Raw genomic sequence first — 68826 nt, forward strand, 5'->3', positions numbered from 1 at the left:
AAAATTCAGAACCACGATATATGCTTTCTTAATGATGCAATATGCACAAATGTGATGTTTGAAACCCCAAAACCAAAATATTGACAAAAGAATCCCAAAGGAAGTAGAAATATAAGTCTAAAGAACAGTAGATGACTACCACTGTTGGAAAAAGTGGGCATATTTCTTCATGAAAATAAGAGTGAAAATTCATGATTATGAAGAGAAGTTTTTTATAGGAAGTGGGAAAAAAATTAAGGATAACAAGCAGAGAGGATAAATGCCAGTGAAAAACTTTCTGAGGTTGTAGTCCTGACATTTCAGATACCCTTGCCAGACTATATAGACATTGCTCAGATTCTGAAGACCAACAACATCAGTTTCCCTCACTTTTTTTCTTGCCTTTTTCAACTCATCTCTTCAATTTCTCTATTATATATTGCTGGAACAATAATTTAATAGCACTACAGTATTGTAATCATTGTTTCATAAAAATGCTTGGTAACTAGAGGTCTTTGAACCAAGTCCACAGAATCTACTTCACTGCCTAGTAAATCACTCATTCACTGGTACTGGCACTTCCCAACTCCAAATATGTCGATTAACACGTGCAACATTCCCACTGCTAATGGTAATACACAGGAATTCCTGAGTGTGAAAGCAGTAAAATCCTTCTCAAATCCTGCTTCAATAAAAGATTATACTCACACAGACCATTTCAGACCCTGTAAAAAGAGTAATCATAGAAACCCTGGCATATGACAACAGTAGATAACACACTTAGATGGAAATAAATAAATAATTTTAAAGCCCTAAACATAAAGAGGTCTTGCATTTTTAAAACACAGATGCTGACAGAAGCCATTAAACAGGACCAACCCCATTACTGAGCCCTGGGGAGCTCCACTGGTGACTGGCCACCAGTAACTCCATTCTCCACCACTCTCTGGGCCCAGACATCCAGTCAGTTTCTCACCCATCAATTAGTACACCCACTGCAATCCTGGAGAAGCCAGTTTCTCCACGAAAATGCTGTGTCAGAGGCTTTACTAAAGCTTAAGTAGAAGGAGCTGTTGAAGAACAGAGATGCTTTTCTACGCCTTTAGAGAATGCCCTCTCCTTAGTTTTGTCTGCTCTCGTCTCCAATGCATAAAGCTCATATTCTCCATATTGTACAGCAGCAATGTCCTGCAATTTAAGCACGTACCGCTTGAAAAGAGACGTGTTTCATGTCTGATGTCATACACTACTTTTATTAATTACCCTGTCACAAAAGTTGGAAATGCTCTCAGTAAATTTGCTGATGTGGGAGAGCTAATAGACAATACACAAGGCATGAAGTAAATCTCTCAGATACTTAGAAGTGAGATAAAATTCCCTTGAGCATTATCATAACCATGAGGAGAAACAAATATCTGTGCTACAGACTGGAAGTCAAGTAATTCATAGAGCTCTCTGCAGAGCATCATGGAATGACTCCAGCAGACAATTTCTCACCAAAAAAAAATGCAACTTCAGAATGTAGCAAAATACAATTCCAGCAAAGTTTTGATTAATCTCACCCACAGTATTGCACACATTTTTGTGAAGAACAACTCAACCAATACAAAGCTAGAAAAGCTCTGTTTCATCAAATTGAGTCTACCAAAGAAATAAAAATGTACATATTCTTTACTAATGTACCAGCATGCATGTACAGCTAAATGAAGAAATATTCAAGAACTACCAGAGCTGAGTGGCAACACTAGCAAAAAGAAACTGCAGCAATCTTGGTATTGTTATTTATTTGTCATTATTTATTTGTTTGTCCAATGGAATTGCTGGCCTGGATTTCCAGCCAAAAGAACATGGTAATGAAACTTCCTTTCTGCATTAAATGGCAATCTGCAGTAAAAGCATGTGAAGTCTCATAAAATACCTCCTCCATTGGAAGAAAACCTATAGACAGGTGTATATGTCAGGAGAAAGCAAAATGCTGATGTCTTGTCCTCTAACCACCCAGGCTTCCAGACTAATTCTACATTCTTCAAGGAAGAATTCTATTGAAGTCTTGAAGTCTATAGTCACTATAGTGCAAAAAGCAAGGGAACAACTTAGTCTATTCAAAATAGATATTCAATTATTAAAAAATCCACTTCATCAAGATTTAATTGCAGTGTATCAACATTTACATAACAGATAAATTTGTTTCACTATGTACAAGAAATCATGCATTTAAGGAAGACATATAATATTTGTAATTAACAGTGACAAAAATGATACCTCATTCTTCATTAGTAAATTAAATAATAGATGAACATTTGCCATTTGTATTTTTAAAACAAGCTATTAAATGAAAAGAAGTACTCTGAAAACAAGCTGTTATTAAATGAAAACTTGATTTTTAGAAAATTAGGGATCAACAATGTTCCAAATTCCCTCTGGGCTTTGCCACTCTTCCAAAAGATCGTGACAAAAAAACAAAAGCCATTTGAAAAACTGTCACAAACACCAGGGCATCAATCCTAAAACATGAGATGTCACTGTCAGAAACTGTGAAACCTAAACAAAAGCCCATTTCACATTTAGCAGTGATTCACAAGATCTATGAGATTTTCCCTTTGTCATAGCATTTGACTTCATAGTACAAAGCATCAAGTCAAGCTTACTTACATTTCCCAAAGAAGACTAAATTCAGAGGGTTATTTATTAACTTTTTACGTTAGTACCCTGTTTAATGCCCTTGATTGACTGGTATCTGTTGAACATACAAATTCAGAACCAATTTATATTCTAAGCCAGATATAAACTTTCAGAAGACTACCAGATAATGGGAAAAACTAACCAGGTACATTTAACATTTTGTTGAAATTATCATAAAGTAGCTCCTGTTTCTAAGACGATGTACACTGCATAAACCCTGACTTGGACAGAGTTGATTTATTTTTTTTAATTTCTAAAAAACTTGAAGTAGATATTCATGATGCCTGCCAAGTGCTCATCTCCTAGAAATAGTACACAGCTGTCATTCATTGAAATGCAGTCTTTTTTCTATGAGGATCATACCTCTCACACTTTGCAATCTTGCAATAAAACTCAGAAAATATTCAGCATTGAACAGAAAGTTTCAAAACTACCTTTAAGGACTTTTAAATTTTGAACGCTATCTTTACATTTTTTAGGGTATTTCCATAAGTTATTTAATATTTAATGTAAAATTCCTATGTATGTCTAGTTTTAATCAATCTTAGATGACAATTCTTTTGTATGCAATGAATTTCAGGCTGAAATAAAAGAATGGGGACTTAAACATTGCAATTAATACATATTACTGTCTATACAAATACTGGGGTTTTAATTCCTCCTAAAATTAGGTGTGTAAATCTAAGATATCCTTTTTGAACACAAACATACACATCAAATGTCTGGAATGACTGGCACTGCTTAAGGACAATGGCCAAGCTAATACAAGATGGCACAGCTCTATCAAAGTCAAAGCTGTGTCACATCAGCAAACATTCTGCTCGCTAAGATTCAAGACATCTAAGCAAAATAATTAAATAAAGTGTTTGTACATTATTTAAGTCCTTAAAATTCAAGCATTCATTTTTTAAGATTTTTTTTTTTTTTAATTAGGCAAAATCAAATAATCACCACCTGAAAAACCAGCAGGGAACAAGAAAAAATAACAATCATAATCTCCTCCTTCTTTTGCTTGAGCAGAAACATTCTGGACTGCACAAAAACCAGTTTTTTCTACGTCTTTCAGGTTCACCTTACCACCTGTACTTTCATTTCAAGGAACAGAAAGCTATTACTTCAGCAGAGGTAGATATATGTTTTCCTAGTCTTAATAAGTTATCCAAACACTGTGTTAATACACAGGTTATTTCTTTATCCAAATGCCAGTTTTATTGGACCTTAAAATATGCCAAAAAATTACCTATATGCATTGAAAGTCAAATAAGTCTAGACTGTACCACCCTAGATAACAGAGATAGAAGTTCTTAGCACTAGCAGAGACCATCTGCTATGATGAACTTACCTCACTCAAAATTCCTCTGCAATTATCAGCAAAAAAACACAGAGAATTAAACACAGTTTACTTGGCAACTGAAAATAATTTATTTAAGAGAATAGTTATGTAGTATTTTGAGAAAAGATAATGCAAACTTTAGAAAACAATGTTAATCTATCATGGATGGATTTTGCTGTTGTAATAACAACCAGTTAACTTGACTCCAACAACACCTTCCAGTTTCTATCTACGTTAGATTAGAAACTGAACTAAAAAAAAATACCAACAATGAGCCCACACATGAGAATCTCCTAGTAGCACACAGAAGGTGGAACAGAAGAACAACTGAGGCTCTAAGACAGATGCCAGTCACCTGAAATTTTTAGGATTCTCTTGAAACTCTGATATTGACTTTCATGCATCAGCTTTCAAGAATGGAGACAAGCACTCCAAGAACACAGATGACGTCTGACATCTCCTAGCAGTGAGGTAAATAAAGTTGCACTAACATTTGAAACTGTTATGAGGGGAAAAGAGGAAAAGGGCTAAGGAAAAGAAAATAAAAAGCCTCGGAGGAATGGAAGGATTACTGTAAAATTAGCACAGCGAAAATAAAAGTGAAAATTGTTCACAAAGTTAATTTCAGTAATTACATTGAGTTTGCTGGACAATTTAATTCAAAGGTGGAGAAAAGGATGTATCACAGTTTCATGTAGAGATGTTTTGTGAGTCACAGCATTCCCATAAAAGCAGAGGGGCTGGAGCCCTCCCTTCATCATTTCCTAACAGGACATACAGGCTCCAGAACCTGTACTCACACACACCAGCTCCAAGCCCTTGGATTATGCACCTGTTATATTCACATAGGGAGCTATACTGCAAATCTCTTGGGTATTATTCTGTCTGAAATTTAACAAAATCCATCTTCAGATCACAGGTAGTGAGAAGTACACAACCACTTATTACTGCAAAAGTACACAAAATATTCTTCTGCTAATTTTAAAATTTTGGATAAAAAATATTTATTCAGGGAAGCAAATGTTTGTGGCCTTGCATTTTTACTAAATATATGCCTGATTTTTTTAAATCTAAATCCAAAATGGTGTGTGCAGGTCCAGACTCCTAAACACAAGACAGATATGAACACTCTGGAGATAATCCAGAAAAAGGGCTGGAAGGGGCTGGAGCACATGTTACATACTTGATTAGAAGGAGTAAAGTAAACAATGAGGGGCACAATTAGAAATACAGAAAATTCAACCTTAACACAAGACCAAAAAAAAAGAGTGATTCAACACTGAAACAGGTAGTCGAAAAAGGTTTTGGAGTCACAGCCTTGAAGATATTCAAGAACAAGATCCTAAGCAACCTGTTCTAGTTGACTCTTGAATGGGTTGGACAGTTTCTAGGGGCCTTTTGAATCTCAACTAGTCTGTAATTCTGTATTGAGAAATAAATGTATCTGTTACAATTCTTTGTCCAGGAACTATTGAACTTTCAGTCGTTAATTTAGCTGAAAATCCCAATGAAAAAGCATATACAAAGAAAGAAAAACACTTTGTTTTATTACATTGCAGTAAAGAAAAAACATACTGACCTCAGTGTTCCATATATTCACATATAATTTTATATAGAAAGGACACTGTTACATAGGTATGAACCAATAAATTATAATGGAGAAGCAAGTCCAAATAATTTCTTAATGCTTTCACTTTGTTAAGTTTATAGACCCAACATCTTTTAGGTCACATAAGCTGCCTGCTTTAATACAGTGACATTTCAAATAATGAAATTAATTTAGATACCAAATTTTTGAATATTTTAAACACTTATGTTTTGCAGCTGAAGAAAAAGCTCAAGCCAAGTTTTTGGTATCCCACTGAAGTCTTGGAGCCTGCTGCAGCTCGTCTCACCTAATAAACTTAATAAATACATAATAAACTTCTCACACTATTTTCAGAGGTATTAAGCTTTATCGCCTTCTCCTATTTACAAGGCAAATGATTACACTGCAAGTAAGGATGTCTTACTCTGATTCTATCTTGAAGGTCTTCACAAAGAACTAGACCATAATAAATAGAAGAATATAATACCACCATGGTTCCAACACTGGAATAATGACTGAATTTAAAAAAAAAAAAAAAAAAAAAAAAAAAGTAAGGGGAAAAATGAAAAGCATTTTAAATAACAGGATCTTTCACATTACTGAGAAATAATCTTCAATGAAATCTGGAAATGATTCAACATCAGTGCTCTCAGTCTTCATAATGCATTGTGGCACACACTGCACGAAACAAGGGATGGGTTTGCTAACCTTTAAAGACACATGAACACACTGCAGTTTCTGCAGAAGCAACGACTGATGGTACAACTGCTGCTCAGAGGAGACTGCTCCTCACTGCCTCCCATCAGCTGTACTGCAACAATCCCAAGCTAAACCAGAATGCCACAGCTCAGCCACCAACCCTGTCATGCCACTCATTCAACACGCACAACCTGACAGAGGGAAGCTGCAGGGAGAGATCTGCTGGATGATTTTCTCAGCCCCTCACAGGGTCTGCTTTTCTTCTTCCCCTGGGTACAGTAATAAATGGCATTGTGAGGCACTGCAGGTCACTGCAGCAAGAATGACCAGTCACTTTTGTATAGAGATCAACAGGAGGTATAGGAGGTGTGTATGGGATGTAGTCCTTTATCATATATTCATACCCAAAGGAGAGGCAGCATTTTACTTATCAAGAAAACAATACACATTAACTGCATTTTGCTGCTTCCATTAAAAACAAACAAACAAACAACAGACAAACAAACAAAAAGCCCAACTACTAGTAAAGAAAAATAATGCCCTGTCTACATATAGGTAGCTAGGCTAGTGGTAACCTCCACTGTCAGACACAGGCTATGTGGGAAAGAAAGCAGTCCATTTCCAAAACAGAGCCCTTACCTCTCTGCCTCACAGCAGCAACCTCTGCTGAAATAGGAAAAACAAAAAGGAGCAACTTTCACAAGATACATGAGCCACCTTGTGAGGTTTCTTTTTTTCACTAGCCTTCTTAAAGAACAACTATAACATTAAGAGTAGAATATGAGTCATCAATATTTTGCAACTCTAAAAGAAATGAAAACCGGAAGAGAATAGTGATGCTCATTCACAAAGGTATTGTGAAACAGGCACTGTTGGGAAAGCACTCTAAACTTAAGGATAACACCTGCACCTCTCCCAAGAAAGTAATTAGTTGTGCCACAACTCGTGTACAAGAGATGCAGTAATTTGGCTGGAAGTTTTTGACTGGAAGTAGGAGGAGACAAACATGGTATAATTGCCAATAGAAACTGTCAAAAATCTTCAAAGCTTCAACAACAGTGTTCAATCAAGTCATTGGTGTTGCATAGCACTCCTATACATGTGTAGCAGTAAGTAAATTCTCTAAATTTTGAAGTTTAAATAAAAATTATGCAACTCAAAACTAATTTCCATCACCCAAACTCAGTTTGGTTTGGAAGTTTCCTTCCAAAGTCAATGGAAAAAACTGGACTGCAACAGACTAAAGTTTGTGCCTCACTATTTCTGTTTTCTGTATCACAGTCAGCAGGGCACAGACTGTGTGAAATTCAAATTTTACCAAAAAAATGCATATTTCTGCTGTGGTACTGTTTTTATTTGAAAACTGAATTTATGTCTGCTCTATTTAGCTCCTGATTGCACAATACACATCACTATCAGGAGCTCAGTATTACATAAAAGGAATGAAGTAGCTGATATGAGCTTAAAAATAAAATAAGTAGCACAAATCAGTAGTGTGCTTTCCTTTGACAAGTATCTCGACATCAATAAGCAACTCTCTGTAGGTACCCAAGCTATTCTTTTGATGGTGTTACACAACAGAATTACTACCTCTTGAGAGATATGGTTACAAATCAGATGTGGAGTAACCTCACCCTGTCATGTAGCAGCATAAAAATGTTTCTGGCCACCTTAACATATGGGGTTTTTTTAACGCTCACAGTTACCTTTTAGCTCCATTAGTTTAATTGACACTACTAAGCATAAGAGTTTTATCTTAGTTCATTGCAGGTTTTATTGTCTATAACTGTATAAATGCTTCACAGACCACAAGAATAAATGGAAAGAAACAATATAATACAGTTATCTGCAGTGACTATTTATGGCCCTCTTTGGACCCCTGGGCAGATCAAAGTTTGCTGTGCAGAGCTTCTCTTACATAATGAATTGTACTTTGCAGTCAAACATCCAGGTACGGTACATGATTGCATCTGGCACAAAGGAATAAGTGCAATAATAAAGCATTAAAAAAAAATTGCTTCTGGAGAAATTAGCAAGTTTTGGAATGGCAAATGCCTTTACTCATGCAACATCTTCATCCTGGTACCTGAGCTGGATTCCAACCCCAGCTACAGCAAAAAAATTACAAAAAAGCTTCAGTCCCTCACACACCTTACTGACCAGGATCTGCATATGCAGACAGTGTATGTACCAAAGAAAAGACTCCAGAAGGAACACTGTTAAGAGGGCCTGCATCCCACATCCAAATATAAGTAGGGCATCCCCATTTAATTGGATTTCTAATGGTAGGAACACTTAAGCACAGGAAGCTCTTCCTTGAACTGCCACTACCCAGCAAAAAAGAGAGTCAGGTCCTTGGCACCTGAACAGAATCCAGAGGCAAGAATCAGGAGAAGAAGGAATGGATTAAAATATTTTGCTATTTTTCTACCTATCCTTAGGCTTCTATATAGTACTTCCTATAACTATGCTGTAATAACTCATCTTCATGAAGCACTATGAACACAAAACATTTTTATGTTCGTGCTTGCACTGTCTGCACATCAGAAATACTGACACATGATTGACTACTGCTGCTCCAGTCCTCTTGGTGGACCTGACACCTCCTGGCTTCCAGTTTAACAGGCAAGAACTTGAAGTACCTTCTGCCATCTGGATAGTTACCACAACACAAAACCAGAAATAGAATGGAAAAAAGCTGGTGGTTGAAATTGTAATACATTTCTGCAGTCCTGATCCAGAAACTAAAACCACAGAATGCATGACCACCCTTTGCTTAAGAGAGAGATGAGTGGCCTGCTTATGGAATCAGATCACTTATCCTGTAATTAACTTTTTCATGGTGTTTTGGGGGAGGGGGTTGGTATCTGCTAGTCTCATCATCACTTAGAAAACATTTATTAAGTAATGTCCAAATTATATAGATCAATCATATCTTTACCAAAAATATATCACTTAGATGACTGAAGATTATGTACTCATTCTGTCAGCAAGTCATTTTCACAGGATTTAACGCAGAGGAGGTAGATTCAAATGACTGGAAATTCACTGATATATGTGCAATGCCTATGAGGGCTTCTGTTTCTCCTGCACTTCCATTTTGGAGTATTCTAAACACTGGCAATAGCTACACAGCTGCTTCCTTTCGATAAAAGGTTGGAGCATATTTAGCCAATTAAAAGCTATGCAAATGTCTCACACATAACTTCCAGGAATTTGTTCTGCAAGACCAATTTATATTATTACAGAAAGTATTTATCCAATTATTTAGTTAAGTATTTCCTTAATGAAAACAAGCAAACAAGCACAAGACTACAGAAATATACAACATTATCATAAAATGTGAAAGCAAGGAAGGCTTAAAAATTATATTATATTATAGTTATTAAGGTTATACAGATCTCTGTGTCCTGCTGTTCACAGGTGTACTTGTACATACGCTTCAATCCCTGAAGTCAGAGGGCTACATCATGCATTTTACAACAGTTTAATTACAACACATATTTTGATTTCCAATAGTACATTACTTAGATACCAGACCGATAAGTATCAGTTCCAAAACAAGACTTAATAATAACCATCTTTCTAGGCAAACTCCACTAACAAAAAAGGTCTTTTATTCAATCCTCTGGAAAAGAACCAAAGTTTAAGACTCCACCAACCTAATTTTGAAATAGTCTGGACTAAAGAAATAAAAAGTGTTACTCAATCGTCCTTTGATTTTTCTTTGGAATATTCTTCTAATAACAGTGACTTAAACCATTTCAAACCCATTTTTCAATGCAAAACACACATCCTGTTGTTGCTACACGCCCACACAAGGAGACAAACAGAGCCAAGCCACTCCTAAATTAACTGCATTCTAGAGAAGACCAGCCATACACCAGATCAGACTCTGGACTAAACATCACTACATCCTTCCACGTCTCCCAGCCACCCCCCCCCTTCTCTATCCTTAATCTTCTGTGGTTACCTTATCCTAAGCAGACCAGAAAAATAAATAGGGGCAAGAGCGGGAGGGCAGAAAGGGATGTTGCATTTCTGAGACACAGTAACTCTTAAAATGTATTTCTTTTAATCTGCATGATTTTGTCACGTGCTTCGAGAGAATATCTATAAACTTCATGGCTTGCCAATCAGGGTTTAACATACCATCCTTTACCCAACTGTGTTGGTTTCCCTTGCTTGGGGGGAGGGTTGACTTCCCCTCAGGGAAAGCTCCACATGGTCCAGGAATGGAGGGGGCTGTCCCGCCTCCCGGGACTTCACCTGTGAGCTGCTGACACCAATCAGAGAACTGATTTGGTGATGGACAGCTCGGGAAACCAATGCAAAGTTATTTCGCTTTCACGAATCCCAGTGGATCAAGTGCTGGGGGGTCTTTCGGCTTCCGATCTCCGGAGGAGTGGTAGGCCCTGGCTGGGGCCCGGCCCGGCTCCGGGCTCGCTCTGGGGCACGGCCCGGCTCCGGCTCTGCGGGGAGCCCTTAGTTCGGCCTTGGCTTAGCTCGGCGGGGCTGCATGGCCCCCGGCACTGGCCCCATGTTTTCTCTTAATGACCTGGATACAATTTTAACTTCTTCATGCCTGGATAAGATTCTCCATCTCCTGAACCTCTGAATGAGAAGGAATAAAGCCTGGAGTCCACAGAGGTCGGCAGAATGAAGATAAAGCTCCTGACGGGAAGAGATTGAAAAGATGCAACTGATAAGTAGCTGAAAACCTTTTATTTTGTGGGGCTATGAGGGGATTGTGACTTCACCAAAATTCCTTTAAACTGTGAAATATACTTGGGAAGGATGAGTGCTTGAGTTGAAGGCTTTCCTTGCCTCGGGAAATGGAGCTCTCTGTTTTGGGCTCTGGAATATAAACAGAGACATTTGATAGAAAAGATGATGAAGAGGATTTTGTTTTTCAGCAGCCTGCCTTTGAAAGTAGCACCCCATGTGTGCATCGCAACCCATAACACGTCTCTGCAAGGACTGTGGGAATGAGAGGAAAATTCCTAGTTCTGTAGGTGCCCGGCGAATGCAGCCTGTGAAGGTGAAGACACCCCCTAAGTCTACAGCAGAAAAAGGAACTTTTCTCTCTTAAGTGAACTGAAATGATTATTTGAGTGGATAACTGACTGAAGTGTTCTCTGTATGTGGTTGGTAAAAAAATGTGGAATGAAGGGAGGAGGGAATAATCTAGGAATCTTATTCTGAATAATCTTTTCTTGTGTTATTAATAAATTTCTTCTTGTACTTTCTTTTTAAATTTTGAGCCTGCGTTGTCTTTACTCCTAAATCCTATGTCTAAAGAAAATTAAGTCTTTAAAATTGGCAAACCCTTTAGTCACACCGTGACAGCATTCCATCACACCTGGGCCACTTTGGGGGGGGGAGGGGCAGTTCCAGGCAGGTGTCAGTGTGTGCAAGGGCCCTTTGTGACACGGTGCAGCGTGGTCACCGTGGCACAGAACGGGACAGCGTGTCCAAGGGCTCAGTGTGACATGCGGTGACATAGGTGCTGGCGGTGACACAGCCACGCCACAGTGCTCAGTGCATGCGTCGGGCCAGGACGGGACAGAGCGCTGTTCCTTGCTGATCCGGAGCTTTACTGAAGCGTTACTCCTGCAGGTGACCTCGAGGCCAGACCACAGCACTTGCCAACCTGTGGCCTTCTCGAGGCTTCTCTTCTGCAGGTGCCCTCGAGGGCGCACCGTGGCACTTGGTGACGCGGAGCTTTCTCGAGGCATCTCCAGTCCCTGCAGCCTCTGCCATCGAGAGCAGACCGTGGTATTTGCTGACCACGGTTCTTGACCTGGAGGAGTCCCCTGTCCTTGCGGCAGGAGCCCTCAAGACCAGAGTGCAGAACTTGCTGTCCTGTAGCCTTGGCAAGACTTCAGTCTTGCACGTGCCTGCGAGATACGACTGCAGGACTTACTGACTCAGACCTTTTCTGAGCCATCACTCCTCCAAGTAGCCATGAATCCAGGCAGTGAGGTAGAGCAGAAAGCCCCAAGCATGCCCAAGCTGGCCTTGGGGAAGGAGGAGAAAGAAGGCGCTGGAACTACCCCAGCACAGCAGCCTGAAGAGGTGGAGCACTTCCAGGCACCACAGGAGGGTGAGTGATACCCCTCAGCTGTGCTCAATGCCCTTGGATCCTCCTTGGTCTCTCCCTGCCAGGGGAGCAGGTCTGGCTCTGCTCTCCGGCCTCTCCCGCAGCCCCTCAGCACCGTCTGCATTCGCTCTTTGCCAGGTGCAGCCACAGAGCGCACACGAGAGCAGCAACGCACCCATGGCCTCTTCCGCAGAACAGCGCAGGTACTGCAGCCAGCAACCCCTGGGCTGGGCCTGCTGTCACTGCTCAGCCCAGCACCGTGCTTGGAGCGCTCCATGGAACCTCCCTCCCTTCTTGCCCTCCTGCTACAGATGGTTTGCATGTTCATGAAAAGAATGCGCGAGGAAGAGACCAGCGTCATGGGCACTGTGGTCAGAGAATACCCTCCCATCTTCAAAACTAAGACCAGTGCTGCCCTGCTGGATATGCTTGTGCAGGAGGGTCCTTGCAATCCAAAGCAAGTAAGCAGCCCGTGGCCTGCCTTTGATCCTGCCAGGAATTGTGTGGCCTCTCAAGCCATGCCTGCTGGTCACTGGAAGCCTCAGAAGACACGAGAGTGAGGCCAAAGCTTCAGGTCGCTTCTCTGGGGCACCTGGGCAGCTTCTCTGGCAGCTTTCAAAGTCTCCCGTGCCTTCTGCAGGTGCCAGCCATGGTGAGGTACATCCACCAGTGGCTCATGGCCAATAAGTGGCCCGAGTACAACGTGTACAGACTCCTTCTGGACCTGGCAGAGGCACAGCCCGCTGACGTGGTGATGGCTCTCCTGCGCGTGGCCCCATCGTGTGACAGGTATGGGGCCCACGTGCCCACAAGACTCAGGGTTCACCAGCCCACCAGGCTGTACAGCCTGTCCCAGGTGTCTGGCAAATGCAAAATTCCAGGGCCCTCTGACTCCTCCCTTTGCCAGCCCTGGCATGTCAGCCCCCAGCGTGCTGCCCTGCTCCCTCCCTGCCCCTCAGGGGCCAGTCCCCACAGGGCTGGGCTGCCTGCCTGTTGCCAGTGAGGGGCAGTGGGCAGAGGCATGGCTGGCAGCCAGCTCAGCTTCCTGCTGCTGCCCAGGCCACGGTGCTGTGTCCCAGGCCACCCTGAGACACAGCTCTGACCCCACAGAGCTGCTATGGCCATGTGGAAGAACATCATGTGCTCGTGCAGGACTGCAGAGCCGGCCATGCTGATACTCCTGGATGTGCTGGCCAACTGGCCAGAGCAGAGCACGAGCACTGCCGATGGGGACTGCAAGGCTGTCCTTGCCCTGGCTGTGAGTTTCTGCAACTGGCCTTTGCTCACCCCAAGGTCACCTCTCCGTCAGCTTTCCAGCCTCCCTCTCCCACGGCATCTCCCTGCCTCAGGGCCTGGCTGCATCCTGGCCTAGGGGCAGCTTCAGGGCCACCAGGCCCACAGCTGCCCCTGCGTCTTCTCTGGCCTCTGCCTCCCGCACTGGGGCCCTGACGCATGGACACCTCGGCACTGAGCGCTGTCTCGGGCTGCTCTGTACTTTGCAGGCAACTGTGGTGATGTGGAAGATCCTCCAGGAGCCCTGCATCCCACACCTCATGTCCGTGCATTTCCCCCGCCTCATTGCGCACCTACTCTCCCAAGTGCTCTCCAGCACACTGGAAATGCCAGAGGCGGTCCATACTTTCTGGAAGGGGTGCCAGCAGCAACACGGCCTTTCCACCAACCCCAACAGGTACTCCACGCCAGTCTTGCTGTTCCTGCCATGTCCCCAGGGCAGGAGCCAGTGCTCCCAGTGTGACCTGACCTTTGCTCTGCACACAGTTTTGCAGTGCAGACCCTGAAGGCCCTGCTCTGTCAATGGCACTATAAGGATGTGGTGGTGGCACTGGAAGACGAGCGTGCCTGGGACACACTTCTCTGTGCTGACACCCACCACTGTGCTGTAGGTGTGCTGGCCAGGTGAGATTCCCTTCTCCTCAGCTGCCCCCCACATTTGTTCCCTCTGCCAGGAGGTGTCCCACACAGTCCCCGTGGTTGTGGGCCAGCGGGCTTTGTCACCAAGGGACAGCCAAGGAGGCTGCAAAAGGCTGGGACAGGAAGGTGCCCAAGAGCAGAGCCTCTCAGAGGGCCTGGGTCCCTTTGCAGGGTGGTTGGGGAATGAGCAGGCCTCTGAGAGTCAGTGCGGGGAGAGGTTTGCCCTCGCTGGCTCAGGTTTCTGTTTCCCGTTTTCTCCTGACAGTGAAATGCCCCACGCATGTATAACCTTGTGTTCCAAGATCGCCTTCCACATGCTCGGGCTGCTCGGCAAAGACATGCCATACTGGGATTTGGCGACCATGGCGTTCCTTGTGGAGGTGAGCCTCAAGGCCAGCGCAGCCTGGCTGAGCTGTGTGCCAGCTCTCTGCCCTCTCCCAGCTGCAGCTGCCTGGGACGCTGCCTGCACCCTGTGCTGCTGCCTGGGCCCAGCCCCGGGCAGTTCTGGGCTCCTGCCGGCCGGCTCTCCTGGCAGCGCCCCTGTGTCTTTCAGATCCTCGAGCGCCTGGCCTGGAATGAATGGCACGAGCGCGTCCTGGACATCTTGTCGAAGAACCTGCAGAGCGAGTGCAGGGAGAGGCATCGCCTGGCACTCAGAGGCCTCGTGGTGCTCGGAAAGAACATCTCCATGGTGAGAAGGTGGCAGCGGCTGCAGCCATGCTGCCGGCTGGGGCTGGGGAACGCGGTCGCTTGGGCTTGCCTGGGCTTCGGGAGCTGAGGCAGCTGCTCCCAGCTGTCCTGCCTCCCCCTGCAGCCTCCCGAGTGCTTTGGCACAGGCCTTTGGCTTCTGGGCCCTGTGGCAGCAGGGGGGCGTTTCACACGGTTGTGTTCCACGCAGGCCATACGCATGTGGGGCCTGCACGCAAGGCTCATGGAGATCCTGAGGGAAAATGACAGCGATGTGGTTAACATGAGCATCATTCTCTTCGGCTGTCTGTTCCCCTACAATGGCACCAAGATAGAAACCCCCCTCGCCCTGAAGCTGGCTGACATGCTCCTGCCACTCTTTGACAACGTAAGGCTCGCTGCCTCCAGCCACGGCCACTGGCGGCTGCCCGCACCCTTTGTGCCCTGTGCATTTTCAGGCCTGTGCCCAGGTGAGGATGAAGCAGCCCACGACTAGGGCTTTTTCTCTTCCGTTCCTACAGGATGATAGCGAGGTGCAGTTGAGATCCATGTTCATCTTCCGAGACATGATTGATTTTTCATCGGAGATGATAAAAAGGGCCCTGAAGAAACACGTGTGCAGGAGCCTGCTCCCGCTCTCCTTCCACTGCCACGACGAGAACCAGCGCATGGCTAAGGTGAGGACTCGGCGGCTGCCAGCAGCCCCCTGGCCGGAGGCTCGGCTGTCTCCTGCTCTGGCACCTCACGGGCTGCAGCCTCCTCCTGGCCGTGCTGCAGGAAGGTGGCTCCTGTGCCCTGGGCTCTGGTGCCACCTCTGCGTATGTGCTGCTCTCCAGGTCTCCCGGGCAACCCTGCATTCTTCAGCCATGCTCCTGCAGAGGAAGGACCTCCTAGAGGTGCTGCAGCTGGAGCAGATCTGGAGTTTTGGCATGGTAAGGACGGCCCAGAAGCGCCGGATTCAGGCCGGAGAAGCCGCCCGAGCGCACTGCTCGGTGTGTGGGGCCGGCAGCCATGGCCCTGCCCCCTGCTGCAGCCGCACGCTGCTCCCTTGCCTGGGCTGTGCGGGCTCTGCTCCCAGCTCCTGCGGCCCCGAGTTGGGTGTCGATGGAGCCCTGGCCCAGCGGGGCGGCACCGCGGCTCCCTGGGCAGCAGCCGGCGCTCTGCCACCTCCAGAGCTCGGCTCCAGCGGCTGCTGGCTGCCTCTCCTGGCTCTGCGGGCAGGGCAGGCCGGTGCTGGCCGCATGGAGCGTGCGGCCAAGGGGCTGAGCCTGCACCGACCGCACCTTCCCGCTGCTCTCTGCAGCTGGCAGAGGACAGGAGCAGAGTGCCCAAGCACCTGTGGCAGGCGCTGCTGTACCTGGACAGCCTGCAGGAGTCCCTGTGACAGGCAGCCATCAGCTTCATCGGTGAGCCACGAGCCTGGCCTGCCTACCCTCGCCGCCCCGGGCCGGCGCAGCTCGGCTCCAGCCCCGACTGCTGCCCTGGCACCTTCTGCCATCAGGGCCTGACGCTGCGGAGCCTTGGCTGCACTCGGGGCTGCTGCCGCCCTCCTGCAGCCGTGCCCTTGGGCGGCAGCGTGCGGCAGGGGCCCGGGCTGAGCCCTGCTGGGGGCACGAGGCCGTGTAGCCGCAGGGCCGGCAGCACTGTGGGCAGGGAGCTGCGCTGCTCGGGCCGTGACAGGCTCTGTGTGTTCCCAGGGATGGCCGGGCTGCACCTCAGGGAGCACAAGCGAGAGCTCCAGCGCGTCTGTCAGGGTGAGTCAGGGCAGTGGGCTCTCGGCCCTGCCTGCCGGGGGCAGCAGCAATCCCTGTCCCGGCTGCCGAGGGCTCTGCTCCCTGTGCGGACCAGGGCTGCCATGGCCAGAGCAGCCACAGAGATTTCAGGGCCACATGGGGCAGTAGTGTCCCCTAGCGTCGGGCTGATCCCCTTGCTCCCTGCTCCCTCGGTGCCATGGCCAGAACCGCCTGTGATGGGGGTCTCCTCGGTTCCCGCAGATGCGGGATCTGACCGTGGCTCTGTTCCTCTCTCTTACAGCCCTTGAAGAGAAGGCGGAGGACATCAGCCCCGCCATCAGAAGCCAGGCTCTGGAAACAGCCATTCTGCTGCGGGTAGCAGAGAAACATTCGGGCTGCATCTTTGGGAAGCTGCTGCATCAGTTCCACGGGGCGTGCAGGAAACGGCTTTCTCAGTAGTGCTGTGTCCGGCTCTGCTGCTGGAACGCTGAGGAGAGCTGAGTGGAGAGGCTCTCTGCCATCTGGGGCCACAGTCCACAGTGAAATGGATAGACCTAAAGAAAGCCTCTGTCTGTGTCATTTAAGAACCACGTTCAGCATTAAAAGTGTTATAAGAGTTACTTACCGTTTGTTCCAGTTAAACCTTATTCCAGTCGAATCTTGTATTCCCCAGTTTTAGTTTGTTATGAGTTGAACCCTTCTCCGCGACCCCTGTATCCCCATTTCCCCGCGACCCATATATCCCCATTTCCCCACCCCCTCCCGGCAAGGCCGCTGCTGCTCCCCGCCTGCTCCTCAAGCTGCCAAGCCCAGACAAGATTAAGCAAATCGATAAGCTCCCATCATGCCCAGTTCCGAAGCGGAAGTGTGAATGACGATGAGAGCACCCGAAAGCCGTAAGCCACCACCAAATATAGATCCACAAAAGACACCATTAAGTCAGCAAAACAGTTAGCTACTGCAGAGAACCTCCATCCTGGCACAATCGTCACACTGTCACCTGAAGAGCACTGCAGCAAAGTGACACCCTAGACCACACGAGCCAAGTCGAGTTTCCGGGAATGCCCGTGAGGACGGAACCCCCGACTCTGCAGCTCTGGCTGCAGGATCACCTTGGACCTCCTCCTCAGCGGCGTCCGGCGAGGGCAGCGGCGGCGTGTGCAGCCCCAGGAGTTCCCCTCCCACGGCTGTCTAATAAAGGCCTTTAAAAAGGAGAAATTGCCTCCCGGCCCTGTTTTTAACATACAGGGGAAGAGGGGAAAGTGGGTCCTCGTGCTGAGCAAGCTGCCCAGGCGTGGAGTATGGAAGATGGCCATGCAAGCAAAATTAATCCACAAACACCAGAGGTTTATGTCCAAAAAGGAGACAGAGGAGTCCTTTTTGCTTTATTCGAATAAAGGGACAGGCCATGGGGAATTCCCCTGGGATCTCTCAAATTTTTGGAGGACACAGCCTCCCTTTTTATCCTATTTTCTCGGCCGCATTTCCCTCTCTCTTTCCCCATTGGCTGAAGTACTTGAGAGGCACAGACTTCCCGGAACGCCTGACACCTGAGATTCCCCTCTGATGTATAAGCCTTTCCTTTTAATTTTTAATTCTTATAGAATTCATAGTTTTCCCTCGTTGCTTCTTTAATCTTCTGTTATCCAGTTTCATTTACCAGCAAACCTACAGTTTGTTTGTAAAGGTAAATCTCTTTTCCCATTCATCAATTAGTGGAATCCCTCCTACTATTTCTTTTATCTCTTGGTGCTAACCTTATCTAGCAGCACATCTACAGCGTGTTTGTACAGACGAAGGTAACATTCGTCTCAGGCAGAAGCCCCTTGGCCTTTGGTTGTGCTGAAGCCGTAACGCTGCCGGCCGAGCAGCTGGGCAGGGGCCGGAGCTGCGCGGATCCCTGCGAGACGGGTGCCTGCAGATGGCCACAAGGCCTCTCCCGGCCGGGAAGCGCCATCTGTGTCCCCCTGCCCGAGTGCTGCCGGCTGGATTGCTGAGGGCTGGTGAGAAGCCCTGAGGCATTGTGTGCCAGGGGCCATAAGCAGCCCTCAGGCAGCAGCCTTGTTCCTGCCACCTGGCTGCTCTGGCGCTTGCCAGAGAGCCTGCCGTGCCTGGCTGGAGGCCTCGAGGGTGGGCCTCAGCAGGAGGGTGGGGACACCCCCGAGGGGCCGAGGCCGGCCTGGGGACAAGGAGGCCAAGGGGCCCTGCCAGGGCACGGTCACTGGGGGCTGCCAGGGCGGTGGGCAGAGGCAGAGCTGGCAGCCAGCCCGGGCCCCCACGACTGCCCAGGGCACATAGCTGAGACCGAGGCCCCCCTGACACAGAGCTCTGGGCCCGCAGAGCTTCTGCCTCCCTGGGGAGGGCGGCCACGTCTACTCGAGCAGGGCTGCCCAGTCGCTGCCGCCCCAGCGGCTCTGGGCTTCGCACAAACAGCACCAGAGCCAGCACAGGAGCAGCAGCACCCCGAACGCCAACACCTGCTTCACCAGGCATCCGCACCGGCAGGGATGCCAAAAGGGGGCAGACTGTGGGCACCTCTCCTGGTTTGAAGGACAGGTGTCTGCCCAAAAAGGCAGAAGCTTCGCTGTGAAATGCAGAATGCAAACCCTCTCCACCCACATTATTATAATTTACAAATTAGGTAGCTCTCAGGCAAAAATAGGGGAATTAGGAATAACAGTTCTTTACTAGGAAAATTAACATAGAAATAAATGATTACAAAGAACAATCCCAAAAACACTGACAGAGTCAGAATACAACATGATGTGGAAAGTGCCGGCTTTCCTATGGAATCCAGTGGAAAAAAGGTAACTTGCTGTCCAAAATCTCAGTTTTTATCTAGGTAGGAAAGGCTTGTCTCCTTCCCCTGACTGGAGCATGTCCCAATGGGATGATGTAATTTTTATGTACAGGAAGCAATGAAGAGAAACATCTGTCACATTACAGAGACAAAAAAGCTGCACATCCTTTACTAAATCATTTTACAAGGAAATCTTCTGAATATACGCTTCATCTACTATAGTCATCAGGTAGATCTATAGTGAGATTCATTATAAACTTTAAATGATAATGCATAATTAGTATAAGCTGACCCAGAAAGGTGTTCCCAACTAGGGAATGCAATCCCTGTTCTGGTCCCTGGGTGAACTCCGTGCCCTCTCCCTATCGCTCAGCCTTTCGGTCACTCCCACTCTGTTCCCCTGTTGCCTTTTCACCCTAACCCCACCTGTGAACACCCCCTGTCCCTTGGCAATTGGCCCCTAAGGATTTCCCCGCCTGCTCATCCCATGACAAAACCTTAAGCCCCCCACAAGCCCCTTCGCCTTTGTTCCCTGAACCCTGGATGATGCACGCGTGGCTGAAAGAAACATCTTTGTAAAAGCCTGCAAAGGCTTTTCCTGCTCCTTTCCTCGCCTTTCCCCCCAAGCAACAAATAGGTGCAACACTAAGCAACAATAGGAGGAACTTGAGAGTTGACCCACAGCTGCATTGATGATTCCTCTGAGTACAAATGCATTTATTGTGTTGTTTCACTCAGACTCTTCTGCTGGTAATTAAGGGCAGTGCCCTTTTAAAAGGATGGAACCACTTCCCTAAGCTGTGCTGTAGTAACTGCAATAAAGGAAGGCAATGTGATGATTTTACTCATGAAGGACTAGCTAGAACTTTTAGTTTCACAAGGACTCTAATCATGCAATTTCTATTGCATGAGAAGGTGTGCCCATTAGAATCCTTCATTCTCATAGGTCTATGCTACATGGCACTCCTTGCAAGTGTATTTGAAGTTTGTATTTGAAAAATACATCTTGTTCGTATCCTTTGTCATTGCTTCATTTGGCTGTAGCATTTGATACCATTTCAAACAAAGATGACAAAATGAAGAAATATATAATTACATTGTTGCAGACTTCAATAGTCCTAATGTCTTTCAGAGATGAAATGTTAAACCCATCTTGATTGATACACTGTAGAGTGAAGCAAATGGCTAAACCCAACCTTTGATCATGAATTTATTATGATATTTAACAGCCTTAAAGGACTGAAAGTTTCACCATCTTGAAAAATTTGTTGCCTTTTTTGATACATAATATTGCTGCTTAATATCCTGTCCTTAATATCAGTAGGCATTTTTCTATGTCTACACTGCGTTCCCCTGTTGCATCATGTTGCCTGGACTTCTGGTAAATTAATTGAAGGGAAGGGGTTTCAGAGCATATGCAGATCCACCATCCAAACAAGCAGGTTATTGCATGGTCAAAGAGCAGCTGGTAAACTCACTGCATGAAGGAGCAAGAAAAAGCAGGATTGTTAATGCAGGAAAAGATTATTGCATCCAACCATCAAGCTAGCAGCATGTTCCCCACTAAATCATATCAAGTGCCACATCCACACATTTTTTAAACACTTCCAGGGATGGTTAGTCTGCTACTTCCCTGGGCAACCTGTTGCAATATCTGCTGGACAATTCCATTTTTAATGATTAGTGTGTTTATTGTCGTGCTTATGAACCAGAGGGATCAAGAATATAGTTTTGCAAGGCTCTTCCATAAAGCATACAAAAAATTAAATACAGACTTTGTCTTGAAAAAAAATCACAGTTCTGGAAAAGAAGGAGCAAAGTGAATGCAATACAGTCTGCAACTACAGCAGATTTGCAGCACAAATAGAACAAAAGAGTCACGAATCAACAGTGTGATTTATTTCCCAAGACATGGTGAATTGGTCAAGGAACCTCAACATAATCCTCTGCCCATACTTCCTTAACTTCTTACGATATGTGTATGTTGGAGGTTGCGTTTTGTCCTCTTACTGTGCCAGTTTAAAGAATTTTTCCCATTATCATGCTAAGGAAGCCTGCCAGATTATGCCCAGGCTGTTTTCAGGACTCTGGACAAAGGGGTAGACAAAGGCTTCCCAAGGGGGCTGCTCTCTCAGCGGCGAGGACTGAGGGCAAGGACTGCCGTCTCCAGCCCACACGGTCCGAGCCGGGGGAAGCCAGGCTCTCTCTCTCACTCTGCTGGAATACAGATCTGCATCTCTCCCGTTCCAGCCTCCTACCTCTGAGGGCACAGCTGACCACCAGGACTCAGACGGTGAGCGGGGAGCTGTCCCTGCAGCCCGCTCCACCTAGAGACACAGCGCGGCTGCTGCTGCCTCCCTCCACCTCCGCTCCCGTCTGCCACCTCTGCGGCTGAAAGAAAGGACTGGAACTGAGTTATTTCTTCTGTTTCGTTGTTAATTTTTCATAGCTGCTGTTGTTTCTGATGTAAAATTAGATATATCAGTAAAGAGCTGTTATTCCCACCCCCTTACCTCTGCCTTAGAGTTCTTGATTCAAAACATTATAATACTCAGGAGGAAGGGAACTTGCCGTCTCTATTTCAAACTGGGGTTTCTCTCTTTATTGGCAGACATCTGTCCTTCAAACCAGGACAGCATCCATTGCTCAGCAGGCACCTAGTTATATTTGGACATGAGCTGCCATAGGCAGACATTCCAGCAACTGGAATGTTGAATAGCAGGGGCTGGGCTAACTCCTTTTTTGCCCAAATGCAAGAAAGACAGAAAATCACAAGGAAACATGGCAGTGCCTCTATGGAGTCTCTTTGTCCTGTGAAATTCAGTAGCTGTTGGTGGTTTTGTGCTACTACCAATTCCTCCCATGAAAAAAAGCATTCCAGGAAGAAGCAACATTATCTGACACATAAGCAGTGTTGCCAGCAATTGCTGCAGATGCTCCTGCCAACAGCCCCTGTAGGATGGAGCACAGCCCCCAGTGTACCTTGGCTTGAGCTGCCCCTGGCACAGAAGCCCCTCCAGGCCATAGGTCGCTGTGGCAGGAGCAGGCACCAGCGCTGCCAGGGCTCAGGGCAGGGCAGGTCAGGTTCGGCAGGGACTCTGCCACACCTGCTGATGTCAGTGCTCCCTGGGCCCTGGGCTCAGAGCAGCATTCATGCCCTGGACTACACGTGTTTTCCTTGTCAGTGTCACAGCGCTGCGTTTAGGACGGCCACCAGGCGGGACGTGTCCCAGGGAGGCTGTGCCAGTTTCTGTGCAAGGCCCCGCGCCCTTCCCGTCACAGCCGCCTCGGCGGTCACGGGGGCTCCTTCTGCAGCCCTGAGCGTGCAGAACAGGGCAGAGTTTGCTGATGGTTTGAGCCGTTCCTAAGGATCCTTGGGCACTACAAGACACTTGGGGCAAGGCATTTGTGTTGGTTTCACGTGCTTGGGGGGAGGGTTGGCTTCCTCTCAGAGAAAGCTCCACATGGTCCAGGAATGGAGGGGGCTGTCCCGCCTCCCGGGACTTCTCCTGTGAGCTGCTGGCACCAATCAGAGAGCTGATTTGGTGATGGACAGCTGGGGAAACCAATGCAAAGTTATTTGGCTTTCACGAATCCCAGTGGAACACGTGCTGGGGGGTCTTTCAGCTTCCCCTCTCTGGAGGAGCGGGGGCTGTGGCCGGGGCCCGGCCCGGCTCCGGGCTCGCTCTGGGGCCCGGCCCGGCTCCGGCTCTGCGGGGAGCCCTTAGTCCAGCCCCGGCTTGGCTCGGCGGGGCCGCATGGCCCCCGGCACCGGCCGCATGTTTTCTCTTAATGACCTGGATACAATTTGAACTTCTTAATGCCTGCATAAGATTCTCTATCTCCTGAACCCCCTTAATGAGAAGGAATAAAGCCTGGAGTCCACAGAGGTCAGCGGAATGAAGACAAAGGTCCTGATGGGAAGAGATTGAAAAGATGCAACTGATAAGTAGCTGAAAACCTTTTATTTTGTGGGGCTATGAGGGGATTGTGACTTCACTAAAATTCCTTTAAATGGTGAAATATACTTGTGGAGGATGAGTGCTTGAGATGAAGACTTTTTTTGCCTCGGGAAATGGAGCTCTCTGTTTTGGGACTTGGAATATGAACAGAGACATTTGATAGAGAAGATGATGAAGAGGATTTTGTTTTTCAGCAGCCTGCCTTTAAAAGTAGTACCCCATGTATGCATCGTAACCCATAACACGGCTCTGCAAGGACTGTGGGAATGAGAGGAAAATTCATAGTTCTGTAGGTGCCCGGCGAATGCAGACTGTGAAGGTGAAGACACCCCCTAAGTCTGCAGCAGAAAAAGGAACTTTTCTCTCTTAAGTGAACTGAAATGATTGTAACTGAGGTCTTCAAATTCACCCTGAAAATGGGTCCATCTTTTATGGCTCAAATCACCAGGTCAAAGTGACTTGATCACATTTTTAGCACAGAAACACCTCACTCTGATGGCACACTTTTCGACCAATTTTAGGTTCCCAGCAGTAAATTTCATGGTCAGATAAGCTAGTCAGAGTAATGTGACACAGACAATTCCATAAAGTTTCTACCATTTCTGCTGCTGTTTATCTCCCAATGGACTACAGGCCTGTTGGAAATACTGCCACCAGTTGATTCCTTTCAGAAAAATGCTGAAAAAAATTAAAAATAAATAAAATAATAGGTTCCTTCCTTTTTCTTCTCTCATGTTTCACTTCCTTAGTCACCATTTTTACTTCAGGTTGCGTTCATCTCAACAAAAATCCACTGTAATCCTCAAAAGTATTTTCACTTCCTATTGGAGAGCTTTATTTATTATCAGATTGTTCTCCACAATAAAACCTGTTTTTTTGCTGACTTTGTTCCCTGAGTTGCAGCCTCATTGTCTCTCAAACCCTTCACTTTTCTTTGCTCTATTTGGTTCTTCTCAAGTGAGAATCAGAGCAGGGATTTTTCCTGCCAAGTTATTGATGTGGAATGGATAGTGTGTAAATCCTGTGAGGAGCTCAGTAAGAGTTAAAGCCTTTAAAGTATTGTAAAACTCATTGTAAGCTAGGTTATGCTTCTTATGAGTCTTTGATTATTGTTTGAATATTTAACAATAGCAAAGATTGCTCTATGGCAATACCTCATGTAAACCAGGTACACTAAACCCAGTGATTTGAGCAAAACAATATTTAAAAAAAATCACCCCCTGTAATGTCACATACTGTTTTTTGATTGTACTATTGTATTTTTGTTCATTAATTTCTCCTGGTTCTGGGAAGTGAGGTAATGCTGATCTGGGGTTTGCATAAAAAGAAGTATTTTTCAGAATCCTGAAAGAGAACATTTTCTGGACTAGAAACAGCACAAAACCTACTTAATAAATACGGGAATAGTGATGAATAATACTGTTCACTAGTTCTTGGATGAAGTTAGCTTTAACCGAGATTTCACAATGAAGAGAAAATCATCTTCTGCCAAATAATAAACAGACCATCTATCTGCGGGGTACAAGAACATAGTTTCATTGTGCTCTGGATAAATTTATTGCAGAATTAAGTTAAGAATGCTAAATAAGTCTGAAGATGTAATTTTATTTCTAGTCTATTTGATTTTCTAAATTACTTACCTGAGTCATGTATGCTTACAGTTTTCCCTCTTATCAACAATGATAATTCAATATCCAGCTCATGATTATAGTACAGTTTTGAAACACCTAGTAGACAACCACAGTTTTCTTTTGTCATTTGTATGATAATTTCAAGGTGAGACATCTACATAATGCATTGGACACACGTATCCGTATATCTGTAGTTAAAGTAATATGCTTTAAATTTGGGTACATACTGATCAAGTACATATACTTAATAAAGGGATGATAAAGAGATAATGCAACTCTCCATCAATTTGAATGGTAGATGGGATAATTTTTGTTTCTTCTTGTAGCTGTTTAGTTTTAAATCTTTTAAAGCAGTATGTTTGTCTGGCAGGCCACTCATGCTATATTGTTGAATCTGGAAGGGACATCTTTTGCTGTCTTCTGACTCCGTAGCCAAAACAAAACAAAACTCCAAGATCTCAAACAAGGATAGATGAGGAGAAGAAAGAAAAATTCTCACATCAGTGATAGAAAATTGTATCTTGAAGTTAGTCTGTTAAGTTTCAGTACAGCTGGCTTATTTCCATGCCATGCATCCTTTAATTATACATATAAAACATAGTTTAAATTGTTCAGCTCCTTGAGCCTCACTAACTGTCTGGGACACTGCAGTAATCCCAGTACCCTGATGGGGTGTTGCACAACTATGACTGGTTGGAATGTAGTAAACTGGTGATGTATAAGAGAGCCTAGAAGTGAGTTGGCATGTTGCAGCTGTGCTTGCTTTGCTGGAAGAGGAAGTAAAACCAGAAAAAAACCTGTTCTTGTGGTACTATCAGCAGCTGTAAATCTGAATACTTATGGAAATCAAGGAACATGTGCTGAGTGAGGAAGGGGTGTTTTTTCCTTGATTGTTATTTAATTAATTTTTGATTGGTTTGTTATTGCTATTTGGTTTGGTTGGTTATTTCTCAGAAAAATCTATCTCAGATTCCTTTGTGGAAAAACATGATGTGTTTATGTGAAAGTGAAGATACTAGTACTGGATGATTGTATAATGATGCAAAAGCCTTTGCCTATTTTGCCTCAAAAATGCTTTCTGGAGGCACTGATCATTGACACTTAAAATATACCCTAGCTTGAAGATGGATGGGCACTGCTGACCAGGTGAGGCAAGTCTCTTGTATATGCACTAAACTAAATAGAAATGTGAAGGCATTTAGGAATGGGAAAACCAGCAAATTTCTTACAGACAATTTTTTTTTCCTTTTTTAAGCTGCTGAACTTGGAGGTCAGATGCAACTATATGTTGCATTTTCTGTCATATAATTATCATATATATAAAGTCCTGGAGAGCAGCCTCCAGTCACTGACGTCAACAGTTTATACAGCAGTTGAACTAAGGATAACCTTGGAGAACTGACCCATATTAACTTCTTAACAGTGTAAACTGCAGCTCACAACAGTTTTTGTTTTTTCATTGTCACAGAAGGGCCTCAATTGGATCAAAGAAGAATTTTGTTCAAAAAATACAAAACTCTTCTGCTGAATGTTCACTTTATTAAATTTCAAAAGATGGGATGAAACAAATCAGAGAGAATGATACTTGGCAAAGAATTTTTGCTCCCCTGCAAAAAGAAGGATGGGAAAACATCAAAAACATTCCTAGAAGAATGTGAGGAAGATACGTGATAAGTGGCATCAATTTGGGAGAGGGTTCAAAACTCTTTCTTTAACTACTTTTACTAATGACGTCTGTTAAGCAAATGCAATCCAGAGCAGTTTCAGAAATGGCAACCCTGTTCTCTTTTTGTGCACTAATGGGAAGGCATGATCTGCCTCACATCAGTGTGTGTCTAGCAGTGGACATCTGTGGTCACCATGCAGGTACTTGAGTCACATCCTGTTTCCCTTTCCTCCCTCTCCATTCCTGCAGTTCCATTTATAGATGAGTTCCCCAAAGAAGGGCTGAGTATCATCTCTCCTGTACTCACAGTCCTTTGAAGATAAATAGACAAAGAGACAGCAGAAAGAGACAGAAGTTCCTTTATCAGAGAGATTTGCTAACTCTGTTTAAGGGAGACAATTTTGAAGAGGGTGGAAGGGACAGAGGTACACCTCTGCACAAATTTGAAAAAGGCAGACATTCTACTTTCTGAACAAAATCCTGACTGTACCAGAATTTTGCACAGTATTGAACCTACAGTTTGAGAGCAAGGAGGTTATTCAAGACCCTGAAATTTTGTAATTAACTTATGTGGCCTTTTTAGGATGGTAATAAATCTTCCTGTCTATCATCCAAGAAACCTGGATTTCTTTCAGAAAGATTCCTCACTACATGTGTAATAAAACCTTAGCCTACCTGACATCCTGCCCCAAAGCAGTAAGTATAACTAATAATAAGAAGAAAAATGTCTCTCTCCGGTATTAAATAAAATCCTACACCTGTATACTGAGAACATCCATGGGTCACGTCACCCAAATTTCTATTTGACAAGGGTTGTGTGGCAGGGCACTTGTGCCTGCTCTGTAGAGGGGAGCTCTGGGGTTCCCAGACTGCCGAGGGATGGGTCTGCACTTGGTGTCTGTTGGGGCTCTGGGTGCTCAGGGCCATGCTGAGCTCCCTGCCCAGGCTGGGGCCGGCGGGCAGGGCTGGGCTGTGCCGCGCTCGGGGCTGTGACAGCACAGGGGCCGAGTCACCATGGGGCAGCTGTAAAAGGCCCCAGCGGGTGCCGCTGCCTCGGCAGAGCCTGGGCAAGCAGTGAGTGCACACGCAGTGAGGAGACAGGGCTGGGGCAGCAGCGCCGGCCCCGGGCCGTGTGTTCTGCCCTGCAGCCGGGGCCCAGCCCCTGGCGGGAGCGCCTTGCTCAGGGCACGGTGCTTGCTGGGGCAGCGGGGCGGCCTTGCTGCCTGCCAGCTGCTGGGGGCCTCTCCTTCCTGCGCCACGTCCCTGCGGCTCCTGCCCCCACTGCCTGTCTCCATTGCGGCCCCTCTGAATCCCTGCTGCGTGTCCTCCTGCAGACCATGGCTCTATTGCCATTGCTCTTTGTGCTCGTGCAAAGCCTGATGCAGTACCCCCAGCACCGGGGATGGGCTGAATGAGGCCACGCAACGGCGAATGCAGGATTGCCAGGAGCTGCTGCACCGCGAGATGGCTCGGCTGCTGCAGGAGCTGGAGCAGGGGCCCCCGGAGCAGCAGGACCAGGGCTGGGAGCTGTGCTCTTTGGTGCTCTGCACCAGTGGCCATTCTGGGCTCTTGCTGCAGTCCTGCTCCTCTTGGGCCTGTGCTTTAGCTGCAGGAGAAGGAGCCATGAGGCCAGCAGCAGTGGCAAGGACAGAGCTCCTGCAAGACCTTAGCAGACATGAGGGGAAAAGAACAGGAAGAAGACACTGTTCATCCAAAGGAAGGAGGAGAAAACATTGATGTGACATTGATGTGGAGGCAGACAACACCAGCAGCGGACATGACAGAGAAGGAAGTCCTGTGGCTGCTACAAATGAAGGAGATGACAATGATGCCATTGAAGGCAACAGTGATGCAAAGATGAAGGAAGACAGTGATGTCAAGAGTGACAATGGCCATGACTTAAAGAAAGATGAAGGATGGAGTGCTGGGAATGTGCCAGGAGACAGTACTGCTGAACGAAATGAAGATGAACCTGGAAATGTTGCTGGCAATACAGAAGGTCTAGATGAAGCAAATGAAGGAGAAAACAAGGATGTGCAGGTGGAGCGTGACAAGGATGCTGGAAAGGAAGAAGAAGGAGATGGAAATGAAGAAAAATCCTATGGTGCAAATATGAAGACAGGCAACAGTGATGATGTAAAGGAAGGTGAAGACAATGTAGATGGAAAGGAAGAATACACAGATGTGAAGGTGCAGGAAAGCAGTGATGCCAGCAAACAAAGAAACAGTGATTGGACTGAGCAGGAAGATAGCAGTGATCCTGGGAATGAAGTAGGTCGTAGTGGTTTTGCTGCAACTGAGGAAGAAAATAAGGAAGTTATAAAAGAGGATGACAATGATAGAAACAAGGATGAAAAAGAGGGTGGTGTAAATGTGGAAGGAAACAAGAATGAAGACAGAAAAGAAGCTGAACAAAGTAACGTGGCTGCCAGTGAAAAAGCAGGCAGTGATGGTGACAAGGAAGAAAGCAGCAGTGGTAGAATCAAAGACAGAGAAGACACTTGAGATGTTGGGAATAAGGAAAGCATCCGTTTAGCAGATAACATACAGTGGCCTGTGGAGGACCTGGGGAGAGGTTGCTCAGTGACAGCTGAGCTGATGGAGAGCTTCACGTGTGTCTTTGTGGACAGCAATGCTCTCTACCCGGTGCCTCAGGAAGCCATTGGGCTGGGCAGTGTCTTTGAGGGTTGGAGTCCCCGGGAGTGGGATGGGCTGTAGCGCGCGCTGGTCCCACTGAATCCCCCGCCAGGGCACGCCTTCCACTAGAGCTGAACAGCGCAGGGCAGATGGCAGCAAGGACCTTCAGTGTCTGTGTGGAGCTGGTGTGCACGTGCAAGAGGAGCAGCTGAATGGGAAGCTGATATTTTTCCTGCATAACTCGCAGGAGGAGCTGCGGCAGAAGAAGTGCAGTCTCCTAGAGACACTCTGGGCATCGGCACGCTGGCCTCCTCCTAGGCCTGCAGTCCACGTGAGATTTTTCTTGATCAAAGGACACAAGGACTTTGAGGACAGAGCCTCTGATAACAGAAATCCTGAGGAGAGAGGGGCCAGAAACAGGGAGTCAACCGAGTGGGGAAGCAAGGTGGCATCTTCCTTCCTTCCACCTGATGATCATCCACCTAAGATTCTTGTTGGAACAGGAGGGCACAAAGTCCTTACTGTGCACTCTTCACTTGGGGGATTGTGGGAGGGATGAAACTTTTATTTCCTCCTTGGCTTCCTAGCAGTTCCTTTATCCCCTGATTTGTCACCAGTCATTGGAGACAAAATGCTTCAGGGGAATTGAGTGACTGTGGGGCTGATTTCACTCTGGTCTTGGTTTAATGACTGGTAGTACTTCTACAATTCCTTCTATTGTTCATTTTGATAGGAATGCTACATTTTGGTTAGCTCAACCTCTTTGAAAAGAACAGCAGGTGACAGCACAAATAACAGAGAAAGAGATCTTTTTACTTCTCCCCCAATGTTTAAAAATTTTATTCTTAGAACAATCCTTAGGAATTAGAGAGGAAGACATCTTTTCAAAGTGCCGCAGCAGAAGAAAAACTGGATCCTTTTTTTACAGTCCCTCTCAGATATGCTAGTTGAATGCTTAGGAAATGCATCAAGGAGACACATCTATGTGGTCAGATAAAACTGCCCTGCAGGCAATTCTCAGGAGCAAACCTGCAGCCCCTCTGCTGCATGTTCCTCCCGTACCAGGCGCTTTGTCACAGCTTATGCCCAGCCCATAAATACTCTTGGAATACTAAGCACCGGCCTGAATCCCAGCACAGATCATACCCTAGGAAAGGACACCAAGGCCTTGGTGTCTCTGCAGTACAACCAACAGAGTTGCTTCTTGGAACTGGCAATAGCTGCCAGTGCAGTGCTGTCAGAGAATAACTGGTTGGGTACAGAAGTGAGCCCAGATGACTCAGTGTCTGCCATCAGCCGTTGGGACAAAAGGTGGATTGATCTCTTCCTCTGTGTGTCTGAATTCAAAGACAATGGTGTTGTGTCTTGAGTGGGGTCAACAACTCGTAGCGGGCCTCGCTCTGGCTCTGGCTTCTTCACAGTGATTGTCAGTGGCCATTTGTGGGCTTTGCCAACCTTTTTGTCATACCTGCCCTGCCACTGATGGCTGGAGTGACTGCAGAGGCTGGAGCCTTCCTTAGCTGTGAGATTTCAGCTGCCAGACCATTGCTGCAGCTTCGCCTGGGCTCGTGACAGGATCAGCATCTCATGTGGGCAGCTGTCTGTGTCAGGGCTGTGCCTGAGGAGCGGCGCTGTCCTTTCAGCTGTGCCCATTTGGAATGTCAGGGCACGTGGGCCGTGTTCCATGGGCCGAGTCCAGCGCTGGAGACTGCCGCACCTCAGGCTGAAGACAAGCAGTGTAGTTCTTCACTAGATGAGGAATGGGCAAAGTTGTCTTCAGAACTTAGCCTTTTTATAAATTAAGAGGGTCCAAGTTCTTACAGCCACTGCTCTTGGTTGTAGTATGAGCTGCTGTTCTTTAAAAATGTCAAAGCATTTTTTAGGCAAACTGCTAAGAGGTAGACCCCCCCCTCCTCTCCTGGAAATCACTTTGCAATATTCTATCTTCTCTACAAAATGCAGCTGGTGATAAAAATCCTTTCCATATCCCAGCGTGCATATAATCTTTGCAAGTATGAAATCTTGGTGAATCTTACAAGAGAGGGCCTATTCCCAAGAAGAGGAAGGGTCATGATTTTTCAGCTCTCCCACCCGTTTTTAGATGACAGCTACTTGTCTTGGTGCCTGTTCTTTTCTGATCTCTGCTCTGATGGTTTCTCCATGGCCTTAGTTTCCTCTCAGGGTAACCCTTCAAAGGAATGTGGACAATCTCACTCCATGAGGGCCACGTGTGCTACAGAGCTGCCTGTCCTGCTTGGTCTGTTGTTGTTATTATCACTGTTACGTTGGTTGTGAGTCAACTGACCATAAATTGCTCAGAGCCCCGGAGAGTGGAGCTGAGTTTCCAGTCTCCTGGAAGTCAGTATCTCTGTTTTGAAGTTTGCTTCTTGCATTTTGTTTCTTTCAGGATGTGTTGTGAGCATGGGAAATTTAGAAGAGAAATACACTGATTGGGAACTTCTTGGCAGTGGGTGAGTGCAGCCACACTCACTTCTACAGAACCATTGGGCCAGGGATTTTGTTGCTGTAATATCAAGTGGAAAAACGGACAAGCTGCAAGCCTCTTCAGACCCTGGATGTAGATCGTCCCTGCCTCAGTACTGATCACTGGGCATCCTCAAAGATAAGTGGATGCTGACAATGTCTTGCCTGCCTTAAGGAGCAGAACCTGGAAGCCCTCCTGCCCCTCAAGTGTGTGGCAGCAGTTTGCTTATTTTCCTAGAAGACATGGTTTTGTATGATTCAAAGCAATACGGCCTCACGAATGGAGGAAGGAAAAACTGAGAGATCATCTTCCCACCTGAAAGATTTCAGATAACAGCTTTCAGTAGCATTTCTTTCAAATTTTTTGTGGAAAACAATATTCAGTGGTCAGGACCATAAGAAAGATTGTGTGATGTTGCCTGAGTTATGTAGATAGAATCAAAAGAGAGTGGTGAGAGGGCCCAACAGGACTCTTATGTTTCAGTGCCTGGAAATGCATGACAAATACACAGATGAAAAAGAAAAGCCAAAGAAAATTCCAGCCTCCAAAACCTAGTGTATACATTTGAGATGTGTAGCAGCCCTTTTTCGTCCTGTTGGACCCATCTTATCTCATGGCAGAGGGCTGATGGGCTGCTGTGCTATTGGCTAAAGAGCAGACAGACCCTGGTGTGTGAGAGACACTACAGGCAGCAGAGAGCTCCTGCCTGGGCTGCCTCTTGCTCCTCAGCACTGAACAACTTCTCTGTTCTTGCTGCTGTTCTGTTTCTAGGAGTTTTGGAACCGTTTATAAGGCCTTTGACGCTGCCACAGGACAAGCGGTAAGTGCCAACAGCCCATGAGGATTTTGCAGCTCCTGAGCACTTTCCCTTGGGATGTTATCCGTGCCCAGAGCTTTGGGCTGCCTGTGTTGGCTGCAAAGGCTGTCACTTCATTCTGGACAGACTGTCCTTCCTACCTAGCTGAATGAATGCAAGGATGGCAGCAGTGTCTTTCAGAGAAGGACACGCTGGCTTGGATTTACGGGAGAAATATGCATGGATTAGCTGCTGGCAACAGCCAACATTCTGGCCTAATTCCTCTTAAGCCCAGGTTCAGACACAGATGGCATTTCCCATTGTTTTCCACCCTGTGGTTCAGCTAGAAAATATAATGCAGGACCTAAAGAAAGAGAGATCTTTCCTGGAACACAGTTTTCCATTTCATTCCAAAGGAACCTGGTACACAAACCCACACACACACAGGCCCACACCCACAAACCCACACACACACAGGCCCACACCCACACACCCTCACACATACAGATTGTTGAGATGAAGTAGATGAAGAGCCTTTAACAATACAATATTGTGTTGGCCCCTGTGGCGGTGCCATCCCATAACGGAGGTGCTATTTCTACTGTACAGGAGAAATGGTGGTGTCTTGGAGAGTCCCAGTGCTCTTTGGGGCTAAAATTTCAGAGTCCTGAATTCTCCTTTCTGTCTCTCAGCAAACATGACTCCATCTTTCTGTAGTTCATTTATCCACTTGCAGTGCTGTACTCAGGAAGTGCACGTGAAGAGAGGTCTACAAGGCATCTGAAAGCCCTAAAATCTGCTTATAATGTGGGGTATATCCATAGTGTACCACAGAAAGGATTCTTCCTTTTTACACCTACTGAATAATTACAAGTTTGAACCATGTTCAGAATATTCTTCAGCAATGCAAAATCCAAATTGAAGAAGTTAGGATGTGCTAGGATTGTAACTTTATTTTGAGATATTTTGAAGTTGTTTCTTAGACAGCATTTTCTCTCTAGTCTATGTGTGTAATTACTTTGGTGCACAAACAAGAATGGCAGCAGTTTCTGAAACACTGGTCAGGGTCCCTAGAAATGCTAATAAATTGTCAGCAGTTTCAGTTTGTTTTCACAAGACAGCAAAGAGCAAAGCTGAGCAAAATTGCTTTCGGCTAGCAAAACATGTGTAAGTTATAAAGTGATGATAAATAAAGGCCATTTGTGAAGTCAGTGTGTGCAGAGAGTGTTGGTAGCACTTTGTGGTTGATGTTAAGAGTCCCTTTTGACTGGGGTGACAGGGTGTCCTGGCCCACGAGCGGAGAAGAAAGAGGCTCTTGTGATGTCTGTTCCTAACGCTTTCAACACCATTGTAGGTGGCCATAAAGAAAATTGATCTCCAGCATCAGAGCTGTGAGGATACTTTAAAAGAAATCCTGGTCATGAGGGAAAAGAAAAACCCCAATATTGTTACCTACCTAGAAAGGTCAGTAGTTCTGCTCTTTTTCAGGATGTTCGTTTCTGTACTTGCAAGGCAGAGGTTTAAAAGCTCTTTACTCACTGGCAGAAAATTGAACTTTCTATTAAAATCAATCCACTTCTGTATGAGGCATGGGAGGAGATTGTGTTCTGTCCACATTCATGGTTCCTGGAAAGACAATTTGAGGATTGTTCCCAGAAGTGTGCCTCTCTTACTAAGCCCTCAGCGTGTATGTTCACTCGCTTCATGTTCTTTTGCTGGTTCGGGGTGTGGTTATTTCTGAGTGTCAGAGGGGGAGTGCAGAGAGAGTATCCAAGAAATTATTCCCCTTGCACTGTTCCCACTATTTCCATTGCCTTGCATGCCAAAAGATTATGACAGGAGATACATCATTTGCCAGGTTTGAAATTGCTTTTCCCATTTGTGTATAACTTTTAGGAAAGTTTTTCTACAAGGTTGTCTGCAGTGCTGCACACCCACGTGCCCTGGATGAAAGCTGGGGAAACTGCGTCTCCTTGTTGCTGGATTTAATTGTGGATGGAATTTGTGTATGAGGATGATGAAGCAGCTGCCTGGGATGTGTCTGCTTCCAGATCTATCCTTGCCATCACAAACCTGCCTTTTTCCCCTGCTTGCCACCTAAGCCGTCTCCTTCTGTGCAGATGTGCCTTCCTCATTTAGACATCACAGACTGCAAGCACTGGATAGCCTAGGTGGAGCGGGTCTTCATTTTATTCCATCTTCATTTACCAGTGACCTGGATCCAAAACTCAACATCAGGCTTTTCTTTGATATGGCCATTTAGCTGTGCACATTCAGCCCCACTTGTTGTTTTCATCTTCCAGTTACCTTGCACATGGCTATGTCTGGATGGTGCTGGAGTACATGGACGGAGGCTCCTTAGCTCAGGTGGTCAGTGAGAAAAGGATGGTTGTAGGACACATGGCAACTGTCTTTCGGGAGGTAAGGGATCCTGCTTGTGCTTTGGATGTCTTGGACAGGCTCGTCCTTTGAAAGCCCTGCTAAGTGAGTGATTCCCTGTTCAGAGCTTTCTGTGCTGCTCTTATGCTTCAGAGAAGAGCGAGAATCTGCACTGGACTGCCTGCCAGTGTCCCTGAACTTACTATAGTCTGTTCTCTTATCTGCTGTTCTTGAACTCTCTGTCCCTTTTTCATTTTCAATTTCTGCCTCTAAGTGCAAAGAATGCAATGCAGAAAGGTTCTGGATGTCCCAGTTTTAAACGAACAGCAAAGTCACAGAGAGGCTCATCTCTCTCACAGGTCTCCACTTCAAAGGATGACATGGCACCCATCATGGTGCTTGCAGCTGGAAACTGACAAATGAGCTACTTTGACCCTTGTCCTCCACTCTCCCACCTGACAGTGATCCCCTTGGTACCCAAAGCAGGGACTTTTCCTCTTTTGGAATTTCATGGCTTGTCCTCAGGATGGGGAGATCACATCCACTGTAGCATCAGCAGCGGTCATTTGGACTGGTTTTGCAGGGTGCAGTCTCTTGCAATGACTGATATTTCCCCCTCAGAAATGAATATGCCTTCCTTTGGAAAGATTCTCCTCTCCTAGGGTTGCAGCAGGAAGCTCTTCCTCTTGCCAGCACCCACTGCTCCTGTGATATCTGGGAATCTTCAGAATCTGGGAATGCTTCAGAAGCAGTTTTCTTTAAAGCATGGAATGCAATCAGATTAGGGTAACTTTTGTGCTCCTGTTTCTTCTTCTCTCTCAGTGCCTGCAAGACCTGGCTTTCCTTCATGCCAACCGGGTGATCCACAGAGACATCAAAAGCAGCAACATCCTTCTGGGCCGGGATGGCTCCGTCGAGTTGGGTGGGGGCTCTTGATCAGGCTCCGCGCTCTGGGGAGGCGGTGTGGGGCTGCTTTTGGGTGGCTGCCAGGTGCCCGCCAGTGGTGCTGCTGAGAGCGCACAGGGCACTCCTGCAAGCTTATGAGCCTTAGAGTGAGGAACTCTTTTCCTTAGTTTCCTACTTGAAGCAGTGTTTGTTTTTCTCTCAGCTGATATTGGCCTCTGTGCTGTGCTCATCCATGAACAAAGTAAACGGAGGTCGGTGGTCGGGACCACTTGCTGGATGGCACCTGAGCTTGTGAGAGGAGAGCCATACGGCCCCAAAGTGGACACCTGGTCCCTTGGCATCGTGGGAATAGAAATGGCCAAAGGAAGGGCTCCTTATATTTGGAAAACCAAGGAAAGGGTAAGGTGCAAATACGCTCAGATACCAGTGTCCTCCTGGTCCATCATCATTAGACAAAATCCCATTCCCACAGCTTGAACTGGTTCCCCCAAGACCCACTTGTAGAAATTTCCCTGTGGTCCGCATAAGCTTCCAAGGCAAGAGTTGTTGAAGGTTGGAATAGCTGGGGCTGCACTGGGGCCTTTTCTCTTTTGGGAGGGAAGGCTCATCTCTTACCATCTGCTAGGCAAGAAATTGCCACTGCAGACTGCTGGTTAAAATATGGGGTCTAGGTGAGCACTTCAGGATATGGAAGGATCACATAGAGTCTCCTGTTTCCTTTTCCTTCAGGCCAAATATCTGATAGGCAAGCGAGGGGCATCAGATCTGCACAAGCTCAAGCTGCCCTCTGGCTTGTCTGAATTTCTGGGCTGATGCCTGCAGATGGATGTGGACAGGCGAGGCTTTGCCCAGGAACTTCTGCAGGTACAATGCAAAGCAGCTGCAGGCCAAACAGCTGCTCCCTGTCAGACTTTGATCCTTGGCCAAAATTCAGGGCATCAGATGGATGGCCCTCCCCCCCGCCCATAGTAATCTGTGCTCTGGGTGCTTTTCAGATGAAAACTAAGTAGGGTCCAAAACCGGTTAGAAGGGACAAGTGAAGGTCCCAATTTAGTCCTCTTCCCCTGTCACTGGCAAGGACATCTTCAAGTAGCTCAGGTTGCTCAGAGCCGCATCCAACATGTCCTTGAATGTTGCCAAGTGTGGGGCATCTCCCAGGTCTCTGGGTAACCTGTGTCAGTATTTAAGCACTCTCCTGGTAAAGCATTTCTTCCTTAGAGCCAATCTCAATCTACTTTCTTTTAGCTTAAGACCATTTCCTCTTTTGCTCTTGCAATTGGCCCGGCCAAAAGCTGTGTCCCCATCTCTCTTAGAAGCCCCTTTAAATATTGAAAGGCCACCACATTGCTTGCCCTTCTGCAGGCTAAGCAAGCACAATTCTCTCAGCCATTCCTCAGAGGGCAGCTCACACCTTCTTGTCAGTTCTGAGGCCCTCTTTTGATCTTGGGTGGTGTATTCAGATTTTCCTGGTAGCAAAGGAACTGAAGTATTGCAGTGCTGGGGATGAAGGCCTGCAGTGGGGCTTGGCGAGCACAGTGGAAGCAGTCCCTGCCAAGTGGTTTTGGATTATTCTGTGGGGGCAGTGTTGGGGTGACTGTGAGCATACAAGGGCACCCAGCTTCTCCCTCCTGCCCGACTCTTAGAGGTTTCTGCCAGCCAAAGAGTTACAGCTGAGCAGGATTGGTGCCAGCCCCATGTGCTGCCTGGCCCACTCAGGGAGATGAGAACCGCTGCAGGTTTGCTGCCAGGTTTTGTGGCAGACAGGGAGCTGGTGACCAGGCCACTTCCTTGCCTGCCCTTGCTGTGGAGGAAGATGCCAGTCAGCACAGGGGATGGGGGCATGCCAAGGCAGACACTGCTCTTCCTGCAAGCCAGAGCTGAGTCCATCTGCGCTCTGCCTCTTGTGTCTGTGTGTTTCTGGGCTCCAGAGGAATCCAGCTTGACCCTGTTAAAATTTAATTTTAGAAAATCATGGTTCATTTTTCCTTTGTCTCTTTTACATTGGTTTCATTTCTCTCTTTTTCTCTTTGGGCAGCATCCATTTCCCAAATTAGCAGAGCCTCTCCAGCCTCTTCTGAAGCCTGGTTGCTGTCATCCCTGCAGCAAAGTGATGCAGGAAGCAAGAGATGACCAGGAGCACTTCAGCATTACTTTCTCCAATGCCAGCTCGCAGCCACATTCAGAATAAAAGTCCTGGACACCCCCAAGCCTGTTGTAAGATTCCCTTCCTTGTCACCCAGGGAATACTGTTCATTTCTTGTTCATTTCTGAATTGTCGTTCCTATCTTAAGGATGGAAAGTCCCTCCTGTGGGCATTCTGGTGTGGTTTGAAATTGGGAAAAGTCTCTTCCCTTTATTATTAACTCCAACCTCCACTGCCTTTGGAATACCGCCACTGGCCACATTTTGCCCTGCCATAGACATGCGAATAAGGAAGAAAGGGCAATTGCCTTTCCACCTATAAGACAATGAAGAGCAGGTCAGTCAAAACATCCCGTGGATTGACATGCTTTCAACTCTGCACATAGAGGCTTTTGGTTCCTGCCCAATGCAGTGGACACTGAGGGCTGCCCAGTGCCACAGGCTGGTGTGACCCTACTGCAAACAGGAGGCAGTGGCAGGTGGTTGTTTCCAAAGCCATATCCTTCAGGGGTGGTGTGCTCTGTGTGTGTGTGTCCTTTGTCCAGCCCAGCCCCAGACCTAGGGATCAGATGCACGCACTGCTGCTGCTGCTGCTGCTGCTGCTGAAGTCAGTGAGGATTTGATGGGCAGCTTCCGTCCCAGCGGAACTGGTCACTTGTGAAACTGGGTGCTGATGGTGTCCTGCAGTTTTCTGGGCTGCATGGGGGTGAGGGAGCTGTCCCTTGTTGTTATTCTCCACCAGGGAATGCTGGAACTCGACCCATGGCCAAAGTTGTGACAGACTGAGCCAAGTGATGCTGATATTGCATCTAAGACTCAGCTACTGATGCCCGCTGAGCAGCGTCACAGGCAGTACGGCGAGGGCCTCCAAGGAGAAAGGGCTGGCAACTGCTCTGTGGACTTGCTAATGCTGCTGAGTCCACAGGCCAGGAAACAAAGAGGAAAAAAAACCCCACTTAGACAAGTCCCCAGACTAGGTGAGGACAACGGGAAGAAGAGGACACCCACAGCCATCTGCCAACTGTACAAGAAGAAGGCAAAAAGAAAATATACCTGCATAACTCTCCAGACCATAGCAAAAAAGGGGGGAAAAAAAGACTTGCACATGTCTGCAGAACTTAGAGTTGCATAGCAAAAGACAAAAAAGGGACGTCTGCATTTGTCCACAGATTTTACAACATCAGGCAACAAAAAGGATCCCCTTGACAGGGCGCAGACTGTCCCAAAGCAGCACAAACCCCCTTGTAGTACATTACCCATAGCTTGAAGGATCCAGGAGGAATACAAAACAGGCACCAAGCACACACACCCTGTACTTTGTCCATCAATGCTTCTGGCTAAAACCAGTTGCCTGAATTGGAATGCCTGTTATCCCTGCCCATTCACTAACATCAACCAGAAAACTGTAGAGCTCCCTGAAGGAAGAATGAATTTAGAGGGGGAAAAATGCTGAGTAACAAACACCCACAAGTGTCTGCCTGACACTGGAACAGCGTTTGTGTTGTCGATATGGCAGGGACACATCCTCTGCACGGGGCAGTTCCCATGTCCTGTGCATGGCAGGGGTGCCCTTGGAGTGGCTCTCACAGTGTGGGTGCAGCCATGGGCACATTTGCCCATTCTCTCCACTTCCACCACCTCCCAAGCCAGCCGTTCTCTTGAAAACGTTCTCTGTCCAACACTGAAGGCACTCCTGAGGCCTTTGCAGAAACCAACTCCCTTGCGCTTGTAGGAAACCTGCAAGGTCAGATTCCTCCATGGATGTGGGTTTGAAAAGTCTGTCATGCCCATGGTGGATATGTGCTGCATCATACTGCATTTTTCAGTCATTTTCTGCATTATAATTTCTGGCCTGTAGGAGTTCAGTAGATTGATCCTGGTTTTCCTGAGCTAACTTAGTCCACTCTTTTATGGACCGCACAGCTCACAGAACTGCAAACTCCATGGGGGCTGAGGAGAGTTGCAAGCACCACATGGGACAAATGATACAAAGTGCAGGTTCTGTGGAATTCTCCTCCATCATTTTGCTCTAGACCTCCTCATAACACGCCACAGCAAGGAGCAAACAGGTGCCAGTGCCACAGGTAACAGGAGAAGGCTGCAGGTCAAGAACAGGAGTTCAGTTCATGGCTGCAGGAAGCAGAGGAATTTGCAAGGCAGCTGAGTGCTTGAGATGGTGGAGGCCTGCCGAGCTGCCTGCTCTTGTCTTGGTGCTGAAACCCTGAGCTTCAGTGCTCTTGAGAAGAAGTTGGGATGAAATCCTACTGGAATCAGCATTTCTTAGAGGGACTGACCTTTTCTGAAGAACAGCTTCCATTCCTCATCTTTTTAACAATTAACCCAGGCCATGTTTTAGAAAAGATGCACCTAAGTGAGTCTTTGGAGTTTCTGAAAGGGACAAAGCCCTGTGACAGAAGGCAGCATTCCTTAGCTGCTCCCAGGGGGAAATCTTAACAAACTGAAGACACCTGCATAAAGGAGGGAATACAACTGTGAGCCCTGTTGGCCTGCAATAACAAGGTCCTGGATATGAAGGTAAGGGGCACATAGTGTCCTCATATTGTAATGCTGCATCTTTCAGGGAAGCAAAGGAATCCTGCCCCCACCTGTTAGGATCACAGCCTGGGAATTAAGGCTGGGAGCCAGCCTCTCTGTTTTGGATTCTTTCTTGTCTTCTCTTGGACAGCAGCTCCTTTTAACATCAGGAGAACCTGCCCCCAGTCTGCAGGAAAGGCATTGCAGGAAGCCTGGAGAGGAGGCTCTGGTGCTAGAGAAGGCTTTGTGCCCGGCCAGCTCAGCGCAGCACTGGCAATACCAAGTGCCTAAATGCTGCCCTCCCTGGGGAGATTCCCTTCCCGGGCAGCCCGCACTCACGCTGTCCGTGCCCCGGCTTTGTGCGTTGCGCACGGACAGCCCTGGCCGCGGCTCCGCGCTGCTCCGCAGCTGCCCGAGGCCCTCCCCCCTCACAGAGGGGCCCCACCCCGCCTCAGGCACCCCCTGGCGGCTGCCCCGCCCCGCCCGCCCTGCGCAGGGCCCTTCCCTTCCCGTTGCGCCCCCAGCTGCAGCCGCCCCTCACTGCAGGCACGGAGCAGCGAAGGGAATGTTGAGCTTTCTCTCAGGGTCAGAAGGAGACAAATCTTTTAAATGAGCTTTCAGGAACTTTATTGATTTTCAATCCTAGGCTATATTCCTTCTCTGGAATCCTTTTCAACCATCTTCTTGAAGCTGGTTGTGCAGTTTATCATCCTGATGTGATTATCACAGTCTTCCTTTCTCTTCTTCACTGAAATTATAAGTGGCACCAGGATGGAAGGAGGTTTAGATATCTTTAAAGGTGTTCAATCACAAAATGCTCCTGGATATCTTCAAGTACGGGGTGTCAACATCACTGGTGTGGAGACAATTGAAGAAGTTCTAAAATACTCTCCAAGGAAGAAAAGGACATTCACAGCGCTTTTGAATGTTCCCAAATATTGACCTCCTTCTATCTGTTTCATATCCTTCCCCAAAAAAAAGTTCATGGTATTGCTGGCCACACTTCTAGTCTGTCAGCTGAATAAATAAACAGCAGCAAACTTAGGATGAGGATTAGACATCAATAGATGGTCTCCTAGGTCTGTGTAGGGATCAACATCTATGTCACTAAAAAGACTGATTGGAGCAGATAATTTAGGAGAAAAATACCAAACTGACAGAGTTTGCATATGGACACATTCAACCAATTTCTCTTTAAATTCTGCTGAAGTACCTTGCCTCCAACGCTTCTCTAATTGTTTTATAAAACACTTACAAATATCTCAATATTTCTTGGCTCACTGACAAGGTGAAAACAAGATCTACAGGCAGTTTTGGGATGTGCTCCAGCTGACATCTTGAAGCAGCACATATGCATACCTCTGTAACTTCTGTCACGGTGTGACTAGGGGGTTTGCCAATTTTAAATATTTAATTTCCTCTAGAGATAGGATTTAGGAGTAAAGACAACGCAGGCTTAAAACTTAAAAAGGTACAAGAAGAAATTTATTAATAACACAAAAAAACAATTCAGAAAAAGATTTCTAGATTACTCCCTCCTCCTTCATTCCACATTTCTTACCAACCACATACAGAGAACACTTCAGTCAGTTATCCACTCAAATAATAATTTCAGTTCACTTTAGAGAGAAAAGTTCCTTTTTTCTGCTTTAGACTTGGAAGGTGTCTTCACCTTCACAGTCTGCATTCGCCGGGCACCTACAGAACTATGAATTTTGCTCTCATTCCCACAGTCCTTCCAGAGCCGTGTTATGGGTTACGATGGGGTGCTACTTTTAAAGGCAGGCTGCTGAAAAACAAAATTCTCTTAATCTCCTACTCTATCAAATGTCTCTATTCATATTCCAGTCCCAAAACAGAGAGCTCCATTTCCCGAGGCAAAAAAAGTCTTCATCTCAAGCACCCATCCTCCCCAAGTATATTTCACCGTTTAAAGGAATTTTAGTGAAGTCACAGTCCCCTCATAGCCCCACAAAATAAAAGGTTTTCAGCTACTTATCAGTTGCATCTTTTCAATCTCTTCCCATCAGGAACTTTGTCTTCATTCCACTGACCTCTGTGGACCCCATGCTTTATTCCTTCTCATTAAGGGGTTCAGGAGATGGAGAATCTTATCCAGGCATGAAGAAGTTAAAATTGTATCCAGGTCATTAAGAGAAAACATGCAGCTGGTGCCGGGGGTCATGCGGCCCCGCCGAGCCAAGCCGGGGCCAGACTAAGGGCTCCCCGCAGAGCCGGAGCCGGGCCGTGCCCCAGAGCGAGCCCGGAGCCGGGCCGGGCCCTGGCCAGAGCCCACCGCTCCTCCGGAGATCGGAAGCCGAAAGACCCCCCAGCACTTGAGCCACTGGGATTCGTGAAAGCGAAATAACTTTGCATTGGTTTCCCGAGCTGTCCATCACCAAATCAGTTCTCTGATTGGTGCCAGCAGCTCACAGGAGAAGTCCCGGGAAGCGGGACAGCCCCCTCCATTCCTGGACCATGTGGAGCTTTCCCTGAGGGGAAGCCAACCTTCCCCCCAAGCACGGGAAACCAACACACCTACCAAAACAAGGATTTGGGAATGGGGTTGTCCAAAATTCTATTCCTTTGACAGCATGAGGCAAAGAGTTTAAATTAACAAGAGAGTTCAGAAAACATCCCTCTACTTATCATAAAATTTTCAGTTTGCCACAATATTTTCTTTAAATAAGTACAATTTCATAGTAGACGTACTGGGCTTCCACCGTCTAGTGAAAAAGTTTATTTCAGTGGACAAACCTAAGGCTTGAAGAAAAGAATTGACCAGAACAGCACACTCCAAATGCTGTATAAACAACAATGAGAGAAGGAGTTATCAACAGTGAAATTTCTATATTGTTCAAGGTCAAAACTAACTTCTTTCAACTCCTTACACTTACTAATCTTCTTTGAACTAATCCTACATTTTAAAGAAACAATCAACTTCTCAGTGCAAATGTAATCTCCTATAAATGCTAACTTAAGTAATCCTGAAAAAACAGTCTCAAAATTTGAAATAAAAACCCCATGTTCAGAGATTTCATCAAGCTGAAGCACGTGTGGTTCCAGGACTCCACTTATTCCTTGTCAAATTCAGATATTCATCTCTGAATATGGGACAGCTTTTTGTGGAGGCACTGGCACCTGCCCTTCATTTCAGGGCAGCTGGGGCTATCCTGTGAAGGAGAAAGCAAAAGAAAATTAGGCCATGCAAACATTTCTGCAGAGTTTGGATTCTGGTGTCCTTTGCTTTAAAAAATCCTTGAGCCGGACTGAGCAGTACCCACGGCCCTGCAGGTCTGGTGTCACACATACCTGTTGTAACTGCTGAAAATCTGCTAGGATTTAATGAAGCAGCATCTTCAAGAAAAGAACTATGAAGAGTATTTCATTACCATTATAAAATGCAAACCTAGGTAAAACACTAAAAATACCCTCAGTTTGACTCTAGAGATTTTCTTCTCTGTGAGCCACCACTCTCCTGAAGGTTTGCAAATGCAAATTCCCCACACCCAGCTTCAGCCAAGATTTGCAATTTAGCCTCTCAATAGGGAATAGAAGGAGCACATGCTCTAGGACTGTGCTTGGGACACGCCTCACCGTAGTGTTTTTTCACAGACCCCTCAAACTGGGGTTTTTGTGGGCAGGGTCTTGCAAAAATCAGACTCAGCCCGAGCAGTGTCTGAGCATATATGCCAATTCTGCAGTTTCCCTTTGTCTCCCTGAGCAGCTCCAGGGAATCCAAAACTCTGCTGTGATGAGGCACAACCTTCATGGTTTTATCTTTCTTTACCAGGCTTTGGAGCCTGGAATCAGAGATTTCCACTGTCCATGAAACTGTATAAAATCCTTGCTGATCTTGTCAAACTTAGGATGTAAATTCCTGTATTGAAGTCATCCTTGTAGTGCTGGTATGGCTCCAAGGGGACGATGACTATGTATTTTCAAGTGGAAAAAAATAGAACTTTTTTCTGTAAATGAACTCTAAGAGAACATTCTAATATGTTTCTCTTCCACAAAGCACATTGTAGTGTTACACCAAGCATGTCATATCCCTAGTAAATCTGTTCTCTCCTTTTCTTCACAGTCGATGACTCTTGGCTGACAGGGACAAGCTGTAGTCTCTGACTGATTTGTTCTGTTTGACTCGAGGTGGAAGTGTTGACATCTCACCTGCCAGCCTGTGAAGATGTCCTGCAAATGACTGGAAACAACGAGCCCCATTGTCTGTGTGAGGCACAGGAGTTATCCCTACTGGAGATGCTGCAGGTTGGGCACGTCCTGAAGATGGTGCAGGAGAAAAGAACTCAGTGGGAAGAGGTAGAACATTTGAACAAGTGTGTCTGCAGCCCTTAGAGGGGGAAAGGAATCCTTGGGAAAAAAGTGGAATGGTCATTGTGGCAGTCATCCTTCAGAAAACCCATGAAAATGAAATAAATCTGGCCGTGAACTCGAGTAAAACCAGCCTTTGGTTTTGACCCATTCAGTTTGAGAAGTGGACATCCAAATAATTCATTTTAAGAGCTCTGCATGTGGCTGACAACATCTTCCTAAGGGCTTGCATTTGAAAAGAAATCTCAAAGTGATCTCTGCTCACCATCTTTCTGACACAAACTCATTACTTGTCTCAGATCTGCACAGGCTCTGTTACTGAACCTGCTGCGGCAGCAGCATTGCCTAAAGGAGCCTTTGTTCCCCAGCCTGAGAAGAGGAGCCTGGGCAGTTTGTTCATCTCCAGCACTGACCCAGCTGCTGCTCATCAACAGGACACTGAGGAGAAGTACTTGCAGCTACTGAGTAGGTCTTGTGTATCTCTTGTCTGAGGGACAGTGTGTTGTGTGCACGTGTCAGCATAGCTGTACCTAATGTTCCTCCTCATTTTGGTGTCACAGGGATATTTAGGACACCCCAGAGGAGCTGCTGTAGAAAATAACTCTCTGTGCTGGCCACCTGTGCTGCAGAGCTGTCTGTCTGGTTGTTGTTGTTGTTACCCAGCCAACCACAAATGCTTTAGAGACCCACACAGTGGGGCTGTCTTTTTATATCTTCTGGAAGCTGAGATCCCCACTATAAAGTCAGCATCTTGCATATTGTTTCCTCAGGGAAAATAGTGAACATGAGTTCTGCAGTAAAGGCACAAGAAGCACAGACTGGTGCCAGCCTGCAAACTGCACTTGGGACAGTGTTTGTCCTTCTCAGCTGCCAGAAGGAAGGCGAGGAGGGCAGCAGATCCTTTGAGAGAAGGACGCGCTCACTCGCTCTCACTTGCTGAAACAAAGGTGGTGCCTTAGAGCATCTCACTGCTCTTTGGGGCTACAGCTTCAGAGCTGTGTTCTCATTTTCTGCTGTCAGCAAATACATCTGAATGTTCCTGGTAGTTCCTTAGCCACCTGCAGTGCTGCACTTGGGAACTGCACATAGGGAGAGATCTGCAAGGCGTCCCTAAAAGCCCTAAGCCCTGCTTGTAGCCCAGGATGTATTCACAGAGTCTCAAGGCAGGGATTACTTCTGAATCCCAGACAGAGCAGCAGAGAGTGTGGTCAGAGCTTTGTGGTTTGTAGTTGAGGCATATTTGTTACCAAGAGGACAACGCAACATATCAGTGGCTACATGTCCTGAAACCGGTCTCCAAGGGAGCAGAGAAATGGGCTGTTGGAATGTCAGTTCCTAATTACTCCAATGTCTAATCACAAGGTACTTTGGCTCAGCTCAGCTGTGTCATTGCAAAATCACTCACTCCGTGTGCTCTCTGGTCCCCTGCCACCAACTTCCCAAGTTTCTGATTTTCAATGTCATTTTAGGTGGCCATAAAGAAAATAAATCTCCACGGACTGAGGAAGAAGGAACTTAAAGTCAGTGAACTCATGGTCATGAAGAAGAATAAAAATCCCAAACTGGTCAATTGTTTAGACTGGTGAGTTGTTGTGCTTTTGTCCCATGATTCTTTGTTTACATGCTGTAAACATGTAAGGTAAAAACCCACTTTGGTCACTGGCAGAAAATACAGCTGGTAATTATTAGCAAATTATTATTGTTCTCCTCATCCCGAGTAGATGGGGAAGAGAGTTCATCTTGTCTGCATGAATATTCCCTGGCAAATGTAGTGTGAAAATTGTTCAAAAACCTGGATCAACAGTATCTTACTAAATCAATAGCTTGTAATTTCACTGCCACCCCATTGTTTTGGGGCTTGATTTATCTCAAATGCCTTCTTACATGTGGATAAACTAGCAAGATGTCCCTTGGATTGTGTCCTATGGGGTAGAGGGCTGTCCCCAACAATACTTTTTAGGGTTCGCAGATATCAAGGCAAAAGTGGCAAAATAAAAGAAGAGTGGTACGACAGCCACGACTTAGCAACATGAAGCACTTTAATAATAATGAAAGTAAATGTGGGATGAGGCTAAAAAATCCCAATACAGACCAAGCTGATAAGGTCTCTTCAGGAGCCAGTGGTCGAAGACAGAGATACAGGGAGGTCCAGGATATAAATATGGGACAAGAGAGAGGGTAGAATTGAGGTTACGGTCCAATGGGTATAGGGGAAAGTGCTGCAGAGGTGGAGTAAGGGAAGGTAGGGTCCAATGGGATAGGCTGGGTGGAACACTGCACCAACTGAGGGCCAATGGGGATACAAGAAAGGGAGAACTTTCTAGGAACTGGAAGTGGTGATAATTATCTGGGAAATGAGGATTAAGATTGAGGTATTAACATAGGCAATTACATAACTCTTTGGAACACTTTTCTGGGATCACAACTTAAACAAATGCCTCCCAAGGTTTAGGGTTGGGGCGGAATTCTTCTTCACTGATGGTTGCTTGATCTGGAATGCTGGTCAGGCTGACTCCCACAGTGTCCCCATTTTTCCATTGCTGTGCATGCCAGGGACACTAGGTGCTTTTTTTTCCAGAAACACACAGTGTGACACTGTTACTAAACTGCATTTTTTCACTTGCTGGCCATCTTACACATCTCTTTCAGAGACGTGTCATTCTCCTTGAGACTGCACAAACTGCAAACACTGCACAGCCTAGAGGGAATGTCTATTCCTTGTATTCTGTCCTCATCACAAAGAGATGCGGGAACAACCATCAACCCTTGTCCTATCCAAACAGCAACGTTCATGTTCATGCATGTTCATATCACTGCCCTTGTTTCCTTCTTTCAGCTGCCTTGTGGATGAGGAACTCTGGCTGGTTATGGAGTACATGGATGGAGGCACTCTTAGCAATGCCATCAGCAAGACCTTCCTGTGTGAAGATGAGATGGCAGCTGTCGGTCGGGAGGTCAGGGATCCCACAGGTGCTTCCGAGGTCCTGGGCAGGGCTAAGAAACTAGGGGTCTGGGAAAGTGGGGCTCAGAACTGGAAAGGTTTCATGTGCCAAGCTTTGTTTCTGTGTTGCTGGTATGTTATGTGGAGGCAGGAGCATCTCAAGTGAATTGTCTGACAGTGCCCCAGAATTCACTCTTCTCTATTCCTGTACTCTTAAGTCCTGCTGTTGTATTCTCACTCCATCTCTTGTATTTTGTTTGCTGTTCTCTACCCTGCCTCTTTAAATGTTTGCCTGGAGCCTGTCTGCACTGCATTTCTTGCCTGCAAAAGCAAAGCTGCTTGTGGCAGGACTTGAAACAAACAGCAAAGAAAAAAGAGAGGCTCTTTACTCACACTTCTCAGCAGAAGAGTTAGTAATGCACAAAAATGCTGTTTGTTACTGAGCACATCCACTGCAGGAGCAGTCATCCTGGCTGGTCTGCAGGGGACATTTACTCCACAACCAGTTTAGAATTCTAGAGTAGGATTGTAGAGTAGGATTATAGAGTAGGAATATGGAGTAGGATTGTAGAGGATTACAGAGTAGGATTGTAAATAAATGCATTTTCTGAAACCTCAACTCATCTGAAAGATACTTTTCTTTCTCATTGTGTATCAGAGACTGAAATGTTATAAGTTTTGACTTAAACATTTTCTTGAATGACTTTTAGAACTGGATTACAACAGCTGCACAGAATGCCACCATATCCTGAACAGGTCTTTGGGGTGAGGCCCTGTACTGTTCACTGATGAAGATAAGATAAAACTCAGGAGTTGGGAACACTCACAAGGCACAAGCTTAGCACCTTTGGGGAGGAGACAAGAGCCACAAGGCTGTCAGCTGCCAGGCTGGCACAGAGCCTCGCACCAAAGGGTGGGCAGGGAGAAGCTTTGGGTGTGTGTTGGGAGCCTCTGGCGAGAGGCTCAGTGAGCGCCCATTCTCCAGTGTGTAGACCAGCCCTGCTGTGGGGTCCTTCACCCGGGGAAAGCTCATCCACAGCAGAGGGGTGACATAGCCCATGTCACCAGTTGACATGAAGTTGGTGCATCAAGGATCTCCATTTCTTGCTTCCTTCTAATTTTTACTGTTTCCAATTTCAGGTGACTTATTTTTATGTATTTGAATCTCAACATTTGAGTACAATTTGTCTGCAGTGACTTTTCCTTTATGCTTTAGGCTGCAGTACATCTGAGTCAGGGCCATCAGAATTGAACTGTTCTTGTGAGCTGTGGTGTGAAAATGCTCAAATAGTTGTGGTGGTTTCACTTCCAACCAGCAGTAACACCAATTTCATATAGTAGTTTTAGTTTACCAATTTAAAATTTCCAGCCAATGCACCAATTGTGGTGTGTTCTAGTGCTGGCCAAATTGCCTGCGCATCCACTAGAATTGTCTACTAATTTCCTGCTGTGAGATAGGGTTAGGAGGGAAGGCAAAGCAGGCTCAGGGGTACAAAGGAAAGGGTATAAATGAAAACTTCATTAACAGAAACTAAAGGAAATAATAAGCACAATCACAATAAAGGCTCTTGAACACTTCTCCTCCCTCCTCCCCATACTCTCTTTTCTTTTCCACTGACAACACAGAGAAACAATTCAGTCAGTTTGTCACCTCTAGAGTATTCTTTCTTCAGATCACTTAGGGAGATGAGTCTCTCCTGTCAGTCTATGGAGACTTCTCCACAAGAAAACAGTTCTCTTCTGACTTCAATTTCCACAAATACCAACATCCTGGGAAATCTCCAATCGCGAAGTCCCTCTCATCTTTTCACATCCTTCCCACAGCTGAATTTATGGGCCGTGTCAAACTTACGGGGTACTATTTTTAAGGATGAAACTGTTTGAGTAAATGTTCTCTTCATCTAAATTGGAGATCATCTCCATCTCATGGAACAGAGGTCTTCTTCTTCTTCCCTGGGGGCAAAGGATCTTCTTCACTCCTCTCTCTCTCTCTGTTCAAAATTCTCTTGGGATCACAGCTACTTCAACATCTGCTTACTTCAGCACTGGTGCTTCTGCTCATGGCTGTGGTGAGAAGGCTTCATCTGCCCAAAATGCATTTCATGAGTTACACAGGAAAAAGTGTCTAATGTAGCAATTATATATTCTCCATAGCTTACAAGAGAATTTCAGTCCAAGAGTGAGGCATGTCCTCAATCCCTCCCATCTTGGAACTTCTATTTCACTGACCTTGGTATCTTCATGTTGTTTCTGCGTGTCTTCACTCTGTCCCTTTTCTCTCACTCCAGAGAGAATGGAAGGTCTGCAAGCCTCATCTGTGCAGTGAAAGAGTTAATATTTTGCCCGAGGCCTGCAGAAGGCCATGAGATGCCAGCCGGGTCCGGCCGGAGCTGTTTGCTGGAGGATTCTTCGACAGCCGCGCTGGGGGAGGCCGGGATCTCAGCAGCCAGGCCAGCGCTGCGGCACATCCGCGGGGCGATGGCTGCCCTGCCCTGCCCGGCGGTTCCTGTGAGATTCAGCAGCAGCAGCAGCATTGCAGCCCAGCCACGGGCCCGCTCTGGCCGTGCTGAGGGCAGGGGGACCCGGCTGTGCCGGGACAGGGCCTGGGGAGATGCCGAGAAGGGGCGCGGCCCCATGGCAGAGCCACCCGGCCGGCCCGGCCCAGGCCCGCAGAGGGCAGAGCCGCCCGGCCGGCCTGGCGCCGGAGCTCAGGGTGAGGGAGAGAGATCCCGGGCTTGCTTCCATGGAAATGTGTGCTCACACAGGGGCATCCGACCTTTGCATTGGTGTGACAGTGTGTCAATACTAAACATCAGCCACTGCTTGGTTTTTGTCTGCTCTAAAGGAAGTTGCCTGAAGGAAGGTCCTTGCAAGGAATTTCTTGCATAACTGACTCATTTCTTCCTTGCAAAAGAAAAAATGCAAACTAGAACATTAGTTTATGTGGGTCTGTGCAAGTGCTAGCTTATAGAAATCTCTATGTAATATATTGCTGATTTACAGATGAATCCTGTGAAAAGCAAATTTGAGATGTCTTTCAAGAGATGCTTGCAAGCAACAGATTTGCAGTCTGTACTTTGACTAGATCTGTAGAGATTTTTGGGAAGTGGGTAAATTGTGTTCTGCTGGTGAATCACAGGCATCCTTTACAGACCATCAGTGAGGCGTGACCCTGCTGGATCAACATCTACCTCAGATGTAATGGTCATTTAATGACTGGCATTTTGCAGCAGTTTTCCCTATGTCACATTAAAATATTTATGCAGAGGCTTGACAGCCCTCCTGTAAGTCAAACAGAGTTAGTAGAAGAAACAACAATTGAAGAATTCCAAGCGTATCCATAGCAAGGAAGAAAACGTGGCCATTGGCATGGAAACTAGTTTCAAAAAACACTTGAAAGATTTTGGTAGTTTGACTACATGCATAAGTAATTGTGCATATGTGCTATTAATTTGCTGCAAAAAATTTGACAAATATATTGACACTAATTGCTTTGCACCAATGAATATAATAAGCTATTGTGATGTAGTCAATGACTTAAGATCAGGCATTGTTACGAGCGTATAAAGTGGAGAACACGCAGAGTAAAGAGCAAAAAACACCACTGTTCTTCCGATCAACTGTGTGTGTGTGTGAATGTCACGTCTGACCCGATGGTGACAACTGCCCCACCTGGTTTTAACAGATGAAGATAGAATACATACCCTTGGTAACACCTGGCATTGGAACCCAAGACATTTGTTAATTTAAGATCTTTGCCTTGAGTGGTCGAAGGCGTAGAAGTTTGGACAACACCATCCCCAAATCACCTTGTTTTGGAGGGTTACAGAGGAATGCAGATGGGCTGCTCTAAGCTGTCAGCTGAAGCACCTCCCAGGACTGCCTGTAGATCTTGGTTTCAATTTGTCACTGAGTCAAGGAATATCGAGATCTTGGCAAGTGTTTTGTAAAACACATTTACAAGTGTTGGAGACAAGATACTTCAGCATGTTTGAAAGAGAAATTGTTTGAATGTATCCCTATGGAAACTCTATTTTGTAGTTCTCTCAAAAATACTCTGATGCAACCAGTCTTTCTAGAGAGACACAGATGTTGATTCTTGCACAGATCTATGGGAACTTTGAAGTACAGTCTTTACCCTGTTTCATGTTGTTAATATATTCAGCTAACAGGGTAGAGGTGTGGCCAGCAATGCCAAAAAAGTTTTGTGCGAAAGGATCGAAAAATGACTGAGGGAGGACAATATTTGGGAAGCCTCAAATGGACCTATGAATGCCCCTTTCTTCCTTGGAGAGCATTTTTGAACTTGCTCAATTTTCTTTTTTTTTCTTTTGCAATCTCTAATGGCAGTCTTTTTTAAAACTGTGCATTGCTCTGCAAGTAGATTTTATATTTCACTTGTCACAGTTCCTGTCAGTCTAACACCAAGTAGCTGCCTTTTCTAATCATCTACTGAATCCTCAATACCCCATGGGTTTCTTTATATTTGTCTTCTATAGCTTGTCTCATTATTTCTTTGGACACTCTAACTTGTTTTTTTGTTAGCCACCACCCTTCACAACTATATCAGTGTTGGGGGTTGAGTGTTTTTCTGTTACTGTGTCAATTGAAAGAATTTTTCCCATTATCATGCCAATGGAGCTGGCCGGGCTACACCCAGGGTCCCTGATGGGTCCAGACAAAAGGGGGTGGGTGGGGACGGCCCCGGAGGGGCCTCTGAGGCTTCCGGGAGGGCACTCGCGTTTCCGGCGAGCTGGGAGCAGGACGCGCGGGATCGTTCAGCCACGCGGCCGAGCACAGCAGAGCCAGACCCTCTGCGATCACCTGCCCTGCATCTGCCCCGTTCCAGCCTCCTGCCTCTGCGGACACAGCTGATCCCCCGGACACACACGGTGAGCGAGGAGCCGCCGCCCTCGGTGAGGGTGAGCCCGTTCCCGCCCGAGACCGGCATGGCCGCTGCTGCCCCTCCCCCCTCCCTCCTGCCTTCGTTCATGTCTGCCCTCTGGCAAATCCGGGCTCTGGACTAAGCACAGAGACAGCGTGCTTGCATCTAAAGGGACTGACACCGAGTTATCTATTTCGTTCTGTTAGCAATTTTAACTGTTATTGTTTTCTGTTTGTACAGTTAGATATATTAGTAAAAGAGCTGTTATTCCCACCCCCCTTATCTCTGCCTCAGAGTCCTTGATTCTTGGGGGAGGGGAGTGGAACCGAAGTCTCTATTCCAAAAAGGGAAACTTCTGCCCCTACTGGCAGACACCTGTCCTTTCAAACCAGGACAGATTTTGGCGCCCAACGTGGGGCAGAGGACACTGAGTTGAGAGTTAACACAGGAATAACAGCTCTCTTAATTGGCAATATGTTGTCTGGTTTAATCTGGTTTGTGTTCCATGTGGCCACAGCCATCTCCCTCCCATTTGTAAGCCCTTTTTTGAATTTGGGCCCCCTCACCAAGGTTGCTGTGGCTATTGTCCGATTGGTTTGGTGGATTGATTATGTCAGGAATTCATGGGTTTTTAATTTTTTCTGGGAAGCGGTTGCATGGATCCGGAGCTATCGTACTCTAACTGCGTGTTTATGGGGCTATTTCAGTAATGGTACTTACTGTGAGATAACGAGTGCAAGGGAAATTTTTTCCCAACCCATCACCCAGTTTTTTGAGGCTACCCCACTGGTTCTCAAGGATTTCAGATCTGTTTTAATTGCCAGTGTTATTATACAGTGGCTGGTGTTGCTGATTGGCCTGTTTTACTTAGCATTCAGAAACAAGGGAATATTGGCTTGGACAACAACTCTGATACCTGCCCCAGGGACTAGGGATGATGCCCCACAGCCCACTGCAGAAATGAGCCATCCAGAGTGGGTGGGGGCTCTAGTGAAGGATATAGGCCAAATGCTGAAAGAGCATAGCCAGATGATGAAGGAGTATTTTTCTCCAGCTGGTGAGAAACCCTCCCTCTGCCCTCAAGAGGGAGAGTCAGATGGTGCTGCAGTGAAACCCATAGGTGTCGTATCTGTCCAGGTTCCAGCTGGATCACAGGAGCAGCCACAGCCAGCAGCAGTTGCTCCTGTGGAAACTAGAAAATCTAAGATTAAAACGAGGCACTTAGATAATGGGGATCAGCAAGGAGGGTCCTCACAACCAGCAAGGGAGCCAGAGGTTGAGATTGTCACCGAGTCCCTCTCATACGATAGTCTCCGTAACCTGCGTAAAGACATTGCTCGGCGGGGCCGTGAGCCTTTTACAACTTGGTTACTCCGGGTCTGGGACCTTACGGGAACAGGTGTTCAACTGGATGGAACTGAGGCCAGGAATTTGGGATCCTTGGCCCAGGATTCAGGTGTGGACCAGATATTCGTAACGGAGCAAGGCCTCCTTTCCCTCTGGGACCGGCTTTTAATGAGTGTGAGAGAGAAGTTTTTACACAGAGAGAGAATGCAGGAGCACCACCGTAGGATGTGCTGGAAGACCCTTGAGGAAGGGATCCAGCAGCTGAGAGAGACAGCAGTATTAGAGGTACTCTTTGGGAGGGATGGACAGCATGACAATGACCCTGACAAGGTCAAGTGCACAGGGCAGATGTTATGGAATCTGTCAACCTTGGGTCCATCTCAATATACGACCTACATAGCAATGATTAATGCCGATAACAGTCCAGAGACAGTGTGTTCTGTTGCCAACAAACTCAGAAATTTCGAGAGCATGATGAATGGCCCAATGCAGGCTAATGTCTCTGCTGTGGCCAGGGACCTCCAACAAGTCGAAGATAGGATGAGGGATATGATGGAGGAGATGATAGAGAGAATTGAGGAGGTGAGGAAGATCAGCGTAGCAGCAGTACGAGTCACAGGCCCCCAAGTCAGAGCTTCACGTCCCCCAGCTAGGGAGAGAGGGTACACCTCATGAGCTGACCTGTGGTTTTTCCTGCGAGACCATGGGGAAGACATGGGAAAATGGGATGGGAAACCCACTTCTGTCCTGGCAGCACGGGTGCGTCAGCTCAGGGAGGGAAATGCTAACCGAGGGAGCCGCACTAAAATGAAGGTAGCCTCAACCTCCCACAAGCAAGGTGCAGGGTATTACAGCAAGGAGGATGTTCTGTCAGATCCCCTGGAAGGAACCTCCACTATGTATGCCCAGGAAAGAAATAATAACCAGGGCTAGAGGGGCCCTGCCTCTAGCCAGGGAGAGGCATGGGATGACAGGATCTATTGGATAGTGTGGGTGCGATGGCCTGGCACGTCAAAGCCACAGAAACATAAAGTGTTAGTTGATACTGGTTCACAATGCACTCTGATACCATCAGAACATGTGGGGAAGGTACCTGTTTCCATTGTTGGGGTGACGGGGGGATCACAGGAATTCACTTTGCTGGAAGCTGAGATTAGCCTGACAGGGAAGGGGTGGCAGAAACATCCAATTGTAACTGGCCCAGGGGCACCGTGCATTCTAGGCATAGACTTCCTCAGGAACGGCTACTACAAAGACCCAAAGGGGTTCAAGTGGGCTTTTGGAATAGCTGCTGTAGAGACAGAGAGCATTAAGCAGTTGAACACCTTGCCTGGACTGTCAGAAAACCCCTCTGCAGTAGGACTCCTGAAAGTGACTGAGCAACAGGTGCCAATTGCCACCATGACCGTGCACCGCCGGCAGTACCGGACAAATCGAGATGCTGTGATCCCCATCCACAAAATGATCCGTGATCTAGAGAGCCAAGGGGTGGTCAGCAAGAGCCACTCACCCTTCAACAGTCCTATCTGGCCTGTGCAGAAATCTGATGGAGAATGGAGACTGACTGTGGACTATCGGGCATTGAATGAAGTGACTCCACCTCTGAGCGCTGCCGTGCCGGACATGCTGGAACTCCAGTACGAGCTGGAGTCCAAGGCAGCAAGGTGGTATGCCACCATTGACATTGCAAATGCATTCTTCTCCATTCCTTTGGCAGCAGAGTGCAGGCCTCAGTTTGCTTTCACCTGGAGGGGCGTGCAGTACACCTGGAACCGACTGCCCCAGGGGTGGAAGCACAGCCCCACCATCTGCCACGGACTGATCCAGGCCGCACTTGAAAAGGGTGAGGCTCCAGAACATTTGCAGTACATCAATGACATCATTGTGTGGGGGAACACAGCAATGGAGGTGTTTGAGAAAGGAGAGAAGATCATCCAGATTTTGCTGGGAGCCGGTTTCGCCATTAAAAAGAGCAAAGTCAAAGGACCTGCCCGAGAGATCCAGTTCCTGGGAGTGAAGTGGCAGGATGGACGGCGCCAGATCCCCACTGAGGTCATCAATAAGATCACTGCAATGTCCCCACCAACAAGCAAGAAGGAGACACGAGCTTTTCTAGGTGCTATAGGCTTTTGGAGAATGCACGTCCCTGAGTACAGCCAGATTGTGAGCCCTCTCTACCAGGTCACTCGCAAGAAGAACGATTTCCATTGGGGCCCTGAACAACAGCAAGCTTTTGCCCAGATCAAACAGGAAATCGCTCATGCAGTGGCCCTTGGCCCAGTCAGGACAGGACCAGAGGTAAAGGATGTGCTCTACTCTGCAGCTGGGAACCATGGTCTGTCCTGGAGCCTTTGGCAGAAGGTGCCTGGTGAGACCCGAGGCCGACCCCTAGGATTCTGGAGCAGAAGCTACAAAGGATCTGAAGCCAACTACACTCCCACAGAGAAGGAAATCTTGGCTGCCTATGAGGGAGTTCAAGCTGCCTCAGAGGTGATTGGCACAGAAGCACAACTTCTCCTGGCACCCCGACTGCCAGTGCTGGGGTGGATGTTCAAAGGAAAGGTTCCCTCTACTCACCACGCCACCGACGCCACATGGAGCAAGTGGATTGCCCTCATCACGCAGCGCGCCCGTATTGGTAACCCAAATCGCCCTGGGATTTTGGAGATAATTACGAACTGGCCAGAAGGTGAAGATTTTGGTCTCGCTGATGAAGAGGAGCAGAAGCAAGTGACCCGGGCTGAAGAAGCTCCACTGTACAACCAGCTGCCAGCAGATGAAACACGCTGCGCCCTTTTCACCGACGGTTCCTGCCGCATTGTGGGGATGAACCGGAAATGGAAAGCTGCCGTATGGAGCCCCACACGACAGGTTGCACAAGCTACCGAAGGAGAAGGTGGATCGAGTCAACTTGCTGAACTCAAAGCTGTTCAGCTGGCCTTGGACATTGCTGAGAGAGAGAAATGGCCAAAGCTCTACCTTTACACTGATTCGTGGATGGTAGCCAATGCTCTGTGGGGTTGTCTGGAAAGGTGGAAAAAGGCTGACTGGCAACGTAGAGGAAAACCAATCTGGGCTGCTGATGAGTGGAAAGACATTGCCACTCGGGTAGAGAAGCTCCCCGTGAAAGTCCGTCATGTGGATGCCCATGTTCCCAAGAGTCGGGCTAATGAAGAACACAGGCACAACAAGCAGGTAGATCAGGCTGCACAGATAGAGGTCTCAAAGATAGACTTAGATTGGGAACACAAGGGAGAACTGTTCCTGGCTCGATGGGCCCACGATGCCTCAGGCCATCAGGGCAGAGACGCCACCTATAAGTGGGCACGAGACCGAGGGGTGGATCTAACCATGGACAGCATCTCTCAGGTTATTCATGACTGTGACACGTGCGCTGCCATCAAACAGGCCAAGCGGGTGAAGCCCCTCTGGTATGGGGGGCGATGGTCCAAATATAAGTACGGAGAGGCCTGGCAGATTGACTATATCACACTGCCTCAGACCCGCCAGGGCAAGCGCTACGTGCTGACCATGGTAGAAGACACCACCGGATGGTTGGAGACCTACGCTGTGCCTCACGCCACTGCTCGGAGCACCATCCTGGGCCTGGAAAAACAAGTCCTCTGGAGGCATGGTACCCCTGAAAGAATTGAGTCAGACAATGGGACTCATTTTAAAAATAGCCTTATAAACACCTGGGCTAAAGAACACGGCAAAGAAAATCCTGTTCGTGAGGTGGTTTTCGCTCAAGGACCAGGTTGCACTTGGTGGGTGATGCAAAAGGATGGAGAGACCCGATGCATACCCCAAGGGGACCTTGTTCTAGGGTGAACTATCTATGATACTGTGCCTGTAACTACATGTATGTATATAATTTAAAGGTTTCAATATGATGTAGCATGATGGCATGGAAAAATTCGGGGTGGATAATGTTGGGGGTTGAGTGTTTTTCTGTTACTGTGTCAATTGAAAGAATTTTTCCTATTATCATGCCAATGGAGCTGGCCAGGCTACACCAAGGGTCCCTGATGGGTCCAGACAAAAGGGGGTGGGTGGGGACGGCCCCGGAGGGGCCTCTGAGGCTTCCGGGAGGGCACTCGCGTTTCCGGCGAGCTGGGAGCAGGACGCGCGGGATCGTTCAGCCACGCGGCCGAGCACAGCAGAGCCAGACCCTCTGCGACCACCTGCCCTGCATCTGCCCCGTTCCAGCCTCCTGCCTCTGCGGACACAGCTGATCCCCCCGACACACACGGTGAGCGAGGAGCCGCCGCTGCAGCCCGTTTCCGCTTGGGACCGGCGTGGCCGTTGCCGCCCCTCCCCCCTCCCTCCTGCCTTCGTTCCCGTCTGCCATTGGCACATCCGGGCTGTGGACTAAGCAGAGAAACAGCGTGCTTGCATCTAAAGGGACTGACACCGAGTTATCTATTTCGTTCTGTTAGCAATTTTAACTGTTATTGTTTTCTGTTTGTACAGTTAGATATATTAGTAAAAGAGCTGTTATTCCCACCCCCTTATCTCTGCCTCAGAGTCTTTGATTCAAACAATTATAATACTTGGGGGGGGGGGGGGGGGGGGGGAGTGGAACCAAAGTCTATTCCAAAAAGGGAAACTTCTGCCCTTACTGGCAGACACCTGTCCTTTCAAACCAGGACAATCAGACATTCGAGGATTTTGCTAAGTGATTTTTTTCATTTGATTGTTCTTTGACTGACTTGGAAAGGTTCACAACTTTGGATAGAACTGGCAACAAGATGCTTTGTCCTGCCACCTCTCTATCAGTTTTGTATTCTACTAGGTTTCTGGGTGTTTGTCTGTACTGGTGAGCTTTGCAGTGCATTATTGCTACTTTAGCAGGGAACTGAACACTCCCGAAACTGTCCATACTTCCTTGGAGATCATGATTCTGTGTAGAAGGGTTGAGGAACATAGCAGGGTACAAGGTAGTAGCTGTCTTTAGTACCACGTCTTTCATTCTAGGATTACCATCTGTTACTTTATTATTTTGCTCAGGGATAAGCAGAGACCTTCTTTTTGCTCTAAACCAGACATAACCATGTGTGGCACAGAAACTGTCATTTTTTCCCATTCATTGTCAAGCCCATTCTAACAATAAGGACCATGGTGGCTGCTGCTCTGAGGTGAACTGGCCAACCCTCAAGTGCATAGATTAGTTGTTTTTTGAGGAATATGCTCTTTTCCACTGGCTTCTTTCTTACATTCCCAGTCTGGAATATGGAGCTCCTATGCAAGGTGAAGGCGCTCATGGATGAACAGTGCAAAGAGTTCAGTCAAATCTGGCAACTCCAGAGCAAGGGTTGTCATCAATGTCTTTTTAAGATATCGAAAGGCTGTTGAACATTCCGTAGTCCAGTGAATTTCCTCCTTGGATTCCTTTGATGGCTCATAGAAATAATTTTCCAAAAGTCCATAAATGCCAATCCATAAGCAACACTGCAAAAATAACTGTGTCTTTTTCCTAATTACTTAGGATCAGACAAAGTATCTGCATGGATTAGAAAGGATACAAAAGAGGCTCTTTCAGTTCCCAGGTTTATTTCATGGCGATGGTGTGGCAGGAAAAGAGGGAGATTCTCTCTGGGAGAGGGGTATTCAGGAGAGGGTAATGGGAGTGGCCTTGGATGGCAGCCAATGGGGTAAGGACACAGGGGGTCTGGGTTCAGTATACGGGAACTCTAGGTAGGTTACAAGGTCACAGGGGAAGGTCACAGGACAGGAAGAAGGACAGGGAGCCAGGGACCAACCGGAAGAGATGGACAGAGGTATGCTGAATCATTCCCTATACCTCATTACAACATCTCCCCGTTTTTTGTTTTTTTAAGTAGGGGGTGATATTAAACTAATTCTAATCCAAATTATTTTTTTGCCCACCATTTGTAATGAGAAATAGGGTTAGATTGTTCTATATTTGTCATCTCTATATGATTGTCTACTGAGGTAGAAGGAATGATACCATTAATGGCCTTAAAAATTAAATGACATAAGATCCCAAATGCCATTATTACAAGGAAAATAACAACAAAGAATAACAAAATTGTTTTACAATAGAAGTCCACCACCCTGAAAACCCCCAGCTTCTAAACAGTTCATTGAACCAATTTTCTGATTTTTGTTAACATGAAGACAACTTTGATGAGGTTCTTCACAGGGTTAACTGGAGGGTAGCTTTTTTCTAAAAAAAAAAAAAAAAAAAACATTTTAAAACATGTTATAAGTCTCTTTCTGTTGGAGGGTATTCCTTCATGAAATTTTTGTTTTCCTTTCCTCTGTGGTGTCTTCTTTTCGAAGCAACGGTTACTTGCTTCTCATCCTCTTCTGCTGTAGCTGGAGTTTTGGGAACAAAAGGTTTAACCCACTTTTGGGGAATCCACCGAGGGCCTGAGGGAGTGGATACACATGCATAACCCCTTCCCCAGGTTATTAGCTCATAGGGACCCTTGGTTTTCCATGTTTCTGGATCCCTAATCAACACTGGTGGGTGCTGAGACAATTTAAACTGTTTACTGCTGTTAAAATGACGGACCACAGGAGGACTCATATTTTCAAATGAACAATTCAAGAAATTTATTGTGTACAGAGCTTTACAGAGCTTTTGCCGGGGAGACATCCACACAGTTGAACTGCTTTGCCTAGCTAGAACTTGTTTGAGTGTCTGGTGTGTGCGTTCGATCACAGCTTGGCCTGTAGGGGAGTATGGGATGCCTGTTTTATGATTTACTCCCCACTGCTTGGTGAATTCCAGGAACTCCTTGGATATGTATGCTGGGCCATTGTCTGTTTTTATTTCTCTAGGGATTCCCAGAACTGAGAAGGCTTGTACTAGGTGTTATTTTGCATGTGCTGCCTTTTCCCCTGCGTGAGCTGAGGCATAAACTGCACCTGAATATGTGTCAATACTCACATGAACATATTTGAGGCGTCCAAAGCTAGGAATGTGTGTGATGTCTGTTTGCCACACCTCACAGCTGCCAAGGCCCCGAGGGTTAACCCCTGTACCCAGCAATGGCATGGCCTGGAGCTGGCAGCTGGGACAGGTGGCCACAATGGCTCTAGCCTGACTCCGTGTTAGCTGGAACTGACGGACCAAACCTGGTACATTCTGGTGATATTGCTGGTGGCTCAGCTTTGCCTGTTGGAAGATGTCAGGAAGGTGTGCCTTTTCAGCTGGAGCTGCAAGAGTGTCTGCCATACGGTTCCCTTCTGTGATCTCACCTGGCAAGTCCATGTGTGACCTCACATGCATCACATAGAAGGGATGCTCTCTGTGTGAAACCAGATAGATTAGTTTTGACAACAGCCTAAAGAGCTGCTCATTATCAATGTCTTTAAGCACTGCCTGCTCCGCTCTAGACACTACCCCAGCAACATAAGCTGAATCTGTTACCAGATTAAGAGGCTCTGAGAACTTCTCAAAGGCTCTCACAGCTGCAGCCAGTTCTGCAATTTGGGGTGACCCCTCCACAAACTCAACATCAGCTTCCCAATGCTGAGTCTGGGGATTTCTCCAAGTCATCACCAACTTATGAGAGGCCTCTGATGCATCTGTGAACACTGTGAGTGCCTTGAGCGGTCTCCTGCTCCTCTTCTCACGAGGGATGAGGTGGAATTCCTCATTAAACAACTTAGGTACTGGGCTGTGAACAGATATCTGTCCACTGTAGCTATCCAGAGATATCTGGAGGCTGGCATTGCTTTGTAGCAGATGTTCAAACATCTCTTTTGTCAGACTTTCAGGAGAATTCTTTCCCTCCCCAGAAAGTTTAACTGGCAGGTGTATGCATGTGAAGTCACAACCGGACAGTTCACGCAGCCTCATTCTTGCTTTTTGAATCAACTGAGCCATAAGCTCCTGTGGTTGTGTAATAGTTTTGGATCTTTGGTGGGAAAGGAAGACCCATTCTATGATTAGGAGTGAGTCCCTCTGCCCCTCAACCCACTGAAATATTAAACCATGTAAGTGTGGCAGTTTCCCCAAAACAATGAAATTGAAAGGCAGTTCAGGCTGATAGCGGTGAGCCTGCCTCTCAGACAGAGCATTCTGTACCTTTTCAATTGCAGCTTTTGCCTCAGGTGTCAGTTCCCTGGGAGAAACCAGCTCTCTGTCCCCTTTCAATAAATTAAAAAGGGGTTGTAAGTCCTCAGTAGTGAGGCCTAACCAAGGTCTTACCCAGTTCAACGAACCACACAAAGAGTGGAGATCTGCTAGAGTTTTGGGATTACAATTAATTTCTAATTTCTGTGGAACAATGGTCCTGGCAGTGATTTCTAGGCCCAGATACTTCCAAGGCGGCATCCTTTGAACCTTGTCATCCTGTAATTGAAATCCAGCAGAGGTTAAAACTTTAACTACTAGGTCAAGCGTGTTTTGGAGTATGAAGTTATCAGGAGCACACACCAGGACGTCATCTACATAGTGTAGGATAATTGCTTCTTTTCTCTGTGCACGCACAGGAGACAACAATGAAGCTACATACCACTGGCAAATAGCAGGACTGCACTTCATACCCTGTGGAAGCACTTTCCAGTGGTATCTCTTCATTGGAGCCTCTCTGTTCAATGATGGTACTGAGAATGCAAACCTGGGAGCATCTTCAGGGTGTAATGGGATTTGGAAAAAACAATCTTTAATGTCTAATACTGCCAATTGCCAATCTCTAGGTAACATAGTTGGAGAAGGCATCCCAGGTTGGGGAGATCCCATGTCTTGAATTACTTTATTTATTTCCCTAAGGTCATGTAATAATCTCCATTTGTCTTTCCCTGGTTTTTTTATTACAAAGATTGGAGAATTCCAGGGGCTTGTTGTTTCCTCTATGTGATTTTTTGCTAATTGCTCCTCTACAAGTTTTTCCAGTGCCTGTAACCTTTCTTTTCTTAATGGCCACTGAGTGGTCCAGACAGGTGTATCATTTAGCCATGTTAGCTTCTGGACCCGGCACTGCACAGTGGCCGCTTCTAAAAATCCTGAGGAGTTTTTGGAATTATCATTTTAATTCCCCATTGTGACATGGCATCTCTTCCCCACAAGGGACACTTGTAATCAATTACAAACGGACAAACACTGGCCAATTTGCCGTCTGGTCTCTCAATCTGCACAATGCTTTTTGCTATTTTAGCCAATTTAACTCCTCCTATACCCTGAATTTGCCCAGCCACAGGCTGCAATTCCCACTGTGAAGGCCACATCCTTTCAGGTATAATGGTTACATCTGAGCCTGTGTCCAAAACACCTTGCACATGTAGATGGTCTGATTTATGTGTCAGGTTGCATGCTAGGGAAGGCTTTTCTTCACGTACCGTCTCTGCCCAGTAAACCTCTGGTGACTTATCATCTGCTGTGATATCTGCTGGAATAGGAAAAGCTTGGGCCAGAACTTGCCCCTCACGCAAATAGAAAGGTGGCTGAGAGCATCGTGCTAATATGATAACACTGGATATTTTTCCCTTTTGTGATCATAGGTGCTATCTCAAGTTCTAAAGGTGTGTGTGCTGTGTCTCCCACAACAAAATACTCACGCTCTGTGTGGCAAACCATCCTATCAATTAGGGGGCTCGAAACATCCACCAGGATGATAGTCCACTCAGCAGATCTGAAATGAAAACCTTTGGTAGTCTGGAGCCTAACACGGCCACAAGACTGCCTGACTTGGTCAAGAGAACATTTGACATTTACATTATCTGTTATAACCACATTGTCCATCCCCTCCTCCCCCTTTATTTTTAAGGGAGAGTCTTTTGCTAGAATATAGCCTGCAGAATTTATATCCTGGCGCGTTATGGTGTTTATAGCAGGCCCGCGCCTCATTTCTAGTTTTTTTGTTTGTTGAATTTATTCTGTTTCCTGTTCTGAGGACAGTCTCTAGCCATATGTCCTTGCTGCTGACACTGGAAACAGGTGATATTTTTCAGCTGCTCTGATGACATCTGCGGCTTCTTCATCTGTGGTGGTTCAGGTGCTGAAGGCTCAGGTGGTGCTGGAGTCGGGGTCCTCTCTGGAGTACTGAACATCTCCGCTCTGTGGGTGCAGGCTTCTATCATCTGTGCTAGGGTTGGTTCTGGGTATAGTGGCAGACTGAGGATAACTCTCCTACAAGCTTGATTGGCGTTTTTCTCTGCTAATTCTCTAATCAGTTCTGCCTGCATGGCTGGATTACGCACCTGTCGTTCCACCTGTGCCTTTAAGCGATCTACAAAGCTTAAAAAAGTCTCAGAAAAATATTGTTTAATATTAACATAACTACTAGTTACTTCAACTGTTGGCAATTTGATAAAGGCGTTTTCAGCAAGATCACAAACCTTATCCAAAATAAATTTAGACAATAAATTAGTTTGCATTTCAGGGCAGTGTACTTCCCCCTCCCCACATAAATGATTTAATGTAAGTTCATTATTATCAGAATCTTTGGAATGTTCAGGATTTTGGTGAAGCTCTATTAAAAGACTGCTTAAGGAACGTTTCCAAATATTAGACCATAATTCATATTCAGCTGCGGTTAGCAAACACCTGAAAAGGTCCTTTAAATCATGCGGAACAAGTTCATTTGATGTAAAAGTTGCTTTTAAAATGCCCTTAAATATTTCACTTTGCCTCCCAAATGTATGTTGTAATTTGCAAATTTCCTTACGGTCTTGGTATGATAATGGTTGGTAGCTTTTTTTACCATTATTTTTACCTACATAATGAACCGAAGCTGAATCCAAAATACGGTCAGGTTCAGGGTTAACTGGTACGTTAGGGGTTAATTGATTCTGTGCCTCTGCAGGCTGCGGCTGTGTAACTGAGACACATGCTTCCCCTTCCCCTCCCGCTCCTGCTCCGGGGTGTGGCTCCTCCCTCCTGGTGTGAATAGAAGGATTAGGAGACAGTGTAGGGTTACAAGGTTGGAAAAATGGGTTAAAACAGCCAGAAAAATACTGAGGTATAGGTGCTGGATGCAGGAACGGATTATTTGGAGAAAAAGGCATATTGTAAGAAGGTACTACAGGTTTCTCTGTCTGCACTAGAGAAGGGTGATTTTCTAAATTAGTATGCTCAGAAGGCAAGGCTGACGGAGATGGATACAGTGGCAAGTTTGTAGCAGGCTGTTCAGAAGTTTCTAAGTGTGTATATTTCGGGGGATCTTTAGAATTAGTAGTTTCTTGAGGTATTTCTAATTTACTTTTTAATGTAGGGACAGAAGGTTCCGAATTAGGTATAGAATGCTTTAAAGAATTTTCCTGTGCTTGATCATTGTTTTCTAATTGTGATAATTGTTTGTGAACATTTAAAAATATAGACAAAAATAAAGCAGCAGTGGTATCACCTTTCTGTATTTTAGAAGTTAATAAATTTCCAACAGTGTCCCAAAAAAAAATTGAATTGATATTTTGAATTTCAAATTCTATAACTTCTCGAGACAACCAGCTAACAAACTTTCCAATCTGTTTCTTAGAAATTGCAACATCCTGTGCATCTAACATTTCTTTAAGCAGAGAAATAATACTCTTTTGTTGTGCAGAGAATTTCCCCCCCATTCCGATGTTATAAAAACAAAATGCACAAGTCCCTTACTCTGGCAAAAAGTTACACAATAGCAGTTAGTCGCAAACACAGGTTGTGTTTCTGTGTGGGGGTGCTGGGCTTTGTTACAACACGTGGCTGCTGTTATGGCCACACAGCCGTTCCCGGGGAAACCCTCCTCAGGGAATTCCCCGCGCCTGTGATTAACAGCAATAAGGCAGCACACGCCAGGCAGAGCTTGGCTGAGCACGTGTAATGCCGGCGGGTTGCGCAACACCGCCCACGTGCTCACCGCTCCGCACTGCAACTGCCACCGCCACTACCACCCCGCGGGGTACACCCCCCCGCCCCCCACGGGCCTGGAGCCACCCCGTCTAAACCCCCCCCCTGTACCTCGGGGCTAAATTGGGGTTCACTTACCTCTCTCAGACAAAGTGCGGTCCCACCAGTAACTCAGCGAAAGTTCTAACCCAGAAACGGCTCCCCTAGTCCCTCAGAGGAGTTCTCCGTCTCGTCCTCCTGTGCTCGGGGCTGGTAAAAGCAACTCCGAAGTCACAGAGGTAGATGACCAGCACAGACGGCCTTTTAAAGTCCAAAAAAACTGGGACTTCCAGGCATATAGGGTCTTAAAAGCAAGCCCTCGTCAGGCGCCACCTGCAAAAATAACTGTGTCTTTTTCCTAATTACTTAGGATCAGACAAAGTATCTGCATGGGTTAGAAAGGATACAAAAGAGGCTCTTTCAGGTCCCAGGTTTATTCCATGGCGATGGTATGGCAGGAAAGAGGGAGATTCTCTCTGGGAGAGGGGTATTCAGGAGAGGGTAATGGGAGTGGCCTTGGATGGCAGCCAATGGGGTAAGGACACAGGGGGTCTGGGTTCAGTATACGGGAACTCTAGGTAGGTTACAAGGTCACAGGGGAAGGTCACAGGACAGGAAGAAGGACAGGGAGCCAGGGACCAACCAGAAGAGATGGACAGAGGTATGCTGAATCATTCCCTATACCTCATTACAACACAACACCATCCAGTTATTCCTAAAAAGACACATAGTTCTCTTATAGATCTGGGCTCTGATGTGTGACAAATTGCTTTCTTCCTTTCTATTCCACAAATTACCCTGCCCTTGTGAGCGTGGCAGCTGGGAGACCAGACATAGGCTGATATGGACATGGTCTTTTACACAAAGACAAGATTTTGTGATATGGAAAAGGAGCTTTGGATGGTCATATTCAGCACATTTTCAATGACATGCTTTTATTCCCTCTCCCTGTAATGACTGAACAAGAGATTTTTTGGTGCCAGCTGACTGAAATAAGGAGTAAGCTTGAGTATGGAGGAAATGGAAGTAAAATGATCAGAAGCTGACTATAAAACATTTTTCTAGATGTGTCAATAACTTAAATGGACACCTGCAGTCAGCACAACTATCAGCCTGTAATTGTGTTCAGGGTCAGTGCTGTCTCTTCCATGTCAGATCATCCTGCAGTCTGTGGGGGCCTGGGCATGCTGCTGGCTTGTATCCCTTTAGGAGACTGGGATGAGGAAAGGTCTTGGGGCTTTTGTCAAAGAGATGCTATTTGAATGAGCATGTATGTGCTCAAAGCCTCACAGACTGACCGGCCCACGGCAGGATGGACCAGTGCTGGGAGGGCTGCCCCTTGCTGCCCTTGTGAGGGGTGTTAAGATGCACCTTCACCCCGCAGACAGCCAAGTACAGCACTTTTGTGCAGAAACACTTAATTAGCCCTGGTTTGCACAGCTGCAGCACCTGGGGTGGCTGGAGTGTCCCTTTGTGCAGCTGGAAATGAGCTGAGTCAGTTGTGGAACTGGGCAGGGCATTCCCACCTGCGCCCATTGGGAATTCCCTCTGCCCTGGGTGTGTCCCATCCGGCTCCTCAGTGACATCACAGCCAGCCTGGAACATGGAACTCCTCATTTCCAAGGACACGTGGCCATTGTCCCCAGCACAGGCAGGACAGGTCAGACCCTTCCGTGGCTGCAGCGAGAGCGGAGGTGTCAGAGCGTGGAGCGAGCGCTGCTCCAGATCGGTTGGATCTCGCACACGGTGCTCAAGAGGCTGATCCACCCACTGAGTGGAGGTAAATATTTACAGTTCTGTGCAGAAATGGGGGGCTCAGTGGCAAATTCACAAAGCCAGCATCACAAATATCACAACGCTTTAGTATTTATACATTTTAGCCAGCAAAGCTCTTCATGTTCATTGATTGCAGGTTACCCTGTTCTGTTCATGATTAGTATTCTGTCTGCTGTAGGGTAACAATCTTCTCACTTCTCCTGCTAATTAGTCTGCATGCTCAGCCTCTTTGACTTAGGGAGAGGTTTCTTGAGTTGGTGGCCGTGGTCTGCCCCTGGTGGAATGACCTTTTACCCAGCCTGAGCTGATTCTGCACAGTTGCTGTGTTGTCTTTATTAGTTTGTGCCTTGTCTTGCCAAGTATCCTTGTGCCCATCAATTCTACATTATTTGTGGCCTCCATCCAAGCTGCATTTGTCTTCCCAAGCCTTGTTAACCTTCCCTAGGTCTGAGGTCACTGAAGCCTATCAAGCCCTACACATTAATAAGGCAATTCAGCCAACAAGTGACCTGCCTTTCCAAGGCCTGGCCATCACTTAGAGCTTGTTGGCTGCTTGTTTCATGGAAAAAAACTCCATTTTTTGTTAATGAGACTTGACAGCCACAAACAAGAAGGAACACATTTTCCTAACAAATATTGTACATTTTCCAGGTTTTGCTGCAGGATCAGAGGCTGTGTGGCAGCGGGAGCAGCCGAGGCAGAGCGGGATGGCGGAGCTGCGGGGCTGGGCACGATCCACTGTGTCCTGCAGGGCCCCAACCCGCACTGCATCCCACAGAGCCCCCACGGCCGCTGCGATGCCCGTCAGGGTGACCCAGAGGGGCCAGCACCGAGAGGTGAGGGGCGGGTGTCGGGCTCTGGGGGTGACACTGGCTGGGGCTTGGCCATGGTGCTGGTGCCAGGTGCTGCTGACCCTGCGGGACCAGCTGGGCAGGGCTGGTCCCCACTGGTGCCCCACGGCCCCTTTGAGGCAGCCCCGGGGGAAGCGACTCCCAGGGATGACACTGAGCAGCTGCCAGGGGAAGTCGGAGCTT

The 68826-nt window shown here is 46.8% G+C and overlaps 2 protein-coding genes, 1 long non-coding RNA gene and 1 pseudogene across 4 annotated transcripts; all 4 read left to right on the plus strand.

Moving 5' to 3' along the window:
• Positions 1 to 11906: 11906 nt before the first annotated feature.
• Positions 11907 to 16269, plus strand: LOC306815649 (maestro heat-like repeat-containing protein family member 7; the record flags this gene model as incomplete). Its single annotated transcript, XM_079332218.1, has 13 exons — positions 11907 to 12387; positions 12523 to 12587; positions 12696 to 12845; positions 13025 to 13173; positions 13495 to 13642; positions 13887 to 14074; positions 14164 to 14301; positions 14582 to 14696; positions 14870 to 15007; positions 15215 to 15391; positions 15525 to 15680; positions 15840 to 15995; positions 16225 to 16269. Exons 1-13 carry the CDS (start codon positions 12249 to 12251, stop codon positions 16267 to 16269), a joined length of 1764 nt encoding a protein of 587 aa, XP_079188344.1. The 5' UTR covers positions 11907 to 12248.
• A 41-nt stretch (positions 16270 to 16310) lies between these two features.
• Positions 16311 to 17261, plus strand: LOC306815651. The gene is made up of 3 exons (XR_013777434.1): positions 16311 to 16409; positions 16701 to 16757; positions 17038 to 17261. It is a non-coding gene; the product is annotated as an uncharacterized lncRNA (long non-coding RNA).
• Positions 17262 to 28752: 11491 nt separating this feature from the next.
• Positions 28753 to 29991, plus strand: LOC306815650 (annotated as a pseudogene). Its single transcript has one exon. The product of its transcript is annotated as an uncharacterized misc_RNA (transcript).
• Positions 29992 to 31463: 1472 nt separating this feature from the next.
• Positions 31464 to 36904, plus strand: LOC306815646 (serine/threonine-protein kinase PAK 1-like). Its single transcript, XM_079332216.1, has 7 exons — positions 31464 to 31903; positions 32689 to 32737; positions 34068 to 34177; positions 35017 to 35134; positions 35915 to 36014; positions 36201 to 36397; positions 36728 to 36904. Exons 1-7 carry the CDS (start codon positions 31854 to 31856, stop codon positions 36809 to 36811), a joined length of 708 nt encoding a protein of 235 aa, XP_079188342.1. The 5' UTR covers positions 31464 to 31853; the 3' UTR covers positions 36812 to 36904.
• Positions 36905 to 68826: the final 31922 nt, after the last annotated feature.

The sequence above is a fragment of the Erithacus rubecula genome (assembly GCF_903797595.1).
Source record: "Erithacus rubecula genome assembly, contig: scaffold_177_arrow_ctg1, whole genome shotgun sequence".
NCBI classification, from domain to species: domain Eukaryota; kingdom Metazoa; phylum Chordata; class Aves; order Passeriformes; family Muscicapidae; genus Erithacus; species Erithacus rubecula.

Coding starts and splice junctions, on each gene's coding strand:
- LOC306815646 (XM_079332216.1), top strand. CDS start 31,854: ATGGGAAATTTAGAAGAGAAATACACTGATTGGGAACTTCTTGGCAGT. Junction 35,135..35,914: donor TGGCAACTGTCTTTCGGGAG/GTAAGGGATCCT, acceptor CTTCTCTCTCAG/TGCCTGCAAGACCTGGCTTT. Junction 36,398..36,727: donor TTTGGAAAACCAAGGAAAGG/GTAAGGTGCAAA, acceptor CTTTTCCTTCAG/GCCAAATATCTGATAGGCAA.